Raw genomic sequence first — 72,089 nt, forward strand, 5'->3', positions numbered from 1 at the left:
CAGCAACAACAACAACAACAATAATAATAATAATAATAATAATAATAACAATAAGAATAACAACAATAACAACAACAACAACAATAATAATAATAACAACAACAACAACAACAACTCCACAAGTTCATCCTGGCCATTCATCAGACGCGTCCCATTGTTTGCAGGCCCTGGTCCAAAAGATCGGGCTGATCTCCTTTGTCTAAAAAACTACTTATTTAAGTTTAATAATCAAACTAACTTAATTAAGAAAATTAGTTTATTAATTTACATGAGTTTTTTTTTTTTTTAAATATTTTTATTTTAAAGCTATTTAGGTATCCAAATAGCTATTCATTCTTCATGGCTTCATAGCTTTGAAAGTATCTGTGGGACGTGCTGTATAGAGATGCACTAGAAAGATATGAAACCACTACCATCAGTCTTACCTAGTTATTGATGGAAATCATAGCTCAAAAAATGGGCCAAAATTGTCAGATTCAACTCGACCAGATTTCACCAAGACTTTAGAGAAACTTGATCTAGTGACTATTTGGTCTAAACTTGAGAAAAAATCAACTCAGAAAACTAAACTATATTATTTATATAATTTTTAAATGTTATAGGAAGGCATGGAAGTTTTTTTTTTTTTTTTTTTTTTTAAGACCATGATGGAAATTGCTTGCAGACTTCATTGTGTTTCAGGCCAAGGTGCATATTTACCATGGCATGCTGATCCGCAATTACTAGCTATTCCAACTCCATGTTTCCTAGTGGCAGACAATGGTAAGAAGTGAAGGAATCATTTTGGATTCCAGATTAGCTTGAACTTAATTACAGTCTTGCTCTCTATTATAATGCCATTATAGCTTGGGCATGGCCCTGCCCACATGGGTCATGCAGACTTGGCATCATCCCTACCTCTGGTAGTTGTCAGTTACTTGTAACTGGTACAAAGTGGTGGGTCCTACTGTTGGCTTTGATTCGGGCGTACTAGTTGTGTGTGTGCCAAGAGTGCCACAGCCAAATGCGGCTTGAATCAAACTAAATGCTTTATGACCTTAGGGGCCAAAATAGACCGATGAATACCAGATAGGCCGTCTATCAATCCACCAATTGTGCAAAGTTAAGTGATGGCGAAGGGGAAGAGTCCATCCTTCTAGAAAGTTCTTATTGCCTTTGAAGAAATGACTTTCAATTAAACACATGATAGCTCACACTATTCAATATTAAGACAATATAATTTACAAAAATAAACTAGGCTGAAGTTGATAAAATTAATAATGAAAAAGTAACTATAATCTGCTAAAAATATAAACAAAAAGAAAATAGAAGGAATAACTAATGACAATTTGTTCATCGTCTGGTAAAACACCAAGAAGGTCGTCAAGCACAAGAGCTGAATTGCACACTTAGCTGCTTCGAGGCAAAATGGTCGTTGAAGACGAATCCGTTTGTTGCATGGCTAGACTTTGTTATGCGAGACATTCATAGTTTCACGGGAGGGGCAGCCGTTCATTTGTCTCAAGATCGGCTTCGTGACTGGACAATCATTGTAGCCATTGCATATTCATTGCATAGGGCCGTGTTTTGTGGTTAGACAGCCGATGACAGTAAGATCTTGGACAATCCATTTGTCGTACAACTGGGCTTCATAGAGAGAATCTCTAGAAATGACAATCCATTCATTAATGTGTACAGCTAAACTTCATAGGTGAGCCAGTCCTGGTTAGATGATCGCACAACTGTGCTCTCCATCATTTCTTCGTACATGGTCCTGCTTCCTCATGACTGCACAACTTTTTCTTGTTGCATGATTGCGCCACTTATATTCCAAATGAAAATTATAGTTCCTCAATATATGCTCCCTCGATTTCCTTTGAGTTCTTCGAAGATAAAATCAATGGTGGATCGAATGCTCTTTTGTTTTCGCAATTAAGACTCCCAAGATTCACAATATATATATATATATATATATATATATATATATATATATATATATTCGTCAATTTTTCAAAATTGTGCGACTTTTCGTGTTTCATGAGACTGGTTGTGCGACCAGATCTGTGCAACTTTTGGCAGGTCCGCGCCTATAAAAGCAAGACTTCGGCTTCCGTCCTCACTTCATTGGTGCATTGCCTCTCCTCTGTTCTTCTATTATATAATTGCATGACCGTACATCAACAAAAAAATTCCCAACTGCTGAAACTCAGCACAACTTTTCCCAGACTCGTGGAACTTAATTTTAAGAACCGCACAACTTCTTTCTTCTAGTCATTTACACACTCACTCTTATATATTTGATTTTTATCTTTCTAATCCTTACTAATTTCTATTTAACAGATTCTTTCAAAAATGACTAAGTCAAAGGGAACTTTCGAAACTCAGGATGGATCTTTAATTCCCTCCCACTAGACAACGAGCCAAGCATAATTACCTAGTGCTCAATCCCCCTTATGGCAGAGGGCCCTTCAAAGAGAATAAAATACCTAGGAATCCAACTCTCTTCAAGATGCCAACATTACCAAAGATAGGCTTCTCGGACGCATCATCAATTTACCAAGTCTGATCATCAGAGTTATCATTATTGGGGAGATAGAAAGGCCATGAATCTATTTGGAAAGAGTGGCTAAAGAGTACTACCAATATATGTATTAACAACACCAAACTACCAACTAGGGAGAATAGTCCACTCTCCGCTTACCTGCAGAAGAAGAAGAAGCCAAGTAAGGAGAAACACTTTCAAGAGAACGTTAAGGAGTTGAACAAACAACGTTTGCAAAACCATGGGATAACATTAAAACGTCGTAGAACTTAATCATGTTTCAGAGCGCTTTCCGGGATGAAATGATCGCAATCCCCCTTACTCTACATCGTCATCACTCCATCCTGCGAAGTGAGATGACAGACATGATGACTCATAGCAGATTGTTCCTAAACACTAATTGGATCAAGAAGGAACCCAACATTTTAGAGGGTTCATTAGTGGAAAGGGGCTCCAAGCAGAGAGCCGGGAAAATTCCGCCATGCAGTTTTTCATGCCTAGCTATAGCCCACACGACCTCTTTCCAACGGATTATTTTGAGACATTAAAGCAGAGGTATCACGTTCATGAAGCTCCTACCCCTGTGGGGTAATGATGAATTCTGTACCCACGGTTTTCTTTCTCCATATTCATATTATACTACTGGGGCAAAGATAATCATAAGAAGACACTCCAATACATTGATCAAGATAGGCCTTTTGGATGCCGTTGAGGTTACATCCGACCAATTCTATCGAGATGTTAATATTTTCAAAGAATTTTTGAACTATTGGTGCCCCACCACCAATTCCTTCAATCTCCCTGTGGATGAAGTTAGTATCACCTTTTTGGAATTTATATAGAACGACCGGCCTTCCAATTACAGGTAGTTTTTTTTTTTGAATGAATATGTGCCGACCAATGAAGAGTTTGCGCACTTTTCTTCAATTGGTTGCAAGCCACAAATTTCATAGACTACAATACATAAAACTCTTCAAATAGATGGATAAGTTCCCTAATGTCAGAAAAATAACCAATCCTATCTTACTTGTCTTGCACACTTTACATGATATCTTTGGTAAATTTCAAAACACCTTTTGCTTTCTTTAAGCTAATTCATTGGTTTATACTGACTTAATCCTCCATCTCTTATTTCCTTATAATATTCCTGACTGTGCCAATAAGGATTTGAAAGATATAATACAGAAGATCAACATTCTAGTGGTTTCTCCAACTCATATGAACTTGCTGCATTCCTGGCCCACTAGTTGAGTCCAATAGATTTTCCAAGCTCCAAATGGGCGGATGCTGTTAGGTCCACTTTATTCGTAGTCACTGGGTGATGGAAGAAGGAAAAATTATTCTCTACCTCCTTCGGTACTCTGTTCATTGTACTGAGCTTTTGGAGATGTTGCAACTCTCTACAAGCGTCCCACCATTAGAGCTTCTTCTGCATATGTGCCATGACACTATTTCACAGGCTGGCTTGGCGTATATTTTCCATGGACTTATGAAGAATCAGAGAAGTCTTATGTCAATCCCGATCGACTCACTTTGTGGAATTATCAACTATGAAAAATGATAAAGAAGCCATACAGTTGAATTATAGATAAGATATACAGCATTGAGTCAAATGATAAAGAAGCCATACAGTTGAATTGTAGATAAGATATAGAGCATTGAGTCCATCTCTTTATTTCAATTCTTGATCATTGATCGTGCTGAGGATAAAGACATGGTATATGACAATTATTTATCACAAGTCGGGCGACATTTCTTCATCTTCGTCAGATCATGCAACATGCCTTTAAAGAGAAGGCAATGAATTCTAGTGAGAACCATATTACCTCAACATGTTATGGCATTAGTTCGGGTTTGACCAAGCCATCCCGAAAACTTTCAAAGCAATTTTCTGAACCACAAGAAGTTACGAAACTGATCCTTATAATTGGGCATTCATATGGAAACAATTGCTCACGGTGCATACATATACTTATCTTGTGCTTCCTAGCTACAATCACTCTGTTCGGGCTTCTTATAACTAGATGAGATTGTGGGTACATCAATATTATTTAGTGCACCATAGCTACTCGATAAATCATTTAGTATGGATCACTCCTCCTTGATTCAAGAATTATAGGCTCGAGCAAGGTATTTGATATATGATAGAAAATGATCATGGTGAGCTATTTGGGCATATTCCTTATGAAAATGAAAGATTACATGATATTTCCCTTAAATGTCTAGAATGATCGGGATCATGAAGTGACAGAATCATGTTTAAGCTACCTATACGTAGATTTGATCTAAATTCTAAATCTTGGGCAATTACCAATTATCTCAATGCCCTGATCAAGCAGAAGGTTAGAATCCCTCATGATTATGAATTGATACCAATGAATCCACTTCTCTGTGTAGGTAGAGGCTCAGCGTATCATGGTCAGACCCACTACAACTGTCTATTTGTGTTATCCCAAACGTAGAAAACAGAAAAGATTAGCTTTTTATGGTGTGGGAAATATCATATAAAAATAAAATAAAATAAAGGATATAATATTAGTATTAGTTGTCATCGAAATGAACTTCTAATCCTAGTAGATATTATAGAAAATTGTGGTCTTGGTGGCATTGAAATAATTCCCTAGTTTCTGGTAGATACTGAAAGGATTTCTAACATTTAGTGGAACTTAAATACATTGGTCGATCTATTAGACTAGAGACACAAGGAGTATGGATAATTTAGATATGGCCTCTTTAAATCCAAGTTGTGATGGCACACTTGGACTTATGTAATATAGGGAGCATCATTAGGATAATTTTACTATTTGTAATATTAATAGTTGGGATGTATGTTATTAAATCTCGATGATGAGATTTTCTTTAAGGGAGTAGATTGTAACAACCCAGTTTGTTTTTTAGTTAATTGTATACATTTATACATACAAATATACATCACAAGGAAAGCATTGAATGCTTAGAAATACCATAGAATAAATATTTCCGTTTGTAGTATTGGTATGAGTGTTGAATTTCAGAAATGAAATTCTCTTTAAGGGGGGCAGATTGTAACACTCCATACTTTTCAATACTCGGGTGTTACCATGAAGACTTAACTTAATATAAATATGAGTGTTGAGGATCAAATATTTCATATCAGAGTCAGTTATTGCCTGGATTTATGAACATGGTACCGTTGAATAGCCCATTTTAATCATGTTTGTGTTGGAAGGTGGAATTGCGAGCTGAGACTGGATCGGGATGCTAAAAGCACGGATTTAACGTTCAGAATGCACCAAGGCAAGGGACGGACTCTAGGGGACCAAGATCGACGGAATTACACGCCAGGGATCTGCGAAAATTGAGAAACTGAAGCTCAAGCGGCCTGAAAGTCAGCCAGAATGCAAGATCACTGGGTTTCCATCATCTGTTTGGCTCGAAACTTTATACATGGCTCGAGGACCAAAAACTAACCGTACCGTCAAATTTCAGCCATTGGATCCTCGTGAAAGTAGCTGAACTAACAGATCAGTCCATAAAACCCTGATTTGGGTCCCACCCGCTGTCCAGATACGCTTTAATTTCGGCCCCCACGGCTCAAATGAAATGGGGAACAAGATGGATGGTGTGGATTTCTCATAATCATCATACAGTGTACATAGTACACTTTTTGCACTAAGACGTGCATGGCAACACAGGGACGTCTCCTCTTCAAAAAAAACAGAACTCTGTTTCTGGTATGAAACAGAGACTGCGGATGATCTCAGTGGGCCATCATCATGGTCTAAATGCTCAATCCGAGCCGTCCATCATGCAGAGGGGCTCGATTTAGCCAAACCCATGTTGACTTTATGCACTCATGCACTCACACGTGTTGGTTTCAATGGTCACAAATAGACTACCCTACAACTATTGCAGCTGATTTCTTCCGTGGGTCACGCCGAATCTGATCCAAAACCGTCCCTTCCCAACCGAAATTTCATGAAGAATATTATGGATGGCGTGGATTTCTTAAAACACCGAACGAAGTGGGCCCCACCAAGCATCAGCGCAGCTTCCGTGCGTGAAGTTACGCACGTCCAAGATTTTCGAAAGTTCTGGGAGGTGGTGACTCACCTATGATGATTAGATCAATGATCTGGACCGCTCAGTAGACTCCAATGACTCAGTTAATGAAGACCTAGGAGAGTGAATTTAATGAGAGCTGCATGATCAATTTTTCATCGTCCAAACGCAGTTCGAACGGCAGTCTAAAAAGCTAAGGAGGGCCACATAAAAACGGATGAAAAACGGTCATGTTCAACCAGTTTTCCGTGTACAATCCAATGAACGGACCCGATCTCGCAAGAAACACCAAGAAATTGGCCCACCATCATACCAGCGCAAGACCGTTTCACAGCCTCCGCACGCCGAGAAAACCGGCCGCTGTGGGCCATTATGCGATCAAATACAAGATCAGCTTGATTATCCAGACCATCCAAAAGGTGGATAGGAGGGTTTCTACCCTTCTTATGCAGTTGAAATTCACAGAATGGATGACCATTCATTCGGTTTCAGTTCAAACGCAACTGTTTTGCGTTGTTGCTGCGTAAAACAGAGACTCGTGTCCGGCTCTGTTACAAAGGACGTGCGGAGCAAGGGGGAGAAAGCGGAGGAGTTTTTTTTATATAAAGCTGGACGTGGAAGTAGAAAGGAGGATAGTTTTGGAGGGACGTGAGGAGTTGGGCTTGGACGGCTGCACAAGTGGAAGGCTTTGGCTGGAACAGGGGACGATGGAGCAGACAGAGGGAGAGAGAGAGTATTCTTTTTGAATTTCTTTATTTCAGATTACTGCTTTTTATTTTTTCTTTGAGGATGTTGAGCCTAAACATGTTTATTTTTGGTTCTAGCATGATCATGCTAGGCTAAACCTCTTAGCTAGGGCTAAGAGGTGAAGCCTATAGCGAGATATGGGAGATTATATTTTGTGCCTGTAATTTAAAATTCATGAACTGAATGTGATTTTTAGTTGATTATTAAAGGAATATTTTTCTTAGTCTTTAATGGTCTGTTGTGACTGAAATTAGAATGGGTTTGCAATGGCTTTGAGTATTCCTTTTCCCTTTTTATTTTATGACGTCAGGAAGCCCTATTGTTCACCATCGTCTCCTAGGCATGGTTGGATGATGGTACCCTTCCTGACTTTCATCCGCTGTTGATTGGTTGGTAATTAGTTTAATCCTGTTGTTTGGTTTGTCTCCTAGGCATGGTTAGATGATGGAATCCATTCTAATTCATATACCTTTCATCTCTTGAAAACCAAATCAAGTAAGTTCAGTTTAAATTCAATAATTCTTGATGCAGGCATAAGATCTCCCTGATCCCTACAAGTAGATCCTCTGAATCCCTAGTTTCTTTCCTCTGAATTACTTAAGTTTTAGATAATTATTTCACAATTATTTCCTAAATTCTATTTGATTGAGATTACATCTTTTGCTAGTTCTAGATCTAGTGAGTTCCAGATCACGTACAAGTTTCAGTCCCTGTGGATTCAACCTCGGTCTTACCGAGTTTATTACTACATTACAACCCTATACTTGGGGAGTGAACAAGTTTTTGGCGCCGTTGCCGGGGACTGACGGTTGCGATTTTCTGAAATTAATTAGTTTTAGAATTAGGTTAGGATTAGGATTTTACTAACTTTAGACTAAAGGTTTTTATTTTATTTTATTTTTAGAAACTAACTTTTTTCCATATTTTGTAGGATCCTGACATAAGTTCCTAAATTGGTAATTCCTTCCTAATTTCTATACTTTTTCCACTTTTAAAGTTAGGGTTTAAATGTTTCTAATTCTAGTATTTTCCTATTTTGTTTTTAGAAACTTGGTTAGTTATTCCCCTTTTTAAAAATTAACCTTCTATTTTCATTTTAGTAACTTTCTAATTTTAACTCTTTTAATCTAACTTTGTTTCCTAAATTCACTTTTAGAAATTTTCTACTTATAGAATTTTTGTGTAGAAACTAACCTTCCTATTTTGTAGGCCTTTAAGATAGAAATTTCTAATTCGGTAAGCTCCTTCCCTACTTTCTATTTTTCAATTCTCTTTTAGTAATTTACTTTCTAGTTTAGGACTTTCCTAATTTATTTTAGAAATTTTCACTTTCTTTTAGGAATTCCTTCTTTTAGAAATTACTTCTTTTATTAAAGGATTGTTCTTCTCTTTTTTTTTAGAACCTAACTTATTTTGTTTTGCAGGTCTTCAACTTAGGGCCTCCAATTTGGTAACTCCTTTCCAACTCTCTCTTTCTTTTTAGATTTTCTTTCTTAGGATTAGGTTTCAAATTTAAATTGAGGGCTGCGAGTGTTTCATGCCCAAGTGGGCCCGTGACGACACTCGACGTCTCTTGATTGAAGGAGGATTGGTTGAGGGGTTGACTATCCATCGCAGGACTAGACACCGCTCGAAATCCCCTGAGTTAACTGAAGTTATGGCTGAAGACCAACCTCCTCTACTTCCACCTTGGGTGGAGGATACCCAAGATGAAAATGAGGGGCAACAGGCACCCCTGCCTCGTACTTTACGAGATTATCTACAACCGGCGGGAGTGAGTACGCCCTCATGCATGATTTTTCCTGAAAACACAGGACAAATGGACATCAAGCCAAGAGTTATCCAACTCCTTCCTAAATTCCATGGACTTGAATCAGAAAGTCCATATTCACATTTGAAAGAGTTCGATGAGATTATAGCTACATTATGTTTTCCTAATATATCTGAGGATACAATTAGGCTGAAACTCTTTCCTTTTTCCTTAAAAGAGAAAGCTAAGACGTGGTTACATTCACTGCGTCCTAGATCCATTGGCACATGGAACGACATGCAGAGGGAATTCATAAAAAAATTCTTCCCACATCATAAAACGATTACCCTCAGAAAAGCGATCATGAACTTTGCCCAAAAGGAAGATGAAACATTCTTTCAATGTTGGGAAAGGTTCAAAGATTTAATCAGTTCAAGCCTACAACACGGATTTGAAACGTGGCGCGTTACAAATTTTTTCTACGATGGACTGACATCTTCCATGCGCCAAATGGTCGAGACAATGTGTAATGGAGAGTTCATTAATAAAGATGTCGACGAGGTATGGGACTACCTCGACAGTTTGGTTGAAAAAACACAATCTTGGGACTATTACCCAAAGTCGAACACCACGTCTAGGCCGACTCAATTAAAGGAGAAAGGTGGGTTATATCTCTTGAAAGAAGAGGATGATCTCAAGTGTAAAGTGACTACGCTCATAAGGAAAGTTGAGGCCATGGAAGGAAAGAAGGATAAGGTTAATGAAATTGTTTGCGGCATCTGTGATTGCAACATTCATACAACTGAAAATTGTCCTACAATACCCGCCTTTCGAGGAGTGTTGAATGAACAAGCCAATGCCGTAAACAACTATCAAAGACCTTTTACTGGACCTAACTCCAATACATACAATCCTGGTTGGAAAAATCATCCAAACTTTAGTTGGAGGAATGGACAAATGGCTACTCCTCCAGGTTTCTTCAATCAAAATCCAAATCAAGTGAAACCTCAAGAGGAACCGGTTCAAAATTTCATACAAGAGCTGGCTCAGGCAATGCGGGGAATTACAGATTTTATGCAAAAGATAGATTCTCGTATGACGGTTATAGAAAAGGGGATGCTTCCTGCACAACCTCTCCCCAATCCTAAACCGCAGTACGAGATTAATGATCCCAGCTCTTCAAATCAGATGGGGCATGCTAAATCCATCACCACTCTTAGGAGTGGAAAGATCATTGATAAAACTCTTCCGGTTAGGCCCGAAAAGCCTCAAGAACCAGGAGAGGACAACAATGATGGATCCAGTGATGCCCCACAAAAATTAGAATCGGAACTTCTAGAGAAGCCAGTTGCTCCATTCCCCCAACGGTTGGTTTCACCAAAACCTCTCTCTAACTCTCAGGATATCCTAGAGGTGTTGAAACAAGTGAAAGTCAATATTCCTCTACTTGATGTCGTTAAACAGATACCTTCATATGCCAAATTCCTGAAAGACTTATGCACGACCAAACGATGGCAAAGTATTCAAAAGAAAATTTTCCTGATTGAGAAAGTGAGTGCCATCCTAAACCAAGACGTGCCACAGAAATTCAAGGATCCCGGTAGCCCAACCATATCATGTGTAATTGGGGACCATCGAATTGATCATGCACTTCTTGACTTTGGAGCGAGCGTCAATCTGATTCCCTACGCGGTATACAAACAGTTAGGTTTGGGTGAATTAAAACCCACCCTAACCACACTACAACTTGCTGATCACTCTATTCGTGTACCAAGAGGGATAATTGAGGATGTGTTGGTCCAAGTTGATAGATTTTACTACCCTGTAGATTTTATCATCCTGGACACCGAACCCATCAATAACATAAGCACTCAGATCCCCGTCATTCTTGGCCGCCCATTCCTTGCCACTTCAAATGCAATTATCAATTGCAGGAATGGTGTCATGACTATGTCTTTTGGGAATATGACATTGGAGTCAAACATCTTTTTCAATAACGGCAGAAACTTAGAAGAGGATGACGATTTCCACGACATTAACATGATTGACTCTTTCGTGGAAGATACGACACCTCTGACCTTGTCCTCTGACTCTCTAGAGACGTGCCTGGCCCACTCTCATGATTTTGATGATGACATGATTAGGGAGACGTGCGCCTTGCTTGATACTGCACCGGTACTTGAAGTTAACCGGTGGAGGCCACAATTTGAAGAATTGCCACAAACCAATGTAGTGCCTCTACCGTCTAACCTCAAGCCACCGAAGCTTGACCTAAAACCTTTGCCCTCTAATTTGAAATATGCCTATTTAGGTCAAGATGAGACACACCCGGTGGTGATCTCTGCCCACCTGGAGAAAGAACAGGAGAGTATGCTCATATCTACTCTCATTGAGCATAAAGGAGCCCTGGGATGGACGATAGCGGACCTCAAGGGAATCGATCCCTCGATTTGTACTCACCGCATATATCTTAAGGATAATGCAAAAACCGCTCGGCAACCACAACGTAGACTAAATCCAAACATAAAGGAAGTGGTTAAAGCTGAGGTTCTTAAACTATTGGACGTGGGTATTATATACCCTATATCTGATAGTCAATGGGTGAGTCCAACTCAAGTGGTCCCTAAGAAGTCCGGAATCACCATCGTAGCCAATGCTAATAATGAACTCGTGCCAACTAGAGTCACTGCTGGTTGGAGAATATGCATTGACTACAGGAAGTTAAATACCGTCACAAGGAAAGACCACTTTCCTTTACCATTCATTGATCAGATCCTGGAAAGGTTAGCTGGTCATTCCTATTACAGTTTCCTTGACGGGTATTCGGGCTACAACCAGATAGAGATAGCCCCTGAAGACCAGGAAAAGACCACATTTACATGTCCCTACGGCACCTTTGCCTATCGAAGGATGCCATTCGGACTATGTAATGCCCCTGCCACCTTTCAGCGATGTATGCTTAGTATCTTTTCTGATATGGTGGGGCAATATCTAGAGGTCTTCATGGATGATTTCTCTATTTACGGTCCATCTTTCAGCAAGTGCTTGGAAAATCTTAAATGTGTGTTGAAAAGATGTGAAGAAAAGAACTTGGTACTTAATTGGGAGAAGTGTCATTTCATGGTTCAAAAGGGAATTGTCCTTGGGCATATCATCTCGTCCAAGGGAATCAAGGTAGATAAGGCAAAAATCGATATTATCTCTAACCTACCTCCACCTAAGAACATCAGAGACGTGCGATCCTTCTTAGGACACGCAGAATTTTACAGGCGATTCATAAAGGACTTTAGTCTCCTCTCTCGTCCTTTATGTAATCTTCTTCAAAAGGATGCTTCGTACGAGTAGACTGAGCAATGCCAGGAAGCTTTCACTAAGCTTAAGGGCACGTTAACCACTGCACCTATCATGCAGCCACCTGACTGGAGCCTTGCTTTTAAACTTATGTGCGACGCTTGATTATGCTCTTGGGGCGGTCTAGGCCGGAGAAAAGATAAGAGGCCCTACGTCATTCATTACGCAAGTAGAACTTTAAATTCTCCACGTGAACTACTCGACTACGGAAAAGGAACTCTTAGCCGTAGTGTTCGCCTTGGACAAATTTAGGTCCTACTTGATCGGATCCAAGATTATTATCTACAGATCATGCGGCACTTAAGTATCTTCTCTCTAAGAATGATTCTAAGCCCCGTTTGATACGATGGATCCTTCTACTCCAAGAATTTGATTTGAAAATTGAAGATAAAAAGGGAGTAGAGAACGTAGTGGCCGATCACCTTTCTCGCCTTAATACCTCGATTCCCTTGAGACAACCCATATCAATGACATGTTCCCTGAGGAACAATTGTTTAGAGTCTCCCATTCACCTTGGTTCGCTAATATTGCTAATTTTCTTATCACAGGTTCTATACTAACACATTGGACTGCGCAAGATAAGAAGAAATTCTTTACCAAGGTGTGCAACTTTTTTTGGGACGATCCATATTTATTTAAATATTGCCCAGATTAAATTCTAAGGAGATGTGTACCGGATAATGAACATTAGAGTGTTCTCCTTCTGTCACTCACAGGCCTGTGGTGGTCACTTTTCTGCTAAAAAGACCACGGCCAAGATTCTGTAGTGTGGCTTTTACTGGCCCAATGTGTTTAGGGACACTCATGAGTTTTGCAAAGTTTGTGAGCGTTGTCAGAAATTAGGAGCATTGTCCCGTCGAAATATGATGCCTTTGAATCCCATCCTTATCATTGAAGCATTTGATTGCTGGGGCATCGATTTCATGGGACCATTCCCCCAATCATTTGGGAATCTGTATATTTTGCTCGCCGTGGATTATGTCACTAAATGGGTCAAAGCGATTCCGTGTCGAAAGAATGACCATCGCACGGTCATTAAATTCCTAAAAGAAAATATCCTTTCTCGATTCGGAACGCCTCGAGCCATCATTAGTGATAGGGGCTCACACTTTTGTAATAAACCATTTGAGAGCTTAATGAAGAAATACGGTATCTTCCATAAGGTGAGCACCCCGTACCACCCACAGACAAGTGGACAAGCCGAGATTTCTAATAGGAAAATTAAACACATTTTGGAGAAAACGGTTAACCCTAATCGTAAGGATTGGTCAATCCGATTGACCGATGCCTTATGGGCATACCGTACTGCCTTTCAAACCCCTATTGGAATGTCTCCCGTTAGACTTGTCTATGGGAAAGCTTGTCACTTGCATGTGGAGCTGGAACATAAAGCATACTGGCGATCAAAAATCTTAATTTCAATCTGGACAATGCTGGCTCGCTACGCAAACTTCAATTGAATGAACTTGAGGAAATCCGGAATGATGCGTACGATAATTCGAGAATTTACAAGGACAAGATGAAAGCATTTCATGACCAACATGTTTTGCGAAAATCATTCACGCCTGGTCAGAAGATCCTTTTGTACAATTCTCGATTACATCTCTTTCCGGGTAAGCTTCGATCTCGTTGGACCGGCCCTTACATTGTTGTCACTGTTTTTCTGCATGGGGCCGTTGAGATAAGAGATCCCGACAATGGCAAGGAGTTTAAAGTCAATGGACATCGATTGAAACCATTTGTCAAGAAATTTCATTCAGAGAACATGTCCATGCCTCTGACTGATCCTGTTTACCAGGATTGATCTCCTAGTCTGATGGAGGTATAGGTAGGTTTCCTATTTTCTTAGGACTAGGGTAGTTACTTTATTTGTCTGGCTGAAGACGGTAAACTTAGCGCTCCTGGGAGGCAACCCAGTTCTTCATTTCATGTCATTTTTATCATTAGTTAGTTCAATGTTTGTGGGTAACATTACTGCAAACCCTCACGAGACTACAACTCGTCCACTAGGGGCAACCTAGGGGTTTAAAGGCTTGTTGCATACGCAAAATGCAATCGAGAGCACCTACGAAAGTGGTATATGTAGGATTTTATTTTTGTTATTTTTGTGTTGCCGTCTCTCTCGTGCTGACCGACGCCCATGCTGCGATCTCTTGGAAAGTGTCTCTCGACTCATCATCCAGGTACTATCTTCCCATCACTTCATATTCACTTTTCATTGTCCCAAGTGCATTGCACGCTCATATCTTTTACATTGAGGACAATGTAGATTTTAGGTTGGGGGTGGGAGATTAGGTTTCCTAATCAGCGTTTTCTCAGTCTTGAGAAAAAATTGTGAAAATTTTTAAATTTTTCTAGAATTTCGTATGAATTCGAAGCGATTTTGACGGCCATCTTGGGTTTAGAATTACAAGATAAGTGATGTTGGAATTGATGACTCTTGGATTCAACTATTTGTTAGATCTCACAGTTAAGTTAGAATTTTTAATCCATGATTAGAAGTTTTAAACATTGAGTGAATCATAATTTTACATGTCACATCTCGCTTACACATTAAGGTTTCATTCGATATTGAAGGATTAATTTGGTGATCACTAAGCTTGAAAGGAACCAACTTGAGAAATTGAAAAGATTGGGCGAATGGTTTTCACCATAGGTTTGCTCCTTACAGGTGAAGGTTTGATTCCCCAAGGTTGATATTCATAAACTTTTTGGCGACCGGTCTTTACCATAGGTTTGCTCCCTATAGGTGTAGATTCGATTCTCCTCCTTGGCTATACTTTTAGACAAGTTGACATAGTGTGAAAATCATCAAAAGCTGGAAGAATGAATCAAGCTTTGGTCTAGGTGTTGGTTATCATGAATTCTCTTGTGGTTACCAATGATATCCTGAATTAGAGAAGTGAATTTTAATAATGTTAAGCCGAGATTACACTATACACTCATGGAACTTAATATTTAGAATCGTTCTAATTAATGGATAAATATTTGAGCTTGATTTCAGGATAAAGTAATGCCAACATTCATGAATCTGAGAATTCTCATATCTGGATTATTCTGCAAAAATCACTCGAGTTTATGAAAATTGTTCTGTAATTCTCAACTTACTTTTCACATATTTTGCTCGGGACTAGTAAAATGCTGGTTGGGGGTTGTGTTGAGGGTCAAATATTGCATATCAGACCCAGTTATTGCCTAGATTTATGAACATGGTACCGTTGAATAGCCCATTTTAATCATGTTTGTGTTGCAAGGTGGAATTGCAAGCTAAGACTGGATCGGGATGCAAAAAGCACGAATTTAACGTTCAGAATGCACCAAGGCAAGGGATGGACTCCAGGGGACCAAGATCGATGGAATTACACGCCAGGGATCCGCGAAAATTGAGAAACTGAAGCTCAAGCGGCCTAAAAGTCAGCCAGAATGCAAGATCACTGGGTTTCCATCATCTGTTTGGCTCGAAACTTTATACATGGCTCGAGGACCAAAAACAAACCGTACACGTCAAATTCAGCCATTGGATCCTCGTGAAAGTGGCAGAACTAACAGATCAGTCCATAAAACCCTGATTTGGGGCCCACCAGCTGTCCAGATATGCTTTAACTTCGGCCCCCACGGCTCAAATGAAATGGGGAACAAGATGGATGGTGTGGATTTCTCATAATCATCATACAGTGTACATAGTACACTTTTTGCACTAAGACGTGCATGGCAACACATGGACGTCTCCTCTTCAAAAAAAACAGAACTCTGCTTCTGGTATGAAACAGAGACTGCGGATGATCTCAGTGGGCCATCATCATGGTCCAAATGCTTAATCCAAGCAGTCCATCATGCAGAGGGGCTCGATTTAGCCAAACCCATGTTGACTTTATGCACTCATGCACGCACACATGTTGGTTTCAATGGTCACAAATGGACTACCCTACAACTATTGCAGCTGATTTCTTCCGTGGGTCACGCCGAATCTGATCCAAAACCGTCCCTTCCCATCTGAAATTTCGTGAAGAATATTATGGATGGTGTGGATTTCTCAAAACATCGAACGAAGTGGGCCCCACCAAGCATCAGCGCAGCTTCCGTGCGTGAAGTTACGCACGTCCAAGATTTTCGAAAGTTCCGGGAGGTGGTGACCCACCTATGATGATTAGATCAATGATCTGGACTGCTCAGTAGACTCCAACGACTCAGCTAATGAAGACCTAGGAGAGTGAATTTGAAGAGAGCTACATGATCAGTTTTTTATCGTCCAAACGCAGTTCGAACGGCGGTCTAAAAAGCTAAGGAGGGCCACATAAAAACGGATGAAAAACGGTCATGTTCGACCAATTTTTCGTGTACAATCCAATGAATGGACCCAATCTCGCAAGAAACACCAAGAAATTGGCCCACCATCATACCAGCGCAAGACCGTTTCACAGCCTCCGCACGCCGAGAAAACCGGCCACTGTGGGCCATTATGCGATCAAATACAAGATCAGCTTGATTATCCAGACCGTCCAAAAGGTGGATAGGAGGGTTTTTACCCTTCTTATGCAGTTGGAATTCGCGGAATGGATGACCATTCATTCGGTTTCAGTTCAAACGCAACTGTTTTGTGTTGTTGCTACGTAAAACAGAGACTCGTGTCCGGCTCTGTTACAAAGGACGTGCGGAGCAAGGGGGAGAAAGCGGAGGAGTTTTTTTAATATAAAGCTGGACGTGGAAGTAGAAAGGAGGATAGTTTTGGAGGGACGTGAGGAGTTGGGCTTGGACAGCTGCACAAGTGGAAGGCTTTGGCTGGAACAGGGGACGGTGGAGCAGACAGAGGGAGAGAGAGAGTATTATTTTTGAATTAGTTTATTTCAGATTACTGCTTTTTATCTTTTCTTTGAGGATGTTGAGCCTAAACATATTTATTTTTGGTTCTAGCATGATCATGTTAGGCTAAACCTCTTAGCTAGGGCTAAGAAGTTAAGCCTGTAGCGAGATGTGGAAGATTATATTTTGTGCCTGTAATTTAAAATTCATGAACTGAATGTGATTTTTAGTTGATTATTAAAGGAATATTTTTCTTAGTCTTTAATGGTCTGTTGTGACTGAAATTACAATGGGTTTGCAATGGCTTTGAGTATTCCTTTTCCCTTTTTATTTTATGACGTCAGGAAGCCCTATTGTTCACCATCGTCTCCTAGGCATGGTTGGATGATGGTACCCTTCCTGACTTTCATCCGCTGTTGATTGGTTGGTAATTAGTTTAATCCTGTTGTTTGCTTTGTCTCCTGGGCATGGTTAGATGATGGAATCCATTCTAATTCATATACCTTTCATCTCTTGAAAACCAGATCAAGTAAGTTCAGTTTAAATTCAATAATTCTTGATGCAGGCATAAGATCTCCCTGATCCCTACAAGTGGATCCTCTGAATCCCTAGTTTCCTTCCTCTGAATTACTTAAGTTTTAGATAATTATTCCACAATTATTCCCTAAATTCTATTTGATTGAGATTACATCTTTTGCTAGTTCTAGATCTAGTGAGTTCCAGATCACGTACAAGTTTCAGTCCCTGTGGATTCGACCTCGGTCTTACCGAGTTTATTACTACATCACAACCCTATACTTGGGGAGTGAACAAGTTTTTGGCGTTGTTGCCGGGGACTGACGGTTGCGATTTTCTGAAATTAATTAGTTTTAGAATTAGGTTAGGATTAGGATTTTACTAACTTTAGGCTAAAGGTTTTTATTTTATTTTATTTTTAGAAACTAACTTTTTTCCATATTTTGTAGGATCCTGACATAAGTTCCTAAAGTGGTAATTCCTTCCTAATTTCTCTACTTTTTCCACTTTTAAAGTTAGGGTTTAAATTTTTCTAATTCTAATATTTTCCTATTTTGTTTTTAGAAACTTGGTTAGTTATTCCCCTTTTTAGAAATTAACCTTCTATTTTCATTTTAGTAACTTTCTAATTTTAACTCTTTTAATCTAACTTTGTTTCCTAAATTCACTTTTAGAAATTTTCTACTTATAGAATTTTTGTGTAGAAACTAGCCTTCCTATTTTGTAGGCCTTTCAGATAGAAATTTCTAATTCGGTAAGCTTCTTCTCTACTTTCTATTTTTCAATTCTCTTTTAGTAATTTACTTTCTAGTTTAGGACTTTCCTAATTTATTTTAGAAATTTCCACTTTCTTTTAGGAATTCCTTCTTTTAGAAATCAGTTCACTGCTATCTTTCTTTTAAAGGATTGTTCTTCTCTTTTTTTTAGAACCTAACTTATTTTGTTTTATTTTGCAGGTCTTCAACTTACGGCCTCCAATTTGGTAACTCCTTTCCAACTCTCTCTTTCTTTTTAGATTTTCTTTCTTAGGATTAGGTTTCAAATTTAAATTGAGGGCTGCGAGTGTTTCATGCCCAAGTGGGCCCGTGACGACACTCGACGTCTCTTGACTGAAGGAGGATTGGTTGAGGGGTTGACTATCCATCGCAGGACTAGACACCGCTCGAAATCCCCTGAGTTATGGCTGAAGACCAACCTCCTCTACTTCCACCTAGGGTGGAGGATACCCAAGATGAAAATGAGGTGCAACAGGCACCCCCGCCTCGTACTTTACGAGATTATCTACAATCGACGGGAGTGAGTACGCCCTCATGCATGATTTTTCCTGAAAACACAGGACAAATGGACATCAAGCCAGGAGTTATCCAACTCCTTCCTAAATTCCATGGACTTGAATCAGAAAGTCCATATTTACATTTGAAAGAGTTCGATGAGATTATAGCTACATTATGTTTTCCTAATGTATCTGAGGGTACAATTAGGCTGAAACTCTTTCCTTTTTCCTTAAAAGAGAAAGCTAAGACGTGGTTACATTCACTGCGTCCTAGATCCATTGGCACATGGAACGACATGCAGAGGGAATTCATAAAAAAATTCTTCCCACATCATAAAACGATTACCCTCAGAAAAGCGATCATGAACTTTGCCCAAAAGAAAGATGAAACATTCTTCCAATGTTGGGAAAGGTTCAAAGATTTGGTCAGTTCATGCCCACAACATGGATTTGAAACGTGGCACGTTACAATTTTTTTCTATGATGGACTGACATCTTCCATGCGCCAAATGGTCGAGACAATGTGTAATGGAGAGTTCATTAATAAAGATGTCGACGAGGTATGGGACTATCTCGATAGTTTGGCTGAAAAAATACAATCTTAGGATTATTACCCAAAGTCGAACACCACGTCTAGGCCGACGCAATTAAAGGAGAAAGGTGGATTATATCTCTTGAAAGAAGAGGATGATCTCAAGTGTAAAGTGACTACGCTCATAAGGAAAGTTGAGGCCATGGAAGAAAAGAAGGATAAGGTTAATGAAATTGTTTGCGGCATCTGTGATTGCAACATTCATACAACTGAAAATTGTCCTACAATACCCGCCTTTCGAGGAGTGTTGAATGAACAAGCCAATGCCATAAACAACTATCAAAGACCTTTTACTGGACCTAACTCCAATACGTACAATCCTGGTTGGAAAAATCATCCAAACTTTAGTTGGAGGAATGGACAAATGGCTACTCCTCCAGGGTTTTTCAATCAAAATCCAAATCAAGTGAAACCTCAAGAGGAACCGGTTCAAAATTTCATACAAGAGCTGGCTCAGGCAATGCGGGGAATTACAGATTTTATGCAAAAGATAGATTCTTGTATGACGGTTATAGAAAAGGGGATGCTTCCTGCACAACCTCTCCCCAATCCTAAACCGCAGTACGAGATTAATGATCCCAGCTCTTCAAATCAGATGGGGCACGCTAAATCCATCACCACTCTTAGGAGTGGAAAGATCATTGATAAAACTCTTCCGGTTAGGCCCGAAAAGCCTCAAGAACTAGAAGAGGACAACAATGATGGATCCAGTGATGCCCCACAAAAATTAGAACCGGAACTTCTAGAGAAGCCAGTTGCTCCATTCCCCCAACGGTTGGTTTCACCAAAACCTCTCTCTAACTCTCAAGATATCCTAGAGGTGTTGAAACAAGTGAAAGTCAACATTCCTCTACTTGATGTCGTTAAACAGATACCTTCATATGCCAAATTCCTGAAAGACTTATGCACGACCAAATGACGGCAAAGTATTCAAAAGAAAATTTTCCTGATTGAGAAAGTGGGTGCCATCCTAAACCAAGACGTGCCACAGAAATTCAAGGATCCCGGTAGCCCAACCATATCATGTGTAATCGGGGACCATCGAATTGATCATGCACTTCTTGACTTAGGAGCGAGCGTCAATCTAATTCCCTACGCGGTATACTAACAGTTAGGTTTGGGTGAATTAAAACCCACCCTAACCACACTACAACTTGCTGATCGCTCTGTTCGTGTACCAAGAGGGATAATTGAGGATGTGTTGGTCCAAGTTGATAGATTTTACTACCCTGTAGATTTTATCATCCTAGACACTGAACCCATCAATAACATAAGCACTCAGATCCCCGTCATTTATGGCCGCCCATTCCTTGCCACTTCAAATGCAATTATCAATTACAGGAATGGTGTCATGACTATGTCTTTTGGGAATATGACATTGGAGTCGAACATCTTTTTCAATAACGGTGGAAACTTAGAAGAGGATGACGATTTTCACGACATTAACATGATTGACTCTTTCGTGGAAGATACGACACCTCTGACCTTGTCCTCTGACTCTCTAGAGACGTGCCTAGCCCACTCCCATGATTTTGATGATGACATGATTAGGGAGACGTGCGCCTTGCTTGATACTGCACCGGTACTTGAAGTTAACCGGTGGAGGCCACAATTTGAAGAATTGCCACAAACCGATGTAGTGCCTCTACCGTCTAACCTCAAGCCGCCGAAGCTTGACCTAAAACCTTTGCCCTCTAATTTGAAATATGCCTATTTAGGTCAAGATGAGACATACCCGGTGGTGATCTCTGCCCACCTGGAGAAAGAACAGGAGAGTATGCTCATATCTACTCTCATTGAGCATAAAGGAGCCCTGGGATGGACGATAGCGGACCTTAAGGGAATCGATCCCTCGATTTGTACTCACCGCATATATCTTAAGGATAATGCAAAAACCACTCGGCAACCACAACGTAGACTAAATCCAAACATGAAGGAAGTGGTTAAAGCTGAGGTTCTTAAACTATTGGACGTGGGTATTATATACCCTATATCTGATAGTCAATGGTTGAGTCCAACTCAAGTGGTCCCTAAGAAGTCCGGAATCACCATCGTAGCCAATGCTAATAATGAACTCGTGCCAATTAGAGTCACTACTAGTTGGAGAATGTGCATTGACTACAGGAAGTTGAATACCGTCACAAGGAAAGACCACTTTCCTTTACCATTCATTGATCAGATCCTGGAAAGGTTAGCTGGTCATTCCTATTACAGTTTCCTTGACGGGTATTCGGGCTACAACCAGATAGAGATAGCCCCTGAAGACCAGGAAAAGACCACATTTACATGTCCCTATGGCACCTTTGCCTATCGAAGGATGCCATTCGGACTATGTAATGCCCCTGCCACCTTTCAGCGATGTATGCTTAGTATCTTTTCTGATATGGTCGGACAATATCTAGAGGTCTTCATGAATGATTTCTCTGTTTACGGTTCATCTTTCAGCAAGTGCTTGGAAAGTCTTAAATGTGTGCTGAAAAGATGTGAAGAAAAAAACTTGGTACTTAATTGGGAAAAGTGTCATTTCATGGTTCAGAAGGGAATTGTCCTTGGGCATATCATCTCATCCAAAGGAATCGAGGTAGATAAAGCAAAAATCGATCTTATCTCTAACCTACCTCCACCCAAGAACATCAGAGACGTGCGATCCTTTTTAAGACACGCAGGATTTTACAGGCGATTCATAAAGGACTTTAGTCTCCTCTCTCGTCCTTTATGTAATCTTCTTCAAAAGGATGCTCCGTACGAGTGGACTGAGCAATGCCAGGAAGCTTTCACCAAGCTTAAGGGCACGTTAACCACTGCACCTATCATGCAGCCACCTGATTGGAGCCTTGCTTTTGAACTTATGTGTGACGCTTCTGATTATGCTCTTGGGGCTGTCCTAGGCCAGAGAAAAGATAAGAGGCCCTACGTCATTCATTACGCAAGTAGAACTTTAAATTTTGCCCAGGTGAACTACTCGACTACGGAAAAGGAACTCTTAGCTGTAGTGTTCGCCTTGGACAAATTTAGGTCCTACTTGATCGGATCCAAGATTATTATCTACACAGATCATGCGGCACTTAAGTATCTTCTCTCTAAAAATGATTCTAAGCCCCGTTTGATACGATGGATCCTTCTACTCCAAGAATTTGATTTGGAAATTAAAGATAAAAAGGGAGTAGAGAACGTAGGGGCCGATCACCTTTCTCGCCTTAATACCTCTGATTCCCTTGAAGCGACCCATATCAATGATATGTTCCCTGATGAACAACTGTTCAGAATCTCTCATTCACCTTGGTTCGCTGATATTGCCAATTATCTTGCTACAGGCGCCATACCGACACAGTGGACTGCGCAAGATAAGAAGAAATTTTTCACCGAGGTGCGTAACTTTTTCTGGGATGATCCTTATTTATTTAAATATTACCCAGACCAAATTCTAAGGAGATGTGTACCAGACGATGAGCATCAAAGCGTCATCTCCTTCTGTCACTCACAGGCCTGTGGTGGTCACTTTTCTGCTAAAAAGACCACGGCCAAGATTCTGCAATGTGGCTTTTACTGGCCCACTGTGTTTAGGGACACTCATGAGTTTTGCAAAGCTTGTGAGCGTTGTCACAAATTGAGAGCATTGTCCTGTCGAAATATGATGCCTTTGAATCCCATCCTTATCATTGAAGCATTTGATTGCTGGGGCATCGATTTCATGGGACCATTCCCCCAATCGTTTGGGAATCTGTATATTTTGCTCGCCGTGGATTATGTCACTAAATGGGTCGAAGCGATTCCGTGTCAAAAGAATGACCATCGCACGGTCATTAAATTCCTAAAAGAAAACATCCTTTCTCGATTCGGAACGCCTCGAGCCATCATTAGTGATGGGGGCTCACACTTTTGTAATAAACCATTTGAGAGCTTAATGAAGAAATACGGTATCTCTCATAAGTTGAGCACCCCGTACCACCCACAGACAAGTGGGCAAGCCAAGATTTCTAATAGGGAAATTAAACACATTTTGAAGAAAACGGTTAACCCTGATCGTAAGGATTGGTCAATCCGATTGACCGATGCCTTATGGGCATACCGTACTGCCTTTAAAACTCCTATTGGAATGTCTCCCTTTAGACTTGTCTATGGGAAAGCTTGTCACTTGCCTGTGGAGCTGGAACATAAAGCATACTGGGCGATCAAAAATCTTAATTTCAATCTAGACAACGCTGGCTCACTACGCAAACTTCAATTGAATGAACTTGAGGAAATCCAAAATGATGCGTACGATAATTCAAGAATTTACAAGGACAAGATGAAAGCATTTCATGACCAACACATTTTACGAAAATCATTCACGCCTGGTCAAAAGGTTCTTTTGTACAATTCTTGATTACATCTCTTTTCGGGTAAGCTTCGATCTCGTTGGACTGTCCCTTACATTGTTGTCACTATTTTTCCGCATGGGGCCATTGAGATAAGAGATCCCGACAATGGCAAGGAGTTTAAAGTAAATGGACATCGATTGAAACCATTTGTCGAGAAATTTGATTCAGAGCACATGTCTATGCCTCTGACTGATCCTGTTTACCAGGATTGATCTCCTAGTCTGATGGAGGTAGAGGTAGGTTTCCTGTTTTCTTAGGACTAGGGTAGTTGCTTTATTTGTTTGGCTGAAGACGGTAAACTTAGCGCTCCTGGGAGGCAACCCAGTTCTTCATTTCATGTCATTTTTATCATTAGTTAGTTCAATGTTTGTGGGTAACATTACTGCAAACCCTCACGAGACTACAACTCGTCCACTAGGGGCAACCTAGGGGTTTAAAGGCTTGTTGCATACGCTAAATGCAATCGAGAGCACCTACGAAAGTGGTATAGGTAGGATTTTATTTTTGTTATTTTTGTGTTACCTTCTCTCTCGTGCTGACCGACGCCCATGCTGCGATCTCTTGGAAAGTGTCTCTCGACTCATCATCCAGGTACTATCTTCCCATCACTTCATATTCACTTTTTGTTGTCCCAAGTGCATTGCACGCTCATATCTTTTACATTGAGGACAATGTAGATTTTAGGTTCGGGGTGGGAGATTAGGTTTCCTAATCAGCGTTTTCTTGGTCTTGAGCAAAAATTGTGAAAATTTTTAAATTTTTCTAGAATTTCGTATGAATTCGAAGCGATTTTGACGGCCATCTTGGATTTAGAATTACAAGATAAGTGATGTTGGAATTGATGACTCTTGGATTCAACTATTTGTTAGATCTCACAGTTAAGTTAGAACTATTAATCCATGATTAGAAGTTTTAAACATTGAGTGAATCATAATTTTACATGTCACATCTTGCTTACACATTAAGGTTTCATTCGATATTGAAGGATTAATTTGGTGATCACTAAGCTTGAAAGGAACCAACTTGAGAAATTGAAAAGATTAGGCGAATGGTTTTCACCATAGGTTTGCTCCGTACAGGTGAAGGTTTAATTCCCCAAGGTTGACATTCATAAACTTTTTGGTGACCGGTCTTTACCATAGGTTTGCTCCCTATAGGTGTAGATTCGATTCTCCTCCTTGGCTGTACTTTTAAACAAGTTGACATAGTGTGAAAATCATCAAAAGCTGGAAGAATGAATCAAGCTTTGGTCTAGGTGTTGGTTATCATGAATTCTCTTGTGGTTACCAATGATTCTTGAATTAGAGAAGTGAATTTTAATAATGTTAAGCCAAGATTACACTATACACTCATGGAACTCAATATTTAGAATCGTTCTAATTAATGGATAAATATTTGAGCTTGATTTCAGGATAAAGTAATGCCAACATTCATGAATCTGAGAATTCTCATATCTGGATTATTCTGCAAAAATCACTCGAGTTTATGGAAATTGTTCTGTAATTCTCAACTTATTTTTCGCATATTTTGCTCGGGACTAGCAAAATGCTGGTTGGAGTTTGTGTTAAGGGTCAAATATTGCATATCAGACCCAGTTATTGCTTGGATTTATGAACATGGTACCGTTGAATAGCCCATTTTAATCATGTTTGTGTTGCAAGGTGGAATTGTGAGCTGAGACTGGATCGGGATGCTAAAAGCATGGATTTAACGTTCAGAATGCACCAAGGCAAGGGACGGACTCCAGGAGACCAAGATCGACGGAATTACACGCCGGGGATCCGCGAAAATTGAGAAACTATGTAATGCCCCTGCCACCTTTCAGCGATGTATGCTTAGTATCTTTTCTGATATGGTAGGGCAATATCTAGAGGTCTTCATGGCTCGAGGACCAAAAACTAACCGTACACGTCAAATTTCAGCCATTGGATCCTCGTGAAAGTAGCTGAACTAACAGATCAGTCCATAAAACCCTGATTTGGGGCCCACCCGCTGTCCAGATACGCTTTAACTTCGGCCCCCATGGCTCAAATGAAATGGGGAACAAGATGGATGATGTGGATTTCTCATAATCATCATACAGTGTACATAGTACACTTTTTGCACTAAGACGTGCGTGGCAACACAGGGACGTCTCCTCTTCAAAAAAAACAGAACTCTGCTTCTGGTATGAAACAGAGACTGCGGATGATCTCAGTGGGCCATCATCATGGTCTAAATGCTTAATCCGAGCAGTCCATCATGCAGAGGGGCTCGATTTAGCCAAACCCATGTTGACTTTATGCACTCATGCACACACACGTGTTGGTTTCAATGGTCACAAATGGACTACCCTACAACTATTGCAGCTGATTTCTTCTGTGGGTCACGCCGAATCTGATCCAAAACCGTCCCTTCCCATCTGAAATTTTGTGAAGAATATTATGGATGGCGTGGATTTCTCAAAACACCGAACGAAGTGGGCCCCACCAAGCATTAGTGCAGCTTCCGTGCGTGAAGTTACGCACGTCCAAGATTTTCAGAAGTTCCGGGAGGTGGTGACCCACCTATGATGATTAGATCAATGATCTGGACCGCTCAGTAGACTCCAACGACTCAGCTAATGAAGACCTGGGAGAGTGAATTTGAAGAGAGCTGCATGATCAGTTTTTCATCGTCTAAACGCAGTTCAAACGGCGGTCTAAAAAGCTAAGGAGGGCCACATAAAAATGGATGAAAAACGGTCATGTTCGACCGGTTTTCCGTGTACAATCCAATGAACGGACCCGATCTCGCAAGAAACACCAAGAAATTGGCCCACCATCATACTAGCGCAAGACTATTTCACAGCCTCCGCACGCCGAGAAAACCGGCCGCTGTGGGCCATTATGCGATCAAATACAAGATCAGCTTGATTATCCAGACCGTCCAAAAGGTGGATAGGAGGGTTTTTACCCTTCTTATGCAGTTGGAATTCGTGGAATGGATGACCATTCGTCTCGGTTTCAGTTCAAACGCAACTGTTTTGTGTTGTTGCTGCGTAGAACAGAGACTCGTGTCCGGCTCTGTTACAAAGGACGTGCGGAGCAAGGGGGAGAAAGTTGAGGAGTTTTTTTTTATATAAAGCTGGACGTGGAAGTAGAAAGGAGGATAGTTTCGGAGGGACGTGAGGAGTTGGGCTTGGACGGTTGCACAAGTGGAAGGCTTTGGCTGGAATAGGGGACGGTGGAGCAGACAGAGGGAGAGAGAGAGTATTCTTTTTGAATTTCTTTATTTCAGATTACTGCTTTTTATTTTTTCTTTGAGGATGTTGAGCCTAAACATGTTTATTTTTGGTTCTAGCATGATCATGCTAGGCTAAACCTCTTAGCTAGGGCTAAGAGGTGAAGCCTGTAGCGAGATATAGGAGATTATATTTTGTGCCTGTAATTTAAAATTCATGAACTGAATGTGATTTTTAGTTGATTATTAAAGGAATATTTTTCTTAGTCTTTAATGGTCTGTTGTGACTGAAATTACAATGGGTTTGCAATGGCTTTGAGTATTCCTTTTCCCTTTTTATTTTATGACGTCAGGAAGCCCTATTGTTCACCATCGTCTCCTAGGCATGGTTGGATGATGGTACCCTTCCTGACTTTCATCCGCTGTTGATTGGTTGGTAATTAGTTTAATCTTATTGTTTGCTTTGTCTCCTGGGCATGGTTAGATGATGGAATCCATTTTAATTCATATACCTTTCATCTCTTGAAAACCAGATCAAGTAAGTTCAGTTTAAATTCAATAATTCTTGATGCAGGCATAAGATCTCCCTGATCCCTACAAGTAGATCCTCTGAATCCCTAGTTTCCTTCCTCTGAATTACTTAAGTTTTAGATAATTATTCCACAATTATTTTCTAAATTCTATTTGATTGAGATTACATCTTTTGCTAGTTCTAGATCTTGTGAGTTCCAGATCACGTACAAGTTTCAGTCCCTGTGGATTCGACCTCGGTCTTACCGAGTTTATTACTACATCACAACCCTATACTTGGGGAGTGAACAAGTTTTTGTGTGTTGAGGGTTGAATATTGCATATCAGACCCCAGTTATTGCCAGGATTTACAAACATAGTATTGTTTAATGACCCGATTTAATCATGTTTGTGATGCAGGACGTATTCACGAGCACGAACTGGAAAGGATGCCAAAAGCATGGATTTAAAGCTCAGGCATCACCAAGGCAATGGACGGGACCCCATGGGACCATGAATGAGGATTTACACGTCAGAGATCAGAGAAATTCCAGTCACTCACTTCAAACAGGCCTGAAAGCCATCCAGAATGCAGGATCATGGGGTTCCCACCATCTGATTGGCTCCAAACTTTATATGAGGCCTGATGACCCTAAATAAACCATACACGTCAAATTTCAGTAGTTGGATCATCATGGAAGTGGTCCAATGGTCAGATCAGCCCATGAATGTGTGATTTGGGGCCCACCTGAGATCTGGATACGCTTCAAAGTTGGTCTCGCCCCAACGGCGCCAAAAACTTGTTCACTCCCCAAGTATAGGGTTGTGATGTAGTAATAAACTCGGTAAGACCGAGGTCGAATCCACAGGGACTGAAACTTATACGTGATTTGAAACCAAATAGAACTAGAACTAAACTAAGATGTGATCTAAACCAAATAAAATTTAGGGAATAATTGTGGAATAATTATCAAAAACTTAAGAAAATTCAGAGGAAGGAAACTAGGGATTCAGAGGCTCCACTTGTAGAGATCAGGCTTGATCTCTCAACTAATAATAAATAAATAAAAATTAAAAAAATTAGAACTTAAAAACAAACTCTCTATGCAGACGTCCAGCCCCAAAACAGCCAAGCCAAGCTCGCTCCTTCTCTGTTTCTCTTTCTCTCTCCCTCACGTCCCTCCAAAACTATCCTCTTCTCTGCTCTCCCTTTTTAAAGATGAACGGCCTCCCCCGAGGGCTGCTGTGGAGTCCCAAAAGGAATAGGTTGTGGAACTCTTACGCAGCTGCAACATCCGCTGCATCTTTAGCAGGAAAGACAGCGTAACAGATCGTGTCTGGAGAGGCTTTTTGCCTCCAAGTGCAGGATCTGAGCCATTGGGGCTCCTTGGCTCTAGTCAGTCTGACTTTGGGATGATTTTGGATGGTCCGGATTGTCGGACCGATCCTCTCTGTTGATACAAAACAGCTCGCAGCGTTCGGGTTTCGGCCGCGCTATAAACAGGGCATGCGCGTTTCGTGCGCTGATGATAGGTGAAGCCCATATTTTAGAATTTCCAGCGAAATCCACACCGTCCATCAGTTTCTCCTCGAAAATCCGGTCAGATATGATCGGTTTTGGAATTTCGTTGACGCGACCCACCTGCTTGATCTTGCGACGAGGGTCCTGCCGTCCAGCACATTTGCAACGTCTCTTTGGCATTCTTCAGACCGAGAACTACCATATCTCGATCAAAACATTCGTATGATTCGAATGGACGGCTCGGATTGAGCTAATGGGTCCATATGGTGGCCCACTGAGATCGCCCGCAACTCCCTGTTGTGAACAGCGCGTGTACACTCGCTGTGTACAGCCGCCACGTGAAGTGGGGTCTACCTTGATGTTTGCGGGAAATCAGATCCGCTCGTCCCTTTCTCATCTCATTTAATGGATAATGCCCACGTTTGAAGCATATATGAATATCAGGTGGGCCTCAGATCAGTAATTCATGGGCTGATCTGACCACTGGACCACTTTCATAGGGATCCAACTACTGAAATTTGACGTGTACGGTTTATTTAGGGTCTTCAGGCCATATATGAAGTTTCGATCCTATCAGATGGCGAGAACCCTGTGATCTTGCATTCTGTGCCAGTTTCGGGCCTCTTTAATGTGAACGGCTTTATTTCCTCGATTTTCGCAGATCCCTGGCGTATAATTCCGTTAATCCTGGTCCCCTGGGGTCCATCTCTTGCCTTGGTGATTCTGAAGCGTCAGATCCATGTATTTAGCACCCTTTTTCAGTCCAAGCTCGTAAATACACCTTGCATCACAAGCACGATTAAATTGAGTCGTTAAACAGTATCATGTTTGAAAATCCAGGCAATAATAGGGTCTGATATGCAATTTTTGACCCTCAACAATGAGTCTGGCTTAATTGAACATCCACTTTCATTTTATCTTAAATATGATTGTTGGGATTAATCTTCATTTATAAATCAAGTCATCCATCCGTTAATTTTCTAAATGGACCATTATATCATCAGAAAAATCTATTTTTAATATTTCAATAATCATGTTAGACAACTAAAATCGCATACCATCATTTTTAGGACTCGAATTACAAACCCATTGTTAATTGAATCATTAACGCCGGTGTGATGATGTATCCCTGGAAACCACAATTAGACTACCTAATTTCAAAAATCAGTCGTGCGATTTCAATTAGAGCATACTACCCTAGGAACCACTTAGAATCAAATTTAAAATTGATCTGATCATCGGATGGTCGAGAATCACCAATAAGACTTAATAGTGTGGCCCACCTAAATTAAAGATTTTCTTTATCGCTATACTAGATGTTCTAATAAGGACAGTAGGTCAGATGAACGGAATAGATATCACGGATCATCATGGTCGACCTCACTTTAAGGAATGTGACTGCACAACTAGGTGTGCACTCACTATGCACCGAAGAATATTCCAGTCAAAACTGGATTGACCTAATAAAAGAATAAGGAATCTCTTCTTCTTTCTATTTCCTGCCCTTTGGACGTTTTGAACAGGCAACACAAGTGGTGATGCTTGTGGCCCACAATCGAAAATTAGATGTGTGATATAAACCATCCATCATATTTAGCTGAGGACTCCGACCAAAACCCTAATTACCACACTCATTAGCCTACATGTGCGTGTGCTCAAATATGGGTGAAAGCAGTGGGGTGTAGGTTGGCTTTGCTGAAAACAAGAAGTTTTTGTTTTTAGCTGATTAGCTGGGGATTGAAGAGGAGCTCTTCTACGCTATCTCGACCATCCATTCAGAGCAAACTTAGCTCTCCAACCAACCCTCGGTTTAGGGTTTTCATAGCTAATGAAAAGGTAGAAAGAATATTTCATTCGTTACGGCTAGTTTGATCTCAAACATCTAATTCTTTCTAGAAGCCTTATCAAGACATCTCCAATGTCAATTTTAGGGCAACTAAGGATTCTAACCGTGACCATCTCAAGCTCTCATGAGAAATATCGTCGACTTGCGTAGAAGAGCCCACAACCAAAAATCTCATGCACCATAAAGTTTTAGATATAGTTCATCCAAAATATGGGTCCCACAAGTCTTGAGGGACAAATCCACGCCATCCATAGTCATTGGATCAAAGAATAAACCATTAAATTGGAATTCGCCATGATCGGCCAGTCCATCTTCTTCGACTAGCTGAAAAATGTGTAATATCTATTTGCATCTAAATCTCTGATATGAGTTATTGTTTAAGTAGGCCAGGGTCCTAGATACTCAACTACATTAGATGATTGAGTTCATGCAATCATTCAAGGTGTAATCTGAACATTTTCATCACGAATTCTTGAGTGAGTGTTCAAATTAGAGCATAACTAATCCACTCAATTAGTTGGGCTCGAAGCCTCTAGAAAAGGATTAGCTCAGTTTTTGTTAGGGCGAGTTCTCTATATACCCAAAAAATCTAAAGAATATATAGGAGGGAGAGGAGCTTCTCGTGCCACACTAGGTGGACCTGACTGAGTCGTGAGTTGAATCGTGCGCAGGTCTAAGTCTGGGTTAAGATCAGACGCAGTCTGGTTAAGTTTGTAAGAGAAAGAAAAGGAAGAAGAAGAAGAAGTGGTAGGGGTAGGTCTGTTGAGCTGACTCGGTAAGTTCAACTGAGTTCAATCGAATTCATCGCCTGTTTGGTTACCTTCCTGGTTCATCTTCAGTCCAGCTACTTAGATTCTAGATTGAGTTTGATCCAACCATTGGTTGCAGCATCAAAGAGCTTTGTTTGTGCTCGGTTTGAACCAAGTTGAGTTCAACAACTCTACCGAGTCGAATTAGCAAGTTGTGGGCCGAGTCTAACATTTGCAGAAATCAGGTTTAGATCTAATCGTAGCCAGCTATTTCAGAAAGTGAGCTTAGGGGTTGAATCGAGTGGGTCTTGGCTTAGCATTGTTGCGAGTCAAGCCGAGTCGAGTTACCTCAATTGAAGAAGGTGAGACAATCTCGAGAAATTTTAAGTTTTCAGTTCTAATTATATATGTACCATTTGATTTATATTGATACATCTAAATCCCATGTGTAGGCATCTTTCGAGTTGAAGTTTAGTTGGGTTGACCTAGCCTAGTCGTAGTTTGCTCGATGACTAGGTAATATGACTCTTTAATGCATTTTATTAGTGGGTAATTGAGATCAAGTTACAATATTAATTACTTAATTTGATCAAGCGTAGGATTTCCCAACCTTTTTCTCAGTTAGGTCCATATTATTGAGTGTAATTATGACTGACTTTGAAAGCAAGTTAAAAGACCTAGTTGGTTAAGGTAAATTGACCCTTAAAATTCATTTAACACCCTAATTCGAACTGAATTAAGATAATTAACTTAAGGTCTAATCATATTGGGTGTAACGATTGTTTTTCGTAAATTTCTTCCTTAGGGCTTACCGCAATTGAGCTACATCCCGATCGAAGTATTTGTTATTTAGGAGGTCCATTTAAAGGTGAGGATCATCCTTCAAACTTTGCTACATCATGATAGTTAGCTTAGTTCATTATCTTATTGATTTCTTAATACAATATTCAGTGAAAATAATGATAAATGTTAGTTTCTATTTGAGTAATTGATTGATGATTAAAATTAAATTCACGTATTTGAACATGTTGTGGATCTCAAATATCTTTATTCTGGTTTAAGATTAACACTTTATATGTGTAATTGCTATCGATATTGTACGTAGTTTGTTTTGTCGCTGGTGATTACTTGATGAGAACTTTGGAGGTTTTCAAACTAGTGGCCATTTGTGTAGTGGATTAAATGAAATTATGTGGTGGACTTACCATCTTATTGATCATTTATGCCTATGTGACTTTTAGGGATAATCTCCTTTTATCACATCATTGAATGGACTTTTTGGCCCCATGTGGCTTTGATGAACTATTTGCCCTATGTGGCTTTGATGGACTATATGCCCTATATGACTTTGATGGACTATTTTCTTATAACACTGTGATGGTAAGTTTTACTTGTTTAATTATGATTGGCCACTAGTTGAAGATGTTATGATTAAACATCTTAGTTGTTGGAGTCTCATGAACCAGGTATGGTGGTATGGGACACTATGCCCGAGTTGTCGGCCTATGCTAGGTGGTAAGCCCCCCATAGTGACCTTTCAGTTTTCTTAAAATGACTATTTGTAATTGGAATAGTAACAGTTGGGCTACTCATGCATTCATGGCATACGAGCAATAACAGGCGGTTAATTCCAAATGTTGTAGCAGGTATCCTTTGTCGTGGTATGTTTCACTAGCTCCAAGACCATCGATAATCGACTCAATTTCTGTGAGCTAGTGTAATGACCCCGGAAAATTTTGTGCTTTTCTTTCCTTAGTAGTTTTTTTTGGGGTAATTAGCGCTATACTCGATTGCTTGTGAAATCTGCATCAATCACTTTAAATTCGATCTACATGACTCAAAACTTGTTGATTAGTTAGCGCTATGTTACTCTGAAATCTGGGATCCATCGCTAAATCCAGTTGTTCTGGAAATTTTTTTGGAAGTTTTGGATCGGACCTGGGCCACACGTCGAAAGTCCGATAGCGATGATCTTAGGCTGTTGCGGTCACCATGTTGGACTTGACCATCACCTCAAAAATCAAGTCCAGATGTTGTTCTGGGTTGATTTGATTGAGTTCGGAGTGAAGAGTGTGAGAACGGTTGAAAATTTAATAAGCCTTTATGAAATCTGAGTCGTGTCGCTTGCGCGACAATTTTAAGCAATCTGACCGTTGGATTCTGACCCAATTTCACCCTCTGATCAGGGAAGGTGGCCCAGGCACATCCTTGTGCTTGTGGACCTGATCGAGATTCCATGACCGTTGAATTGAGTGTGGTCTACCACGGCTGATCTGAAGAGCCGGTCGGTACGAAAACTCAGCCTGACCTAGATCCATGGTTAGTGAGCTTAAGTCCGACCTTTCGTGGTCATAGGCCCACCAGAAGTGCTTCGTTGGATCGTGAGAGGCTAGTTTTGGTTATACCCTAAGTATACCTTGGCCTTGGGGTTATTTTCATCAATTTGAGGCCTATTTATAGTCCTTAAACCCTAGCTCTCTTTTCCATACAAATTTCCTAACCCTACCTAAGAAAGAGAAAGGAAAAGAGAGAGAAAGTGAGAGAGAAGTTGGTGAATCATCTTAGATTCTTTCCGGTTCTTCTTCATCTTTGAACCTTCACTTTGAATCGTTATTCTGACGATTTGGGTAAGTTAACCTAATCCTAATCTGTGTTAGAGCTTAGAATAGTCTTGGTGTTATTGTATCTCATTTCTATTCTTGCTTTAGGGTATTCTATCGCCGTTGACGAAGACAACTCGTCTGAAATCAATTCGGTGTTCTTTTCTGGCTTAAGGTTCGGACTTTAAGTGTATAGGTTATGGTTTTCAAGGCTTTCAATGCCAGTTAATGGTTTATTCTTGTTATGGATGAGATTTCACATGCCAAATGTTATGTTTATGCTGCGTTCCTGATGTGCATGTGTTATATTGAGATTTGTGTATTCTATGTGTATGTATAAAGTACCGTATGCGTATAAAATATGAACATGTGATTGCCATGATTATTTGTTGTGTACTTATGCTAGATGTATGTGCGACAACTCCTTGGTAAAAGGATTTGTCCAAATGTGTGTATTTCAACATACGTCATATATGTTGTATTGTGTATTCTAAGTGTTTGTAGAAATGTCTGAATGATCTAAGGTGTGATGCTTCAACCTAGTATGGGCGTTGAGAAGCGATTCTCAACTCTCCCACTAGTGTGTATGTTTTCCTTCTTGCAAGTTACATTCCTTGTTATTTAATTTTAAGCATTACTTATGCTTACATTTATGTTAAGTTGATATTCTTCAAATGCTTGCGTACTACGTGATTTGAGTTGTTGTTCCATTACTATTCTAAATTACAGTTACGAATATATGTTGTAGTGTAATGTGTGTGGGACTATGCATTAGTCCAAGAAATCGGTAATCTGCCTTAAGGTTGTGGCTGAGATTGCTTTCGCCACAAAGGACGGGATTTGACGAACCCGAGTCGTATTAGAGTTGTCGGCAGTGGTTTGGCCACGCGGAGTGTTTGCGCACTTTATGTCGTTCAACTCAACGTGCACTCGTGCTAGTCGAGTTCGTCAAGTAACCCGATTGTCCGATGTATGTTCACCATGTATGGACGCTACTGTTTGAATCTAGGGTACCAGACTTACCAGTGAAATCTTATTAACCATGATACCTTGATCCTCAAAGACTCATGAACCGAACATGGTGGTATGGGACACCGTGGTCGAGCTGTCGACCTACGCTGGGGTGACAAGCCTCCCCGTAGTAACCAGTGAGCAACCAAACTCGTGAGCCGATTATGGTGGTATGGGACACTATATTCGTGCTGTCGGCCTACATTGATTGGTGACGAGCCCTTTGTAGTGACCTCGAGCATACCTGGATACCGCATTGAGGTGACGAGCCTTAGTGTAGTAACAAAGGTGTGATAGGCGTGCATTAATTGGTGACGAGCCCTTTGCAACGACCTACAACCATATGGTCGTATGAGATGTCTAGGACTGACAACCCTAGTATGGATCACTGTTTGGATGGTGATATGAGGAAGGTACTTTAGCTTCCCAATCCTGCTGTATGAAAAGGACTAATAACAACTTGGTAATCATGTTCATGCACCGCATTTGCATGTGCTTTGTAGACGTGGCGCACTTTGAGGTGGTGTCATGCGTAACGTAAGATGAAGATGCTGAGGGTGTACGCGTGAGGGCACGCATCATTCTGCATACATCCTTGCATTAACAAGAGTACTTAGGACTTGTTTAATTGTTCTACTTTATCATTACTGCTTGATTGAATTGATAACATGTTAACCTGTGCCTTATTGTTCCACTGAGTTGATCACTCACTCCCACGTTCTGGGGAGTTGTTAAACACCCACCAGACTCTGTCTTAGCTGATATTGTTGTAGATGTTGAGGCGACTTCTGAGACAGAGCGGGAGATGGATGATGATGAGGCTGTTTTCTCTTATATGCAGTTTTCAAACGGGTTCTAGCGAGCCTTGTTCCGATGCGCAGGATATTGGGATTATTTTTGGAAATTAAATGATGTAACTTGATATTTGTAATTTTGATAGCAACACTTACATTACGACCTGGTATGTTTATGTACTTCAGGGATTTGCACTTATACACATATAGTTCTATAAGTCTTCCGCTTGCTTTCTTCACTTATCCCTGAATTATATCTGTGCTTTGGCTTAATGTATTCCATGTTTTATGCACTAATACAGACAACATACTTCCATCATTAATATGTTGCATAAGTGATGTTTTAGAACTCGGGAGCTGAGTTATGCTCGACCCCCGAATTTCAGGGCGTTACAGCTAGTCACTTTAGCACGTACTTATTGTATTTTCATTTATGATTAGCCACTTACATGTGGATTTTTCCCCACTTGTGGGTTTTTCCCAAAAGCCAGCTGGATGAGCATCCCTAGGTTAATTTGCATTCACACATCCATTCATTTAAACAAGATTGCATCATGAATTGTTTTGTATGATTCTTGTTTTAGAATTATCATTGACTAATGTAATGGATTGTAATATCATTGGTTATGATCATTATGAATGATTTAGTGTATATAAAATATGTTTAATTATTATGATGGTTTGGTACATCTTGAGGGGTATACCTCACTAGGATAGTCATTAACGCTATTGAAATATAACCAATTGTTGTAGGAGTCAAAGATGAGGGTGCATGTTAGTGTTCATGTGGCGCATGAGACACGGGATGATCTTCTGACTTTAGAACCTAAATTTTCTTTATATCGATTTGTATTTTCCTGTATTTGTAAATCTTGAAACATTGGTTTGTATAAGCCCTATAGATAGCCGCTCTTATATCTTGAATGAGTATGCAGACTTTCCTTTATGCTTGATTGTTTTTCTTGTGCTGAAATGCTCAATCTTGAAAAAAAAAAGAACAAATATATGTAAAATTTAGGCAATCTTTAAAGGTACACTCGAGATTTCGGAAAACGAGTACTAAACTAAGGGTACGAAAACCGGGATGTTACAGATTAACAATGGGTTGGCTATTTTGTTGTCTGGGTGAGTCAGGAAAATGGTCTGACATATCTCCCTGGACTGACTTGTTGGCTTATACACGCGCTCAAATAATGATTCCATGCTTGAGTGTTGACTTTCTAGGGTGACGAACCCCTAACTAATTTTTTGATACAGTGGTTGCAAAATGGTCTATTGTCTTTGAAAGATTGGTTCACCATGCCTTTCTCTTTCTCATTTTTTTTTCAATTATTTGTGAAAATGTAGTCGAAGGGAATGAGAGAGATGTACAAGGGGACAAGTGTGAGACTGGAATGCAGGATGCTCGCTAGAAAGTAAAATGATGGATGCTAAGAAAGTAAAAATGTTGGATGCTTGCAAGAAAGTGAAGAAGACTAGTACATAACTGAAATTCTAGATGCTGACAAGAAAGTAAAAAATGTTGGATGTTCATAAGGAAGTAAATAAGACCATTATAGAACTGAAATGGTCGGTGGTAAAAAATGAAAAAATATAGGATGCTCACAAGAAAGTAAAGAGGAACAGTACAGAACTGAAATGCTGAATGCTGCCAAGAAAGTAAAAAAATATTGGATGCTCACAAGAAAGTAAATGGGATTAGTACAGAACTGGATTGCTGGATGTGAAAAACATGAGAAAATAATGGATGCTGGTAAGAAAGTAAAGATGACCAGCACAGAACTGAAATGTTGAATGGTAGGAAGAAAGTAGAAAATGCTAGATGGTCGTAAGAAAGTAAATAGGACTAGTGCAAAATTGTAATGCTAGATTCTAAAAAAATGAAAAGAAAATTGTAGGATGCTCGTAAGAAAGTAAAGATGACTAGTATAGAATTGAAATGCTGGATGCTAAAAACTGCTAGATGCTCATAAGAAAGTAAAGAAGACCAGTATAGAACTAGAATACTAGATGTTAAAAAAGTGATAAAGGACCAATACAAGACTGGAATGCTAGCTACGTAGTGGATTAGTGGGTTAGCAAAAGACCAACAGAAATTGGTAAGGCAAAAGTTAGAAAATCCTCAAAGAAAATGTATAACCCAGTGTTTCAAGTTGGACCTAGGCTAGTGGTTAGCTCCTCCCCAGCGAAGTCGTCATTTCGTGGAAACCTCTCTTGGTTCATTTCTTGCCGCACATGGTTCCCGATGGCGGGAGAAATGGATTACCAGATAATCCACAGTTAATTAAAGCCCATAAAATCACCTAAAGAGGGGAAAATTCGAAGAATTCTTGACTCACGTGACTTTTGAATTGATCAGTTATAGAAAATGAAGGTGTTAGGCACCCTTTTTCACCCATGTAATGCACGGTCTCTACTTCATTGGGTTATACGTTTCTGAAGGGGGATTAAGGAGACTTTCGATAACTTATATAATTAAATAACACTATATTGGCTTATAGGGCCTAAATAGATAGGAAGTTTAAAGAACTAAAATTTAAATAACTAAAGCTAAGTAAATGTGCAAGTAAGCAGAAAATAAACTAAAGACAAGTATAATCTTGGATTTTCAGTTATTCCTTTAAACTGTTGAAAGTGATATGTCAAGAAGTTTGTAAAAAATTCTACAGAACTTTGTAGCTTCTTCTGTTACTACCTCTATCTCTTTGATCTATCTCCTCTTCTTCTTTATTTCTACTGCAGGGATCCCTTAAAATAGGGATGGTTAGGGGACACGTGAGGATCCAAGCAGGTTCGGAGTCAGGTTCGGTTTTATCGAACCTCGACTTAAGTACTGCCTAGCATGGAGTCAGATTCAGAAAAACTGAAGCAAAGTGGCCAAGCAGTGAGGCTGTGATTGGCCATGGGATAGGCGATTTTGATCGAAAACGGCCATCAAGACATTGGATGGGTAGTTTTGATCCAAACTAGCCATGAGACCAGCAGTAATGATTGAAAATAGTCATCTGACCATTAGATAGACGATTTTGATCAAAACTGGTCATGGGATGGGCGATTTGATAAAAAAAAACGGCCATCTAATGGCAGGTTTTGGTTACCCGACCATTCTATGCCTGGTTTCTAACCAAAATCGGCTATGTAATGGATGGTTTTGAGCTGATTTGCATTGTAGCCCAATCCAATTCGATAGTTATCTTCATGGCATGTGTTTAGCCATGCATATGCTTCGACTGGGGCCAAATTGAAGTCATTAGTTAGATTTATCTTTTGTTTTAGTAGTGGGGTATCTACAGCCCCACATGGACATCTAAGGATCACCACAAAAGTAGCTCACATATAGAAATACAACTAGTTAGGTAGTGGAAATTCAATTTCTGGTACTCCACTAAAAGTCAGCAATCTCTCAAAAAGGTTGCATAGATATTTCTAAGTTAATAGCATTGAGATTTGGACCCTAGAGAGAATCTAGTTTCCATTGAGAGCCTAGATTGCCAATTACCCCCGAGTCTCGGTGAAATTACAAATTTTACCGTGCTCCAACCTATCAATGGGTTTCAGTTGTCTAACAACTAATTAGAACATACCACATGATACTTTCACTCCTTAAGTTCTCATTTTTTACCAAAGCGTCATTAGCCCGTCTATAAATACCCCTTACCCCTTCTCATTTCATACACACTATTTTTCTTTGCAAGAGAGGAGGGAGAGTTCCTCATTCTCTACTAAGGAGAGAGAATAATCAACAGTAAGTGAGATAAATCATGAGAGAAAACAAGTAAATATCCACTCCATCCTAACCATTTATCCCATCCCATTCTAACCATCAAGTATAGCCCACGGTCCATTTAAGATATCACAACGGTTCAAATCGGTCGAAGTAGGGTTAAGATTTGAGATCCATGATCATATTCTCTTAGTAGCGTCATAGCTTTCATTTCTTCTTTCACTTCTCTCACATGCACAAGGGCATTTCAACCATATATTTATTTTGCTTTTCCTTATATATTACATATCTCCCTTCTCATATACCCCCTACTTCTCTTTAGGCAGGCATATGCCTTTTACCTTACTGAGTTCTCCGGATCTTGACGCATTAAAAACTTATGGTCATCTAATTTTTTCTTTACTTTAATAATCTTCTTGGCTACGATTGATGCGACCAGTTGTCTCCACAATCGTAGCTGTAATTGAACTTGTAACGCCCTGAAAATCGGGGGTCGAGTAGAAGTCCAACTCCCAAGTTCCAACGCATCACTTATGCAACATATTTAACGATGATTAAATGTTGTATGTATTAGTGCATAAAACATGAATAAGATTAGGCCAAATCAGTAAAACATAATCCAAGGATAGTTGTAATACGCAAGTAGAAGACTTACTTAAATATGTATAAACTTTATAAATCAGTATAGGTCCCCAAAGTATATATGCATTACCAGGTCAATAATTACATGTATTGTTTTAAAATACAAAATGTCAAAATGTAATAGCCCACTACAAGTATAACCCTGAAGCCCCATCGATCAAAACAGTCTATATGAACCCGCTTGAATACTGCATATACCAGAAAGCATCTTCCTTGTCTTTGAAATCTGGCTCTGCCTCGCCAGTCAGGTCTCCATCTGCAACTAAGACAGAGTCTGGTTGGTGTTTAAAATACCGTCCTGTAACGTGAGAGTGAGTGATCAACTCAGTGGAGCAATAAAGCAAAGGTTAACATGTTCTCAATTCAGTCAAGCAGTAATGATAAAACAATATAATCAAGCATCCCTAGGTACTCTGATTAATGCAAGAATGGTATGAATAAATGATGCATGCCCTCGCCTGCACTCCCTCTGCGATCTTCATCTAACGGTCGCGTATGTTAGTCATTTCCTCAGTGCTCTGTCCAATGCCAAACGGCACATGCAGTGCGGTACATGAACGTGATTACTAAGTTCTTATTAGTCCTTTTCATACAGCAGGATTGGGAAGCTAAGGTACCTCCCTTATGACAATTTCCAAACGGTGATCCATTTTTGGGTCGTCAATCCTAGTAAATCTCATACGATGTTATGGTTCTAGGTCGCTACAAAGGGCTCGTCACCTTATCAGTGCAGGCCTAGTATCTACTCTTATTGCTACGTAAGGGCTCGTCGCCTCTATGCAGTCTTAGCATACGCTTGAGGTTACTACAAAGGGCTCGTCACCTTATCAGTGTGGGCCGACAGCTCGAATACAGTGTCCCATACCACCATATTCAGCTCACGAGGCTGTGTTACTCACTGGACACTACGGGGAGGCTGGTCACCCCAGCGTAGGCCGACAGCTCGACCACAGTGTCCCATACCACCATGCCCAGAGCATGAGTCTTAGCGGATCGAGGTACCAAGGTTAAAGGAATTTACACTGGTGAGTTTGGTACCTTAGATTCAAGCAGTAGCGTCCATACATGGTGAACATACATCGGGTCAATCAGGTTAGTTGACGAGCTCGAATAGTATGAGTGCACATTGAGTTGATCGACATGAAGTGCGTAAGCACTCCGTGTGGCCTAACCACTGCCGACATCCCAAGTACGGCTTGGATTCATCGATCCCGTCCTATGTGGCGAAACAACCTTAGCCACTTATTCAGTGCCTATTACCGATTACCTAGACTATACCGTAGTCCCAAACACATTCAATTATAATAGATAATTATATAAAATTATCAGACCAGTAATGAATCAATAATTTCAATCATACAAGCATGTGAGCATTTGATGGATTTCAACTTAAACATAAATTCACACATATGCAGTCCGTAAGTAAAACAGACAAAGAATATAAGTTACATGGCTGAAATCATACACATCGTTAAGATAGTTGAGAATTTCATCTCAACGCCCATATAAAGTACAATTTACTACACATTTGTTCATTCAGACATTTCTACAAACACTTAGACTACATATTCCAATATACATGACGTATGTTGGTTATAACAGGTGTTAGGGCAAACCCTTTCACCACGGAGTTGTCACATATACAACAACCATATATCCACGACGGATAATTATGGCAAGCACGAATCCAAATTCCATACTCATTCAATCATATCAACAAACACAAGAATGTACTATATTCAACATAGTTCATATATATGGGTAAAGTGCGGGAAACATTGTGTCGAAGCATGTGATAGCAATTCAAGTCAGTCATAAATCATTAACTGACATTGAAAGCCTTGAAAACCATAACCTAAACATTTATAGTCCGCACCTTTCGCTGGTAGACTCGTAACTAACTCAGTTTAAAAGCTAAGTCTTAGTATATGGCCCACAATAACTTATAACAGGGAATAGGTGAAAAGGCCAAGCTATATGTTCTAGAGGGGGGGTGAATTGGACAATGCCAAATAAAAACTTATAACAGCGGAATAATAAAGAAAATGATAGCCAAATTAAATAACAATGCAGGAAAGTAAAACAACCTCAAAATTCAGATCTTGAGAGGTTGATACAAATGTTATTCTAAGGACAACCTTACACCAAAAACAGAGTTTATGGTAGGACAACCTTATTTCTAGAAAGGTCTTTATATCAAGTCTCAAATCTAAGAGGAATACAAAAAGAAATATAAACTGAATTGAAATAACTTGTAATTAAAGATGTATTGTTCTAGGGACAGCCATACACCATAAAAATGGCAGGGCAACCTTGCTGGAACAACTTTCAAAATGAAATTGAAAAACAAGCTTATAAAGGAATAGCAGAAAGTAAATTCTAAGCTATTACAACATTCTCACAAAGCTTGAAATAATTACAACATTCACCACCATACATACATCCCACAAAAAGAATAAAAACAATTAAAAGAATAAATCAATCAACCACAACTCAAAGGATTTATAGTGGTTCGCCTGTGTGTTCACCAACTGTTATCCAACAGCCACACAAAAAGCTACTCCACTCCTTATATCCTATCTCAGGGGATATTAGCGTTATCTTAATATAGGTTTTGCATGGTTCACCCAAAACCCTTTGAATTGTGTGTTTGTATGGGGGCTTAACCATTTATATAAAACCCACACTTCTGAGTTTTCCTGGCTTTCCTCAGATAACCAATATAACAAGATTTTTCTGGCAAATCTTGAAAGAAACCAAAATAATAGAAAGGAATTTACAATATGTAAAATACCTAAATATCTTCTTCGTTGTAGCAGCCCGGTAGAACCAAATCAAAGTAGATGATTGAATGTCCAAGTTCAATGTCCAGTACTCGATTACAATGGTTCTAGTTCTAATAGATTTTAAATTAAACCAAATAGGGCTTGCCTTAATTGATTTTGATTCCAAAGAAAGGGAATAACAATTCCTCTTTTCAAATCAGATTGGAATAACAGAAACAAAATCAATTAAAATAAAGCTAAGGAAAGAAGATATTAAATAAGCACACTTAGCTTAAATGGAGCACAAAATTATCTCTCAGAAGTTCGATGAAGATTGGCTTGAATACTATAATTAAATCAATGATTTCTTCTGAGATTCGTGCACTATTTATAGGTGAAAAGATCAGGTCTTTGACTGGTCTAGAGTGCTCTACGACTAGTCGAAGCATTAACAGATATTTGAAAGATTAGGCGGGATAAGCGCAGACCGTTCTACGACTGGTCGTAGCTCTCCTACGACTGGTCGTAGGTCACCTACGACTGGTCGTAGGTTTCCTTCGACTGGTCGTAGATCCTGCAAAAGTTCGCTGGACTTCGAGTCGTAGATTCTACGACTGGTCGAAGATGCAGAAACACTGTTCCTACGACTGGTCGAACAGATTCCAGGACTAGTCGAAGGCTAACAGATTTTATCCGAAATTTGTAACAAACTTACGACTGGTCGAGGATTTTCTTAGACTGGTCGAAGCAAGTCTAGGACTAGTCGAAGCAGACCTAAGACTGGTCGAAGAACAGACCAATCACATGTAAAATAACATTCGACTTATGTATCCGAAATGACCTACTTCTAAGGTCATCCTATGGTCAAACAAACCTCAATCATGAAGTATGGACATTGAAACAAGAGACCATGAAGAATGAGCCTTGAAGTCTTGATGTAGGCTAAACCTTGAAGTAGCTCAATCTTGAAAGTGACTTACGTTTCAGCTTGAGTCTTGAGTTCAGCTTGACTTTCAACTTGAGTCTTGAGTTCAGCTTGAGTCTTGTTTTGTGAGCAGTTCTTGCATTCAAGAGTCTTGTCTTGAGCTCAGATCTTGTCTTGTGATCAGTTCTTTCATTCAAGATCTTGAGTCAGCTTTGCTTGTTTATGAATGTTGATCCTTGAGAGAGCTTCACTTATGCAAGTTATGTATAACAGAGTATAATAGTGATTTTGGCACTACAAATTTGACAACAAACAGGGATATAAACTATAGCACTTACAATCTCCCCCTTTGTCAAATTAGTGACAAAACACATAACCAAACAAAAGTAAAACAACTGGTTAATACATGCAAATCAATATTCAACATTCAACATTCAACCAGTTTCAACATTCAACAAGATCAAACATATATTCTTCTTGACACCCCACTCCCCCTGAGTACCACCCCTGAGTAACATAACCAATGCTACTCCTCTCACAATCACATTAACAATAAACCATTCTCCCCCTTTTTGTCACAAGATGACAAAGGAGAACTAAATAAAGGAATGAGAGTAAAGATGAGGAGGAAATAGAGTATAGCAAAAGAGTCATAGAGATACTCAAGATAGCATCACAGATATCCAGCATAAATATTACATGAAAAACAAATATCCAGCATAGAATCCAACTCAAACTCAATCAAACAAGAGCAAAGTAATAAAGTTATTACATACCAAAAGTCTCATAGAAACTAGTCAGAATTAGAACTTGAAGATGGAGCAGGAATAGAAGGATCAAGTTGGTGCATGCCTTTGTTCAAGCGCCTTAGGTATTTGCGCATGTATTTGAATTGCAAATCATGAGCAACAGACATGTTCTCCAACTTAACATTAATATTCTCAACTTTATCTTCTAATGCACTCAGACGTGCATCAACATTAGATGGTACAAAATCTGGATCATAAGCAGAGTCAGAATCCAGTTCCTCAAAAATATCATCCATATTAATATCAACACCAGCTTCTTCAGGACCACCACCACCACCACCACCTTGTTCAGGAAGCAGATCCAACTTCATTTTATTAATATTTGTATTGTTGAAGATCAGATGATGGATAGTTGCTTCATCAACAGGCATATCGACTAACATATGAGTAGCCAATACAGTCATAAAGTATGCAAATGGAATGTCACTATGACCAGGATGGAGTCAAAACTGAAGAATGAAATGATAGATTAAGGAAGGCAAACAAATCTGAGTACCATTTGAGATAGCATGGATAACACGAACCATAAATGAAGTTAAATCAGATTTATTACCCGATCGAGGATACAGATTAGACACAAAGATTCTGTGAAGAATTCTGTATTTGGGTAACAAATACCTTGCGGGGAGCGCATTCCCTTTTTGAGTCCATTGAACATCCATATTACACAAGTCTCTAGTGAGCATGCATTTTTCAGCCATTGAGGGTTTATCAGTTAAGTTATGAATTGGAATACCCTCATCATTCACAGGAATTTCCATAAGGGCTGAAATTAAATGACGATCAACGTCAAATGGCCCTTCTCTAGTAGAAATTTGAAAAGTTAAATTATCCTGTGAAAATGCACTAATACATGAAAACATAGATTGGGCAATGGACCGGTATGCAGGCCCACCCCAATGCAATAAGTTAGTCCAACCTACAGCTTCAAGCATAGGAAGGATGTCAAATGGAGCAATGTGATTGACATCAACAGCATGTTCAATGATAACCTTACGAGATCTAATGTCCCTAACAAATGATGGATCATCATTGGGAACAAGAAGATGACGTTTAGATAAAGGGTTAGATCTGGAGGAAGAAGAAGGACCACGTGAAGTAGTTTTTCTTCCTCTAGAAGCCATTTGCAACAAGGAATTAAAGGAATAAAGAAGTTGCAAAGGATTGAGAAGAGGGTTTGCTCAAAGCAGATTTTTCAAAATCTCAACCCCAAATCTCAATGATTTTCAAGATAGAAAGCTTCAAGAGTGAAAAGGAAGTAATCTTGACACAAATATGCAAAAAAATGGATTTGGAACACTAACCTTGAAGAACTTGAAGGATGGGTTCGACGAGTCGAAGTTCGGCTCCAAGGAGAAGAAAGAAGAAATGAGGAAGAAAGTGAAAAATCCCCAATATGAAGTGAAATCCGTGCTCCACGACTGGTCGTGGATATCTACGACCGGTCGTATTACGACTGGTCGTGTATACTCACGACTGGTCGTACAAACCCCAAAAATTCAATATCTTGCAATATACACAAAAATTGAAATTTAATCTAGCAAATATATACAATAATATACAAGAAGGCATAAATTATCAATTTAAAATGCACATGCCAAGATCAAATTTCATCTTTTTGAACCTGCTTTTATCAAGAGGTTTTGTAAAAATATTAGCACGTTGATCTTCAGTAGGAATATATTCTAGAGATATAACTTTTTCTTCTACTAATTCCCTTATATAATGAAATCTAATGTCAATATGCTTAGTACGAGAATGCTGAATAGGATTTTTTGAAATATTTATCGCACTGGAATTATCACAGTGTAATAACATAGAATTCTGTTTAATTCCATAATCACTTAGCATTCGTTGCATCCAAACAAGCTGTGTACATGCATTACCAGCTGCAATATACTCAGCCGTTGAAAGTGATATAGAATTTTGTTTCTTACTAAACCAGGAAACTAGACAATTTCCAATAAAAAAACAACCACCACTGGTTGATTTTCTATCATCTAGATTACCAGCCCAGTCAGCATCCGAGTACCCAGCTAATTGAACATTGGTTTCATGAGGATACCAGAGACCAAGATTTACAGTACTTGCGACATATCTAATAATTCGCTTGACAGAAAATCAAGTGAGATTCTTTTGGATCGATTGATATCTTGCGCAAATACCAACACTTAGAGAAATATCAGTTCTACTAGCAGTTAGATATAACAAACTACCAATCATACTCCGATAAAGTTTTGAGTCAACATTTTTACCATTAGAGTCTTTTGATAGTTTCGGGTAGTACTCATAGGAGTATCGAAATTCTTGCCATTCTCAAATCCAAATCTCTTAATTAGATTGAAGGCATACTTAGATTGAGAAATGAATATTCCTTCGATTGTTGCTTTACTTGCAATCCAAGGAAATAAGTCAATTCCCCAACCATGCTCATTTCAAACCGTGATTTCATCAAATCTGCAAACTCAGTAGTCAAGTTAGTACAAGTTGATCCATAAATGATATCATCAACATAAATCTGTACTATTAAGATATGATCATTTTGTTTTTTAACAAACAGAGTTTTATCAATAGATCCCATTTGAAAATTATGAGTTAAAAGAAATTTCGTTAGTTTCTCATACCATGCCCTAGGTGCTTGTTTTAATCCATAAAGTGCCTTTTTAAGCCGATACACATGATCAATATTTTTGGAATCTTCAAATCCCATTAGCTGTTCAACATAGACTTCTTCATGTAAATCGCCATTTAGAAAAGCACTTTTTACATCCATCTGATAGATCTTTATCTTTTTAAAACATGCAATGGATATAAATAGTCTGATAGATTCAAGACGTGCTACTGGTGCAAAGGTTTCATCGAAATCAATCCCTTCAATTTGAGTATAACCTTGTACCACCAGTCTAGCCTTGTTTCTAATTATATTTCCACGTTCATCAGACTTATTTTTGAAAATCCATTTTGTTCCAATGATGTGTTTATCTTTAGGTCTTGGTACGAGATACCAAACATCATTTCTTATGAATTGGTTGAGTTCATCTTGCATCGCAACAATCCAGTTCTCATCAGTAAGCGCTTCTTTTACGTTAGATGGTTCAATTTGGGATGTAAAACATACATAATTACATATATCCTCAAGTTGTCTACGGGTGCGAACACCAGTGAGAGGGTTTCCAAGGATTTGTGTGGTTGGATGATCTTTAACAGTCCTCAACTCAGAATCAGTTTGATTTGATGAAGTATCAGGTTTATAAATGATTAGTACTTCATCATTATCTGAATTAGAAGTTGGTATGTTTAAATGATCATCAATGACAACATTAATGGATTCTTGAATCACACCAGTCCTTTTGTTCAGGACCCTATAAGCTCGACTGTTTAAAGAGTATCCTAGAAAAATACCTTCATCACTCTTCGTATCGAACTTTCCCAAATTTTCACGATCACGTAAAATATAGCACTTGCTGCCAAAAACTCGAAAGTATTTAACAGTAGGCTTTTTATTGAACCACAATTCGTAAGCCGTCTTATTATTATCTTTTTTTGTGTAGACTCGGTTAATAATATAGCAAGCTGTGTTGACTTGACCCAAAGATTTTTAGAGAGCTTCATGCTATTCAACATGACATTAGCCATTTCTTGAAGCACCCTATTCTTCCTTTCTACAATTCCATTTTGTTGTGGAGTTTTGGGAGCAGAGAATTCATGTAATATTCCTTGGTCGGTACAGAACTTCTCAAAATTGCTATTCTCAAATTCAGATCCATGATCACTACGAATTTTACTGATTTGAGAAGATTTTTCAGTTTGAATCCTTTTGAGAACTTTTCTTACTTCTTCAAGGGTTTGATTTATCCCTTAAGAAGACTACCCAAGTGAATCTGGTAAAGTCATCAACTATTACCAAGATATACTTTTTACCACCACGACTTTCCGTTCTGGTAGGTCCTATCAAGTCCATGTGGAGAAGTTCGAGTGGTCTTGATGTGGTATTTGAATTCACCTTTTTGTGTGAGTTCTTTGTTTGTTTGCTTATCTGGCATTCACCACATATTTTATCTAATTTCTGAAGTTTGGGTAAACCTCTTACAAGTTCTCGTTTGCTCAATCGATATAAATTTTGATAATGTACATGTCCAAGACGTTTGTGCCATAAATCAGTCTCGTCTGTATGGACCATGTAACATGTTTGATTAGATGAGCTGGATTCACTAATAATATAGCAATTTTCAGACGTTCTACGTCCAGTTAATATTACAGAACCCTTATTATTTAATATCTCACAGCTTTGATTAGAAAACCGAACATTATGGTTATTATCACATATTTGTGATATACTAAGCAAGTTGTGCTTTAGGCCTTCAACATATAAAACATTTTTAAACACAGGAAGATTAAAAAGTTGAACCGTACCTTGGCCTATTATCTTGCAGTTGCTACCATCACCAAATGTGACTGACCCATCAGTCATATCTTTCAGATCGGTGAATAAAGCTTTGTCACCTGTCATATGCCTGGAGCATCCACTGTCTAGGTACCACTTTGAATGACTTGTTGCTTTGAAAGCGGTGTGAGCAACCAAGCAGGTGACTTTAGGAACCCATTTCATAATTGTTTTGGGTTTAGGAACATAGTTAGTCTTCTTTTGTGTATACTTGTAGGAATGACCTATAGAGTTAGATTTTAATAGCTCCTTGAGTAAATCAACTATCTTTTCAGCTAGTGGATTTCGATTCTGATTAAAGTTGACATGGCTGTTTTTAGGTTTTTGAAAAGTTTTTGAATTTTTAGAAAAATCTTGATAAGTACTTTTCCCTTTTGAGTTTGAGGACTCTCCTTTAACAAACATAGGAGGAGTATACTTTTGTTTAGGAGGTAGATTTTTATCATACCCCAATCCGGATCGATCGCCACATTTTCTTGATCCGGATAAAAGTTTTTCTAACTTTGGATCACCTTGGGCATATTTCCATGTGTCCTTTAAACTCAGAAGAGAAGATACTTCAGTTTTAAGATTCTCAATTTCAAATTTTAAATCAACAATTTGAGAGTTTTTGAATTCCAAATCGCATTTTGATTTTTCAAAATTATCTGAAATTTGTGATTTTTCTAAAACAAGTGATTCAAAATAATTTTTGAGTTTAGAAAATTTTTCTTTTTGAAGTTTAAGTTTGACAGCAATTTTACAACTTTCCTTATATAGGGCATTGTAAGCATCTTGAAGATCATCTTCATTTTCACATTCACTATTCAGATTTTCTTCACTTGTAGAGTCATTATCTGAAAATGTGAATTTGGCTAGAGTCATAAGAGCTTTGACCTCATTGCCCGACTCGGTTTCAGAATCTTCTGCTTCAGAAGAACCTTCAGAATCAGATGATTCATCCCATGTAGCCAACATACCCTTCTTCTTGGGTTTGTCCCTTTTAGGACATCTATTTGCTAAGTGCCCATATTCTAGACAGTTGTAACATTGACTATCTTTCAAAGATTTTCGAGATTTGGGTCTAAACTTCTTTTTGTCATTTGATTTTTGAAAATCAACTCTTTTCTTGCTTTTAAAAATTTTGTAAAATTTTTTAGCTAAAAGAGCCATGTCATCTTCTGAATCAGAATTTTCTTCTGAACTACATTTAGAAGATTTTAGAGCGAAAGATTTACCTTTAGGAGCTTTAAAGTTTAACTCGTAGGTTTGTAGAGAACCAACTAGTTCTTCAACCCTCATATTATCCGTATCACGAAGTTCCTGGATTGCGGTTACTTTAGAATTGAACCGTTCAGGAAGTGAGCGTAATATTTTTGCACATACTTTACTTTTTAGGATTTTATCGCCAAGACCCCACATTGAGTTTACAATGTCATTCAATCTAGTGTAAAAGTCCATAAACATCTCATTTTCCTCCATATGAATTTCTTCAAATCTAGTTGTGAGGAGTTGGACTTTAGATTTTTTGACAATTGTAGTACCCTCGTGTGTCATTTCTAATATATCCCAAGCTTGCTTTGCAGTATCACAAGAGATGATTCTTTTGAACTCATCCGGTGATAGTGCGCAAGTAATTGCATTTAGTGCTTTAGCATTTGCACTACTCTCACTTTTCTGAAGGGTGGTCCATTGGTAATATGGTGTGGTTTTCATAGACTTTGAACCATCAACCCCAGTAACTTCCATGATAGGAGGATTCCATTCAGTCATTGTGGCTTGCCACACATTTTCATCCATTGATTTGAGGAAGATCCTCATTCTGGCTTTCCAATAAGCATAGTTGGAGCCATCAAAGGGTGGAGGCCTAGTGACTGAAAGGCTATCAAAATTTGACATCTGAATAGCTTAAATCGTTAGCTCAGGAATCAAATCCAAGAATTAAAAAGGAGCTATTAAGCTTTGAAACCACTTGAAAAGGCCAAGCTATATGTCCTAGAGGGGGGGTGAATAGGACAATGCCAAATAAAAACTTATAACAGCGGAATAATAAAGAAAATGATAGCCAAATTAAATAACAATGCAGGAAAGTAAAACAACCTCAAAATTCAGATCTTGAGAGGTTGATACAAATGTTATTCTAAGGACAACCTTACACCAAAAACAGAGTTTATGGTAGGACAACCTTATTTCTAGAAAGGTCTTTGTATCAAGTCTCAAATCTAAGAGGAATACAAAAAGAAATATAAACTGAATTGAAATAACTTGTAATTAAAGATGTATTGTTCTAGGGACAGCCATACACCATAAAAATGGCAGGGCAACCTTGCTGGAACAACTTTCAAAATGAAATTGAAAAACAAGCTTATAAAGGAATAGCAGAAAGTAAATTCTAAGCTATTACAACATTCTCACAAAGCTTGAAATAATTACAACATTCACCACCATACATACATCCCACAAAAAGAATAAAAACAATTAAAAGAATAAATCAATCAACCACAACTCAAAGGATTTATAGTGGTTCGCCTGTGTGTTCACCAACTGTTATCCAACAGCCACACAAAAAGCTACTCCACTCCTAATATCCTCACACAGGGGATATTAGCGTTCACTAAAGATAGGTTTTCCCAGGTTCACCCAAAACCCTTACAATTGTGTCTTTGTATGTGGGCTTACACAATTAAAAACCCCCCACTTCTGAGTTTTCCTGGCTTTCCTCAGATAACCAAAATAACAAGATTTTTTCGGCAAATCTTGAAAGAAACCAAAATAATAGAAAGGAATTTACAATATGTAAAATACCTAAATATCTTCTTCGTTGTAGCAGTCCGGTAGAACCAAATCAAAGTAGATGATGAATGTCCAAGTTCAATGTCCAGGCCTCGATTACAATGGTTCTAGTTCTAATAGATTTTAAATTAAACCAAACAGGGCTTGCCTTCACTGATTTTGATTCCAAAGAAAGGGAATAACAAGTCCTCTTTTCAAATCAGATTGGAATATACGAAACAAAATCAATTAAAATAAAGCTAAGGAAAGAAGATATCAAATAAACACACTTAGCTTAAATGGAGCACAAAATTATCTCTCGAAGTTCGATGAAGATTGGCTTGAATACTATAATTAAATCGATGATTTCTTCGAGATTCGTGCACTATTTATAGGTGAAAAGATCAGGTCTCGACTCGTCTAGAGTGCTCTACGACTAGTCGAAGCATTAATGATATTTGAAAGATTAGGCGGGATAAGCGCATCGCTACGATCGTCGTAGCTCTCCTACGATCGTCGTAGTCACCTACGATCGGTCGTAGGTTTCCTTCGACCGGTCGTAGATCCTGCATCGCCGGACTTCGAGTCGTAGATTCTACGATTGGTCGAAGATGCGAGCCGGACCTACGATCGGTCGAGCATTCCTCACGACCGGTCGAAGACGGTTTTATCCTAATTTGTAACAAACTTATGATCGGTCGAGGAATTTCTTAGATCGGTCGAAGCAAGTCTAGGACTAGTCGAAGCAGACCTAAGACTGGTCGAAGAATGACCAATCACATGTAAAATAACATTCGACTTATGTATCCGAAATGACCTACTTCTAAGGTCATCCTATGGTCAAACAAACCTCAATCATGAAGTATGGACATTGAAACAAGAGACCATGAAGAATGAGCCTTGAAGTCTTGATGTAGGCTAAACCTTGAAGTAGCTCAATCTTGAAAGTGACTTACGTTTCAGCTTGAGTCTTGAGTTCAGCTTGACTTTCAACTTGAGTCTTGAGTTCAGCTTGAGTCTTGTTTTGTGAGCAGTTCTTGCATTCAAGAGTCTTGTCTTGAGCTCAGATCTTGTCTTGTGATCAGTTCTTTCATTCAAGATCTTGAGTCAGCTTTGCTTGTTTATGAATGTTGATCCTTGAGAGAGCTTCACTTATGCAAGTTATGTATAACAGAGTATAATAGTGATTTTGGCACTACAAATTTGACAACAAACAGGGATATAAACTATAGCACTTACAATAGGTTAGCTAATTCATCTAATACGTTAGTTAAAAACCCTAAAACAAGTTAGGGTTAGGTTTACTTACCTAAGTACGAAATCAAAATCGCCTATATAACGATACAGGAATGGTGGTTGAGTACGTGGAATAGCGGGATCGAATCCCAAGAAGAATCTCCAACTCTCACTCCCACTTTCTCTCTTTTCCCTTCTCTTTTCTCTCCTCTCTCCCTTAGGGTTTCTCAAATTCGTATGAGGTGAGAGAGAGAGAGGGTTTAAGGTCCTTATATAGGCTCAGGTGTCACGCCCCAAACTCGGAAACCGGGCTCACAAAATTCCCGATCGCCGAATCTGGCGCCGACAGCCTCCGTAGAACCCCATTCTCGGCTCCCAGCGCCCATTCGCCAGGTTCCGATCCTGGGATGCTACAAGGAGGATTTTTAACATCAGTTTGATTCGTAATAAGCATAACCAAAGGCATAACCCACAAACAACAACCAAAAACTCCATCACATTTCCACTATAATCAAAACTTTACAAGTACAATGAGCATAAGGGAAATACAATGATGATAAACCAAAATTCCAAAAGAAGATCAGCCACGCGTCCAAGCCTCAGCGCTGCTGCGATCCAACGTCACCTGCACGCAACGGTCGTGCATAAGCTTATAGAAAGCTTAGAGGGTGGTGAAAGTGTATGCTCAAGGTGATAATGTAGTCATGCAGTATCAGAGTAATGCGGAACATGCTGATGAATGCTAAGAATCCCATTAGCCGTACCAAGGCCATGCGGTGCAAAGAATGATGTCGGCCATACCAAGGCCATGCAATGCAAAATGCAAGTCAAGCATACAAATCCTCATCTAAGTCCACATGTCAATACGGCTCAAATCTGGAATATCACCGGGGTCTAGTACACTCCAAGCCAGATTGCCGCCCCATCGCGCGCAATAAGGTGAGTGGAAAAGACCTCACTATCCGCCTGCCAATATCGGGCTCGGCTCGTCAATAGCGGACCCATTCCTCGAGCTGGTCGACTCAGCTTAGCATTGCCCCTACTCTCGGGCGGGTAAGGCCGTACCCCCTTCCAACCGACCACGACACGGTGGAAAACGCGGCCTCCTTATACGGCCCTCGCGCTCATGCATCCACTCGGCCTAGACGTTGAGGACCTCCCGGTACCATAAGGGTTTAGGGACTTTCACCCAGGGGATATCTATCGCACCCCATGTAGAAAGATTTCCGATCCAATCCCGCCAACCACGATACGTGTGTGGACAACCCCGATGTCGCTAGGGCGTATAGTAACCATATTACACAATGCGAATGCATGAATCACACTATCCAGGCATGCAGCAATCTGCGCGTATCGTGCGCTCATGTAGGGCAACACCCCTGTACGGGAGCCCTAAACATCTGCCCGAAGGCTATGCTATGATCACCATTTCTCATATCAAGCATACGTATGATGCATATGATCATGAATCATGGAATTAAACATGTTATATGGAGTGGATGACGTGCGTATCGAAAGTGGGCCTAGACGGCCTACACATAACACGCATGAGCCTAACAATGGGCCCTAGGGAAAGTCATAATGTGGACATTTAACCACATTATACTTGCAATGTGGACGTCAAACCACCATTGCTTCCAAGGCATAGCTCTGACATAAACATCATTACATAAATTATGTTAGGATCGTACATTGCAATGGACCTCAGGCACGTCCCATTGGGCCTTAAATACGTCAAATGGGCCATATCATATGGGCCTTGTATTCATCAAGTGGGCCACATCACTGGGCCGCACCAATGGGCCTTATGTACATTGCAATGGACTATAAACCGTGGGCTTTGGAACGTATCAAATGGGCCTAGTCTTATGGGCCTTACATGTGTCAAATGGGTCTCGACAATTGGGCCCCATATATGCATCAATGGGTCTACTCACATGGGCCTTAGATGTATTAAATGGGTCCCGCCAATTGGGCACCATACGTGCATCAAATGGGCCTCAACCCATTAGCCCCATTACATCTTAATGGGCCTCGACCCATGGGCCCCTAATACATTAAATGGGCCTCGACCCATGGGTCACAAGTACTGAGGTGGGCCTCCCACCATTAATAAATTATATATAATATAATATATATATATATATATATACATACATATATATATATATGTACATATAATACTATATATATACATATAACATGCAATATTATATATAATATAATATTATATATATAAAATATATACACACTTCTGCACACACACACGCACCCACACACACGCACACGGCACACACGCACACAGCACGCACACCCCCAGCACGCACGCACCCATACCCATGACAGTGGGCTCCACCGTCCAGGCGGACGGTGGAGATAAAACACTTACAACACTGTGGGCTCCATGTGGGGCCCACCATAATATTTATGATCCATCCAGACCGTTGATAAGGTCACATGGGCCCTAACAAAGGGTGAAAACAAATTTCACCCTGATCCAAAACTTCTGTGGGCCCCAAAAGGATCTCAAAGGTAGAAGTCCAGTCTCACTGTTTCTTATGGCGTGGGCCTTCTGAGTCTTGGATCGAGCTGATTTTTGGGGTGGACCCACGTCAGGTAGTGGCCCACCCCGTGAGGGCTGCTGGTACGTCCGTCCACCCGGACGCCGCTGGCGCAGGCAGCGCTGCTGCCTTCTGACACACAGCAGCAACGGCTGCTGTGTTGATTTTTACTTTATTTTATTTATTTTTTTGAAAAATCGTAGATTTTACAGGTGGGGTCCACATCTAGTGAATCCACACCGTCCAGTGTTCTTCTATGGCTCACTACGAGCAAAACAAGTCCAATATTGGACATATTCCAGTGTACAACCCATCAGGAGAGGTTTCAATGGTGAAAACCACCTTTTGGTATGGTATGGCCCGCCTGAAGGTCTGATGGATCCCTTCTTTCAGGTCAACGGCTAAAAAGGGCTTGGGAAGGGAATGGATGGTGTGGATTTAATACATTCATCAAGGTGGGGCCTACACAAGCGGGCCATCCCCAAACCAAGCTAACATTCATGTTTTCCCATTAAAACGTCCAGCGTCCAGGGACGCTGGACGGTCTGCCACTCAAGGTGGGCCTGCTCAGGTGGGCCACCACTGATGGATGGTGCGGTGCTACACATATAAGGTGGGCCCCACTTATAAATGGGTTAAATAAGATACCTACCTCATGGTGGGGTCCATTCAAGTGGGCCACATAACCTCATTAACAAAAAAAGAAAAAAAAATAAAATAAAAATAAAAATGAAACAATTAAAATAAAAAGGGAGAGAGATAGAGAGTGAGACCGTGTGATGGAGGGACCACTATGGGCCCTCCTCTGCACTAAATCATACATCAAGTGGGTCCCATTACATGTGGGGTCCATGGAATTGAAATCCAACGGTGGAGATCCTTTCTCCACTAAAATAGATGGTCTAGATGACCCTAAGCATACAAGAAAATAAACATCATGATGGGGTCCATGAAGAATGGCCCCATCGTGGAATGATCATGATGATCCAAGAGGGCCATCGGCCACATCTTAGGATCCAAAGTGAGATCCAAACCATTGATCGGTTGGCCTCACTTGGCCCATCTTAAAAAAAATGAAAATCTACCCTATCAAAGCACCCACCACTTGATCTTCTTGCTCCCTTGGCTTCCTTAGCTCCTTGTGCTCCTCTTTGATGGAGGAAGATGGGAAATGGATGGTTGAGATGAGAGATGAAGGGGTGGGAAAGGTGGGCCACACAAGTAGCTTGGGAGAAATGGGAGAGGGTCTCACGTATGGGTTTGTTGCTTGAAAAAAATATGAAGGAATAAAGGAGAGAGGGAGAGATAAGAGAGAGGGAGAGTAGCTTAGGTAGGTAATAATGAGTTGTAAGAGAGGGTGGCTAGCATTAAATGCTTGTAAGAGGGGTAGGGGTAGGTAGGGTGGCTATAGCTAGGGTAGGGTGGCTATAGCTAGGGTAGGGTGATGTCATTGTTCTCATAATTTCCTAGAGATTAGTGCCACATGGAATAGGTGAGCCCCGCAATACGCGGTCCACGGTCATTATAATGCATAGTCCCCAACTTATGATCTAAGCGTCGGTTTGACGCACAAGACGCGGCGTTGGAATCGCAGCGACGGAGCGGTCGCTATGATACAACTTTCGGATCAAGCCGTCATCGGTGCGCGGAACCTGGCCTAGGATCGTGTGCAAACACCGGATATGGTACGAGGGTTGACGGAATTTGACCGGAAGGACCGCGGAAGCCAACGGAACAGTAAGGATTAGGACACGGGTCTTACATCAGGACTGATGGAAATGGCCCCAGGGCCAAGGTATACTCAAGTTATATCCAAAGGGCATCTGTTTCAGTCTAACGGAGCACTTTTGGTGGCCCCTTTTCCACGTGTGGTCGGACTCAAGCTCCCTGACATTGGATCTAGGTCAGGCTGAGTTTTTGTTCTGATCGGGTTTACAGATCAGCCGTGGCGGACCAGTTTCAGTTCAACGGTCGCGAGCACTCGATCAGGGCCATAAGCACACCGACATGTGTGGGACATTTCTCCTGATCCAAGGGTGTATTTGGGTCTGAATCTGACGGTCTGAATCCTTATAATTGGCCCACAAGCCACATGACTCAGATTACTTAAATTCGGATTTCATTTCTAAAGATGTTCATGTTTCTCACACACTTTGCTCCGGGCTCAAGTTGTACATTTCTAGACACAATTAAGACTTGATTTTCGAAAGAGTTGTCAAGTCCAGTAATGCGACTATAACTGTATAGTTTTGCGGTCATCGGACTTTCGACGTGCGGTCCAGGTCCGATATAGAGTTTTGGTGTACTCCCGAGAGCAACTGGGTTTAGGGATGGATTCTAAATTTCAGGGTAATGTAGCGTCAATGATACTGCATGGTTTGGGTCTTGCAGATCATATTTAAAGTGATAAGTGCTAATTTCACAAGTACTCTAATTTAGCACTTGCTAATATTAACCTAATTTCTAAAGGTTTTGGTCCTAAGTGATTTCTCCCTGTGGTGGTACTCGGGTCCTTGTACGGATTTTTTCGAGACGTTATAATCTACTCCCCTTAAAGAAAATTTTTATCCTCAAAATTAGTACCTTTTCGTACTCCTCGAGAATCTGAGGGTAGTTCTTTCAAACCTCGGCTTTTGTCTCCCAAGTAGCCTCTTCTTCCGTGTGATGTGTCCACAAAACTTTCACGAGTGGAATAACCTTACTACGCAGCACCTGTTCCTTCCTATCTAGGACAAGCGTCGATCGCAGTATATATATAATGTCCTTGCTCAATTGCACCTGCTCCCATCTGATAATGTGGGAAGGATCGGAAACATATTGCTTCAGCATAGATACATTATATACGTTACGCACGCCCGTAAGTGGTGTGGGTCTTCTGTCACGCCCCAAACCCGGGGATGGATAACTTCCGTGATGCCCCGAATCCGGCACTCAACTTCCATATACCAAGTCCCGAGTTCGGCGCACCACAAGGAAGATTTTTGACTGAATTTTTTTTGGTATATACATATAATAATACCTGAGCATGAAGATCCATGATCAAAATACCAAGTAACACTCTCCATTATAAATCCTGATGGTTACAAGTACCATGCTTTCCAAGGGTACACGACATCAACATTGCCAAATCGAAAAATAGATACAATGCATCGAGAAAGCTAAATCTTCTAAGCTACTCCTGCCCTGAAAAAAAATGGAAAATAGAAAGCTTAAGCAAAAAGCCTAGTGAGTACACACGTGTGTGCAGTGTGTCGTACATGCAAGCAAGATGGATATGCCACGAAGAAATCATGTATGGTGAAAGGCATATAATACGTAAGGTATGATGTCAATGTCAATGCCAATGCAATACATATACATTATAGTAATACTCCGAGTTAATGCTACCAGCATCACTAAGTCATATTTTTATTTCTCTTATACCACAACTGTAACCATATTACATGCATCCGTAATCATATCATCATCATCGTTTTGTCATGTTATAATCATACAATATCAAAAATACTGGTAAGATCATGAATCATACAATATCATAGTAAGCGAAAATACTGACAAATCTATGAGTCATACAATATCAGAGTACGTAATACCGATTAGCTATTCAAATGAGGAGTCATAAAGAGCCAAAAATCAGATATCGAGGATACAATGTAATATAAAATTCCTAATGAGTTTACGAATACCGTCAGCCGTATATAAATACAGAAACACAGTAACCCAAAATGTCATATGCCGTGGATGTAATACAATATGGGGTGTGAAGGGAATGACCATGCTAAAGTGAATTTGGGATGATAGTACGTAGTATCGTAGACTATGGGGTCTATCACAAAGGACTTCTATCCAAACTAGTCTCATACCTAATTTGGATAGTCAAACTTAATGTGGTAAACTCTTGATCTCAGGTTAGTCACGCGCCCCAATAGAAATCCTGGCCATTACGAAGGTACACGTAACAAATAGTTACGCACCACCAGCCCGAGTAGATAGTGAATGCATGAATGAATGAGTATACAACTCCTGCTCAATAAGTCCACATATCAGCACAATTTATCTCTGGGATCATCACCGGGTTTTAGTACACTCCAAGTGGCACTGCTGCTCTCCTAGCCGCACAGTCCAAGTGAGCGTAAGAAACCTCCCTATCCGCCTGGCCAATAGTCTGCCAATACCTATCCGGCATGTCGATAGCGGACCCATTCATGAGCTGGTCAAACTCAGCCTAGTATTGCCCCTTACCCTCAGGCGAGTAAGGCCACACCCCTTTCCAACCGACCACGACACAGTGAGAGATGCGGCCTCCTGGTATTCGGCCCTCGTGCGCTCATAAATCCACTCAGTCTCGACGTTGGAGCGTCTCCTGGCCTCGGAGGTTTAGAGATTTTCACCCAGGGACATCTATGGCGCCCGTATGTTAGAACCAAACATTTTCGGTGTCCCATCTGACCATCCACGATATGCCTGTGGAGGCTATGGCTCTGATGTCACTAGGGCACACAATGCAAGATGCATGAGCCATACAATATAGTCATGTATCAATCCTGCGCATATCGTGCACTCATGTGAGATAACCTTCGCCTATCAGGGAGTCTCATAACAATCTGCCCAATGACATATGCAATGGTCAACCACATCTCATAACAAACATGCAGATGATGCGTATGGGCATGTATGATGATGCTATGTTGTCACATACTCATAATCGGTATCAATAACTAGCCTCAACAATTAGCTTCGACAATGTGGACATTTAACCAACATTGCCCCCAAGGAATGGCCCACATAAACATCAATACATACATCATGGTGAAATCACATATCACATTGGTCCTCAGATACATCGCTTTGGGTCTCACACAAGGGCCGCACATTCATCGCATTGGGCCTCACTCATGGGCCGCATATACATCACATTGGGCCGTATCATATGTGCACTACACATCGCAATGGGCTTCGGTTCATGGGCCATGAATATACCAAATCAGGCTTTACGACCCATGGGCTTCAAATACACAATAGGTGGGCCCTACACATGGGCCTCAAATACATCACAATGAGCCTCATCATATGGGCCGGAAATATATCTCAATGGGCCTTGCCCATAGGCCACGAATACATGGCTACACCAATTATGATAAGTCTTATACTACAACCACTTCACACGTCACATAGTTAATGGCTCATATTTGGTGCTGCATAGTTAAGGGCCAAGAGTCACATTTCATCGTACCATTTACGGTTTAGAGATCACAGTGTATAGAATCCAGGACCTTGATAGCATTAGCTTGGGTAACATAACCCTACATCACATTCGGTTTAGTGTACAATTTAGTTATATGTGATTCAAGTGGTGGTATTTATATCGATAAGCACAAACCTACGTTGTTGAATGACCATCAATGTCACTTGATTTCAAACGGTTAGGTGGCCTTGTACGTATTTCACATTCATACAATTAGATGACTACATATACTACATATACTCTACCATTGCCTATGATTAGGTGGCTATATATATATCAAATACCTACATGATTAATGGACCAAACATGTATATCACACCCTCACACCACTAGAGTCTACATATTTGTTATAATTAAACATGTTTAAGGGTTTAAACACAAGTCACATGATCCTATTACTTAGGGTTGTACTTTAACCAAAGTGCCAAGTGATTAAGGGCTGTCCACGATCAACCCATTTAAGAGATTAATCATCATTACTTCAAAAATTACAATACTAGTTCGTCAAATGTTTAACACATGGAGATTACAAACTCTTGTCGAAGAGGCCTAATGGTTGGCCCAAGGCTACCACTAATGGGCCCACATGGGATTCACTTAAAATGGGCTTTAACATTCTTAGACCCACAAATAAATGGAATTTACAATGAGTTCTATATGGTGGAGCTCATGGGGCTTCTCCATGAGGTTAAGTCGTATGTGACCCACTTAAGACTTAGGTCTACTTTGATTTTAGTACAAATCCTAAAATGATATGAGGAAGTGGATGGTTCGCATGGATTAAATAGATACCCCATGGTGGCCTTAGGTTGGATTCAATAGTTAGGTCCTTATTCTCACAACCTTATATTATATGGTCCAATTCAGGTTGGATTGACTGATCTTTGGGAGAATGCTCTAAAGGAGACCCGGTACATGGGCTAGATGGGTTGAATATCTAATACATCATCAGGATGACCCATAACAAATTTTTATTTTTTTATTTTTTTGTGATGAGAGTTTAATTTACATTATTTCATAATGTACGGCTATCTAATCATTGGATGGGCCTGATTCATGGTAACATACCGTCAAAAGGGTTGATAAAATAGATAAACAGTGAGGATCTTAAATATATATCATGTCATATCCATGGTAGATTAAGTGACATAAAACTTACATCAAAGTGGGCCTTACCACACACAGGTTGAGAGGTTTACCCTCCATTAAATATTCATAATCATGTGTTGGGCCCTCAGAGATGTGGTTCATAAATCCAGCCCATCCATTATGTGTATCCCACTTGGTTGTGGGGTCAAACCAAGTTTCAGATGCATCAAAATTTTAGGTGGACCCCACAAAGTGCTTTTATATACTTGAGCTCCGAGTTGTATGAACGGTTCAAAGAGATCAAAGCTACATGGGTCCCAAAGTGATGTATTTATTACATATATAGAGTTCATCTATTTTTTATTTTTATTTATTTATTTATTTTAGAGATTATTTTATAGCATTATCCAAAAATGAATCATATCCAAAGATTATCTGGACCTCACCACAAACAGTAGTGGAAATAATGATTTCACCATTAAACAATTTACACGGCCCACCTTAATATTTATTTTTCCATCCAATTTGTTCATAAGGTCACAAAGACTAGAATTAAGGAGGAAAAAAAACTAATTTCATATTGGTCCAAAACTTCTATGACCCAAAAAGGGTTCCAATGGTAGACGTCCAATCCCTGGTGCTTTTATAGTGTGGCCCACTTGATAGTTATATCTATCCTTTTTTTTTTCTCAAGCCTTAGGACAAGCTCACCAAATGGATGGATGGTTTAGATATAACATATACCACATGATCAGACCCATAAAATTGCTGATTTACTCAGCTTCATCAATTTATTTTTATTTTTATTTTAATTTTTTGATGGTGTGGGCCATCTGAGTTCGGTGTATGGCTGAAATTTGGGGGTGGCCCATTTTTAAACAGGACCCATCAAATGCATGGGACCGATGTTCGACACACATCATGGTGGGGCCCACCTCTTTCTAGCGTCAGCAGAGACGTTGCTTGCTGCAGCGTTAGATGCTGGCTGCAATAGCGTCGGTGCCATTTTGAATTTTTTTTTTCGTTTTTCATATTTGGGGCCCACAACAGGACAATCTAGTCCATCTGTTGTGTGTGTCCTACACGGTGGAGGGGTTAGTCTAAGTTTCAAATGCATAAAAATTTCAAGTGGGCCCCAGTAAGTACTTTTATATGTTTTAGCATGTCTTCACATGATTTTTAATGGTGTGGCCTACCAGAGAACTGGATTAGTTTCATTTTTCGACTCAACGCCTAAAATGAGCTGGAAAATTGGATGGACGGCATGGATTAAATACATACATTATGGGTGGGGCCCGTTGTGGACCCACAGCCCCAACCCCTTTTGAAAGGGGTTGCACATTGGCAACAATCAACGTCTCACTCTCCTTTATATATATATATATATATGTGGTGTGTGTGCACGTGTATGTGTGAGTGTGTGGCTAGCCCAATGGCCATACTTGAACAGTTTGGATGGCCTACATAATTCTGGTGGGGCCCACTATCAATGGGTCCCACATAAAGCCTATAATAAATTATTATTTATTTATTTATTAATTATTATAATTATTATTATTATTTTTTCATGCATCCATACCATTAATCACATCATTATCATCATATCATCACAAGTATTAATTTTATTTTATTTTTGTTTATATGTACTCTCCTATGTATCCACACCATTGATCACATCATTATCCTCAAATCATTTCCACTAATAATCATACAAATAATTTAAAAAAAAAAAAAAACAAACCAAGAGTGGAGTAGGTGTACTCACATTGATGAATTAGATGGATGGTTGAGATGGAATTGATGGTTGAGATAGATGGAAGGGATGGGATTGATGGAGTTGATGGCCCACCAAGATCACTCCTCTCTCTCTCTCTCTCTCTCTCTCTCTCTCTTATGGAAAATGGTAAAATGCTAAGGGATGGAGGAGTATTTATAAAGAAATGGATAAAATTTTGGTTAAGTTAAGCTAATGTGATTAATATTAGCTTAGTCTAAGATTATGGTACTTAATTCATACTTTGTAATTAATGGTGGATTAAAGGAGCATGGGATGACATGGTGTGGTGATGTCATGCATAGTGTATAGCATGGAGAAAGGTTGACTTTTCATACATATAAGAGATGAGAGGTATGGGTGTGTGACATCACACACATGAGTAGAGATTCTCTCACCCATGTGTGGCATGTACATGTGTGTATCACATGTGTTGTGCACATGTGTGGAATGAAATACACGGCGTCATGCGCACATGATACACTTATTATTCTTCACGGCGTATCTCACTAACGGAGTATCATACTGACGCACGGGCGGTACCTCCATGATCGCGGCAATGGGGCGGTCGATATGAGATTAGTTTCGAGGTCTCGGGGTTCCTGTCAGTCGGGTATGTACTATAAACAACCAATCTAGGTCTAGCTAAGGGCATCGATCATCATGCACATATGCATGGAAAATGGTATGGAATGGATGGGGTCATTACAAAAGCAAGGCGGTACACCACCACTCCCACTCGATCAAGTATCTGAAATGGGCCAATGAATTGAGGCGTAAGCTTCCCCTTCTTGCCAAACCGAAGGACTCCCTTCATAGGAAAAACTCTGAGGAACACATGGTCTCCGACCTTGAACTCTAGCGGTCGCCGCCTCGTATCAGCGTAGCTCTTCTTTTTGCTCTGCACTGTCGGAAGTTGGCGCCTGATAATGTCGACTTTCTCTGAAGTCGCCTAAACTAACTCCAGGCCAATCAAGCTTTTCTCGCCAACCTCTGCCTAGTAATGCGGCGCTCTACATGGGCACCCATATAGTGCCTCATAGGGAACCATGCCAATGCTTACCTGAAAGCTGTTGTTATAGGCGAACTCTGCATGAGGAAGACAGTCATCCCAACTATCCTTGAAATTCAGCACACAGGCTCGCAACACATCCTCCAGAATCTGATTCACCCGTTCCGTCTGCCCGTCAGTCTGTAGGTGAAACGTGGTACTAAACTTCAACTTTACACCCATCGCTTCCTGGATGCGAGTCCAGAAAATGGATGTAAATTGCATGTCTTGGTCTGATACGATCTCCAAAGGAACTCCATGCAAACGCACTATCTCCCTGATGTATAACCTGGCCAACTTGTCTACAGAGTTCGAGACCTTAATTAGGAGAAAATGAGCCGATTTCGTCAACTGGTCCACGATCACCCAAATAGAATCATGCCCCTTCCTCGTCTTCGATAGCCCTTAGATGAAATCCATAGAGATGAAGTCCCACTTCCATTCAGCTATGGGCATGGGCTGAAGCAAACCAAGAGGTCGGCGATGTTCTGCCTTGACTTGCTAGCACGTGAGGCAACGTGATACATAATCTGCTATGTGGGCCTTCATGTTGTCCCACCAGTACGACCTTTTTACGTCGCGATACATCTTCGTACTGCCTGGATGCATTGCCATCCTTGAATTGTGAGCAGCCTCAAGAACTTCCTTCCTCAAGTCAGGGAGGTTCGGGACGCATAGGCGGCCACGGTAACGTAAGCCTCCATCCGTGCCAACTCTCCATTCTGAGTCCTCATCTACACTAACCTACTCTCTCATCTTCGCCAACAGCTCATCGTCTGCCTGAGCTACGATAATGCTGTCATCAATGAGGAGCTGTACTCGAATATGTGCGATGCCCTCATACGGCTCCTCCACCGTGAGTTTCTGCTCAAAGTCTCACACGAACTCTACCATATCTCACTCTGCTACCATCAACAGAGCCGCAAATGCTAATGCTTTCTTGCGGCTCAGTGCGTCTACCACAAGGTTGGCCTTACCAGGATGGTAAGAGATTTCAAACTTGAAGTCCTTCAGGGTCTTCATCCATCGTCGCTGCCTTATATTCAGGTCTTGCTGAGTGAATATGTATCTGAGGCTCTTGTGATTGCAAAAGAGCTCGAACTCCTCTCCGTAGAGGTAATGTCTCTAGATCTTCAAAGTAAAGATGACGACAGCTAACTCCAGATCATGTGTAGGGTAGTTTTCCTCGTGTTTCATCAACTGTCACAACAGGTAGGCAATAACTCTGTTCTTCTGCATCAAAACACCGCCCAAACCGATGCGAGACACATCCGTGTATATCGTATACTTGACCCCTTGCTCTGACAATACTGGCACAGGGGCGGACGTCAACTTGTCTTTCAACTACTGAAAGGCTGCCTCTGCCTTTTCATTCCAGGAGAACTTAAGATCTTTCCGAGTCAACTGAGACAAAGGTCTGGCTATCTTGGAGAAGTCCCGAATGAATCGTCGATAATAACCTACCAATCCAAGAAAACTCCTTATCTTAGTAACCGAACCGGGCTGCTCCCAGTCCTGAACTGCGGCTACCTTGGCAAGGTCCGTAGCTATCCCTTCCCTGGACACCACATGTCCCAGAAACTTGACTTCCTCTTTCCAGAAATTGCACTTCTTGTTCTGGGCGAACAACCAGTTCTTCCTCAGAGTATCCAAGACTGCTCGCAGGTGTTCCTCGTACTCTTCCTGACTCTTACAGTATATCAGGATATCATCAATAAACACGATGACGAATCGGAATATAAATGGCTGAAATACCATGTTCATCAGATCCATGAACACGACTGGTGCATTCGTAAGGCCAAACGACATTATGAGAAACTCAGTGTCCAAAATTGGTCCTGAAGGCCGTCTTCTGCACGTCCTCATCCCTGACGCGCAACTGGTGATACCCCGACTGCAAGTCAATCTTCGAGAAATACCTTGCCCCCTTCAACTGATCAAACAAGTCATCTATCCTAGGTAAAGGATACTTGTTCTTTACCGTCACTTGGTTCAATCTGCGATAATCAATACATAATCGCAGAGATTCATCTTTCTTCTTTACGAACAACATGGGTGCTCCCCATGGGGACCTGCTGGGTCATATAAAGCCTGCATCTAACAGATCATCAATCTGTTTCCTCAGCTCCTCCATCTCACATGGAGCCATGCGATAGGTTGGAAGAGATACAGGTGTCGTACCAGGCACTAGATCGATCGTAAAATCGATTTCGCGCTAAGGGGGTAGTCCAGGTATCTTCCTGAACACGTCTGAGAACTCTTGGACCATAGGAGTATCCTCAAGTGCTGGACCATGAGCTTCCTCCAGCATGGAAGCATAACAATCAATGTGATAGGGCCAACTGACCTGCACTGGGAAAGTAAAGGTCGTGCCCTCTGGTTTATAGGCTATCACCACTCTACAATCGCAATCGATCTCTGCCTTCATCTCTGTGAGCCAATCCATACCGAGAATGACTTCATAATGACGTAATGGGGTGACAATCAAGTCGAGGAGCACTGTCCCGCTCCCTACATCTATCGAACACTCCTTACAGATCTTGGTAGAGTCCGAGAAAGTTCCTGTGGTGGTAAGGATTCTCACCCTGACCATAGGACTAATTTCCAACCCTAGCCACTTAACTGCTGCGCACGATATGATAGAGACAGTGGACCCGGTGTCCACTAATAAAAAGAATGGAGTACCTTGGATATGTGTCGTAACATCAAAAGCCATAGGTGGCATATGTGCTGCCTCAGATGCTTCAGCTGTAAGTGAGTGCACTCGAGCCTGCTGAAAACGGTTAGGCTGAGGTACCATAGGCTGTTGAGGCAGCCTAGATCGAGGTACGGGTGGCCGGAATGATGGATGAGCTGGTTCCGAGCATAGAGGTAGTGCCGATATAACCTGGGGAAGCTAGCGGTTGACCCTTTGGGGCGGTGAGAAGCCGCTATCCCTCATCCTAGTGAAGCAGTTCACTTCCGTGTGGCCTGGCCTCTTGCAGTAGGCACACCACACATCAGGTCACCTCACAGGGGCAGGTGAAGCCATCAGCCTCGGCGGTGAATCTGCTCATGGCCTCTTCCCAAGGAATGATCTACTCAGAATCTCTGATCATAGCCTAGGAGCCATTGGTGCTCGTATACAGGACTACCTGTCCTCGTCCTGCTAGCTCTCATAGACATACTCACTAGCTCAACATAGCTATGTATGCTAGCACAACACATCTTCGAGCGAATATCTAGTCGCAGGCCCTTAGAAAAATGCCCATACGCATCGGCTCATCTGCCAGAATCAACGGGGCATACCTGCCCAACTCCATAAACCTGTTCTCATACTCTGACACTATCATCCCTTCCTGTCAGAGGTGAAGGAACTCACTCTCCTTCTCGTGGCGATAGGTGATGGGATAGTATTTTTCATGGAAGCGGCTCTCAAAATCTGCCCACGTCCATATATGTCCGACCGCAACGGTACGAAGGACACTATCCCACCATAAGCTGGCCTCCTTCTCGAATATGAAGGTGACCAACTCCACCTGCTCGGGCTCTGTGCAGTGCAGCGGCTTTAACATCTTAAAGATGCGGTCAAGCTAATACTCGGCCTCCTCGGGTCTGTGAGTACCTGCAAAGGTAGGGGGCCGTAAGCGCTGGAATCGCTCAAAGTGGCCGCTGGCACCTGCATTCCCAGCAGGGGGTGTAAATGGAGCAGGCGAAGCAACACCTATGCTCTGGGTAAAAATCCTCGCCATGGTGGTTAAAAACTGATGTTGTTGCATCAGCAACATCATCTGCTCCAACCTATCAGTAGGGGGAGCCGACTGAGGTACAAATGGCGTCGAGGAGGACGCACGGTTCTGCTCTGGAACCGGTGGCACAATAGGTGTAGGCCCATTGGTGGGGCCAATGGCCAGCTAAGAGTCCGGCATAGTGTCAGAAGGAGACGGGCCCAAATTGGGGTCCGTATGGCTATCGCTTAGGGGAGGTGCCCCGTCAGACAAATCGCCAAGAGTGAGCCGTGCCGTACTCCGTGCGGCCTTAGGTGGCATTCCCTATATACAACATAGGGTGCAAGCCAGGTCAGATTCAGCATGCTCACAACCTCAACCACATAGCATTTACACACAGTTTAAGAAAACTTCATACATTTCATTTACCAAAATTGTCACAATTATATGAGATACGACATTACATGAATCATGACAGGAAACTCATATGAGCTATTACAAGCAAGGCTGCAAACGGTAGAGCAACTACCAAACACAAACACACTTCCTACCTACTATATTACTAGGCCCATCAACATTAAAACGCAAACATTCTAAAATAGCAACAAAATAAACTACAGGGCAACGGCATGGATGACTAGACATCCGAGTCTGGCGATAGAGGAGGGGCGCCCTTATCCTGCAGGCAGCATAGGATAGCTTTCAAGGTGCGAGTCACCTTCTTAAACTTGTGCTTCACGAGGGCCCAGGTATCAATGATTTTCTATTGCAGGGTAGCCTGACCCTCCTCAAGTCGAACTAAACGGGCTTCCTTAGCAGCCCGATCAGGGTCATGCTCCGTTGCCGTAGGAGGGGAGCTCTCATCCGTCTCCTGAGCTTCCACTTCTTCTTCCTATTCTTCTTTTATCTCCTCTCTGCTTTCCTCCTCGCTTTCATACTCCTCACTGGCCATCTCATCCTCACTCTCATCGAGTCGGGCTTGCTGCTGTCATAGCCCAATTTCCATCTGATTAAGAGTAGTTTCGTTGATGTAATGGGTCGGCACCGACACTTCCGCCCCAAGTCTATAGCCAAACTCACGTGCAATCTTGCATATAAGTCGGCTGAATGGGAGCGAATCAGATGCTCTAGTGGAGCGTGTGGTAAGAACTATCTGCCACAGAATGTGCGTAGGCATGCACAACTTCTCTCCCTGCCCCACCTGGTGCAGGAAATCTACCGTCAGACAGGTGCACTCGCTGCGGTTGCTCCACCTAGGGTACACGTTGTACGTGAAGATGCGGTGGAGTAGGTAGAAGTCGTCAGTCATATTGGTTGCTAGGATGCTGTTGTTTGGATTCCAGTGGGCCAGTTGTCCACAAAGGAATTACGTGCGGCAATCCCTTTCACGTGCACTCCTCAAATTCTTCTCGATTGCATGGGTCTCGCCAAGCGGCATTCTCATGAGTCGGGCTATCAAGCCAGCATCAATTGTGGCCTCCTAATCTTTCTTACTGGGATCTTAAACTATAAGGGCTCCAACGTAAGCTCTCGAATGTAGGTGTAGAAGGCTCGGACTGTACCCACATTTGCGCGGTACTCACCCTTGAACAAAGGACCCCACCCGGCCTCGACTAAGCGGTCCATCACCAGATATTGCCCAAAGAGCCTCTTATCCACATGAGCTTTAAAGAGGACCTTGCGACCCTGAAATCTCCCATGAGACATATCCGTCAGGAGAATCCTTTCGAGGGGAGCCTAGAGATCAAGCTCCCACTTGGTCCTTATCTCTCGATCGACACTTACACTTGTGGCGGCGCCTCTAGGCTTACTTGAATGAGTAGGGCGACTAGCCCCAGCTTCATCCACAGGAGCCCTTCTCTTTCCCACGAGAGAAAGAACGGTGGAAATGGAGAAAATGGTCGTAACAAGCTCGAATAAGGCCATGGAAAAGGGAGGAAATTAGGAAAATGAGATGGTTGAAAGGGTTCCCACGGCTTGTTGAAGCACACAATGGTATTTGTATGTTCAAAATGAGAATAAATGAAGAAAGTAGAAGAGGGGTTGTTGGGCTTTGGAATGTTGAGCTACAAAGAGGATTTGTAAGCTCAACAAATGGGAAGAATAAGAAGATGGAACATGGGTTTCGATGTAAAGGGTGGAGGGGTGTAGGTGTTGAAGGAAAATAATGAAATGGGTGAATAAAGGGGAGATTTGAGAGAGAAACAAAGGTTTTTAAAGAAAAAGGAGAGCTTAGAGGGGTAGGTTATGAAGGGGTTAAAATCAACCCAACACACATCAGTGGGCCACACAACACTCTAGGAGTGTCGGCCCAAGCCGGCCCGCCAGCCGGCGAGGCCTCGTGGAACCGGTGAGGTCCTCGCTGGTCTCTGGACATTCCGGCTATGCCTTGCGGTGGGGCGAGGTCCTCCTGCCCCCTGGACCTTACAAACATGTGGGACCCACTCAAGGTCCCCCTGAAAATGTTCTGTTTGGCCCCCGACTCCGTTTTTAGTCATTTCGGATCATTTCGAGTAATTTCTAATGTGTATTTGCATTTCTCGATTGTTGAAGGCTGGAATTGGGTAAATCATGGTCTAAACCCATTGATTGATGGTCTAAAAGTAGTTCGGGATCACCTCAAGCGATCACGGATATGTGCAGACCTGATCTCAACAATCTTTTTCAGTAAATTTCGCCAATTGGTGAAACTGGACAACCTAAGCTTGTTTTTACATTTTTTCTCGTACTCACCTAGGTCTAAATGCGTCAAGCACTGAGCTCCCTAACACCAAAGCCTTTCACGTAAAGTTCCTGTAACGCCCTAAAAATCGGGAGTTGAGTAGAAGTCCAACTCTCAAGTTCCAACGCATCACTTATGTAACATATTTAATGATGATTAAATGTTGTCTGTATTAGTGCATAAAACATGAATAAGATTAGGCGAAATTAGTAAAACATAATCCAGGGATAGTTGTAATATGCAAGCGGAAGACTTATTTAAATATGTTTAAACTTTATAAATCATCATAGGTCCCCAAAGCATGTATGCATTGTCAAGTCAATAATAACATGTATTGTTTCAAAATACAAAATGTCAAAATATAATAATCCACTACAAGTATAACTCTAAAGCCCCGTTGATCAGAACGGTCTATATGAACCCGCCTGAATACTGCATATACGAGAAAGCATCTTCCTC

General features: G+C 40.7%; 2 non-coding genes across 2 annotated transcripts; both read right to left on the reverse strand.

The window, feature by feature from the left end:
• Positions 1 to 9,404: 9,404 nt before the first annotated feature.
• LOC131232016 (small nucleolar RNA R71) lies at positions 9,405 to 9,511 on the reverse strand. Its single transcript, XR_009164624.1, has one exon. It is a non-coding gene; the product is annotated as a small nucleolar RNA R71 (small nucleolar RNA).
• A 9,832-nt stretch (positions 9,512 to 19,343) lies between these two features.
• LOC131232139 (small nucleolar RNA R71) lies at positions 19,344 to 19,450 on the reverse strand. The gene has a single exon (XR_009164747.1). It is a non-coding gene; the product is annotated as a small nucleolar RNA R71 (small nucleolar RNA).
• Between the last annotated feature and the right edge of the window lie 52,639 nt (positions 19,451 to 72,089).

The sequence above is a fragment of the Magnolia sinica genome, chromosome 17 (genome assembly GCF_029962835.1).
Source record: "Magnolia sinica isolate HGM2019 chromosome 17, MsV1, whole genome shotgun sequence".
NCBI classification, from domain to species: domain Eukaryota; kingdom Viridiplantae; phylum Streptophyta; class Magnoliopsida; order Magnoliales; family Magnoliaceae; genus Magnolia; species Magnolia sinica.